A 72,089-nucleotide genomic window follows, 5' to 3' on the forward strand; every position below is an offset into this window, starting at 1 on the left:
TGCAGAATGTCCCAGCAGCTTGGCCTCGTCTGTTAGGAGGGGGCGGGGACCACAGCTCTCGGAAGTGGAGACGGTAGCTGGCACTGGCCCATCTTGGGTGGCCTGCTTCAAGTTTTTATTGCTTAACAGAGACACTGATAGCCAGATGCTCAGAACACTGACCTCAGTGGTAAAATTCCTAGTTTCCATGGGTGGGGGTGACAGTATCATGATGGTCCCGTGTCCAGTCACAGGTTTCATCTTGGCAGATGGCATCTGTTTATTCCTACTTTCGGTAGTTTCTAAAATGAGTGTGTCTTTCTTTCCCATATACTCTGACCATATAAATAACTTTCGGCATTCGATTTCCAATTATTCATAATCTCCGCAGACTGTTTTCAACCCTCATAAGAAACCCTTTTAAATCAATGGTGGAATTAGTACATGGTTCTGTGAATACCTGGAGGAGATCCAGGTAGTGGTAATTTCTTCACAAACTGCGTTTCCTCAGAGCACTGTACCCAGGGCTGAGTATTTTGAGTGAAGTGCTGCTTCAACTATGCTAATTTGATGAGTCATCTGATTTAAACTTGGCACGATAACTGCCATGGTGGAAAGAACACCTAACTCAGAAGATCTGAGTTTTTATTCTGATTTTTCAGGTCATTTAGCCAGTGTACATTGGCAAGGCATTTCATCTCTCTGGGTTTCAGCCTATTATCATAAAATGGTGAAATTAATCTTTGCTCTTATGCCCAGATATTACAGTATGAATTGGAAGCAGTATACACAATAGGAACAGTATAAATGAGGAAATTATCAAACCTTAGAATGATTCAAAACAATGAAATTTAAGATTACTGTGTTCCTTTTAGAAGTACAGAAGTCCTAATCTTTAGAAGTAAGGCAAAATAATCTGTTAATGTTTGATGGATTTTCCAAAATCTGGTTAATTGGCTCTACTTCAAAATTGCTGCTACATAATGAAGTTACAGGGTCAACTTGGACAGAATATTCCTGTTTGGGCATCTCTTCTAGGTAGAGAGAAAAAATATAATTGCTTGTGCCCATCCATTCCATTCTCATTTTTTTTAAAATTTATTCTTCCTCAAGGCAGTACCTGTAGCTTGGCCTGTGTTATTTCGAAGTCTGCACCTCTAATTTAATAGTGGTCATGGTATATGGGGGTGGAGATTTCACTCCGTGAAAATCTCGTTGGGTCTGTTCCTTCCTCGTTGGCACCCCTGACATGTGTTCAGCCTTCCATGACTTGATTGCAGTCTCCATTTCAGGTTAAAATTTCCATTTGAAGGTGCAGCCACCCATGTTTTCACCTGGTAAGCACTTACTAAGGCTAGAAACAACTACAGTTTACTCTGTTACTGGGCAACTACGCCTGAGCTTCCAGTGAGGTTTCCCTCACTACCTGGAGAAAGTAAACCAGAACTTGAGAAGTTTCTTTTGGGGCTGGCCTGAGTCGGGAAGGGTACTAGTCAGGTATGTACAGCCCATGATTCCTCAAGAACCATGGCAGCTTCTGAGGTCTCCCGTGCGGGGTAACCCAGCCCTAACTACCTTCTGTCCTCGTGTGTCTCCACTCAGGATTCAAATTCCAGGCAGAGGGGATGTGGGTGGTGCAGCCGGACCCACGTGACCACTGCTGTGGGGAGGAGGTGGAGGACACATGACTTACAGGGGGGCGGGATGGGGATGGGGACTCAAACCAGGGTGTGATGGAGAAGTTTCATCAAGCTTCACACACCCACTTTCCATCCTCAGATTCTTTACTTAACAAAACACAAGACAAGAGACCAGCACGCAGACCCTCCCAGGCAATCCTGGATCCCGAATCTTGAATCTCAGTGGAGAACCACTGTCTTAAAGGGAGAAGAGTCATCACCCTTATTTCCTTCATGGATTCTCTCCTTAATTTTGGTAGGAAAAAGGAAAAGAGGAAAACTTCTTTGTGAATCTCAGAAAAAAAAAAAACCCACATAGATCATTCTTATCAAAGGATAAGAAAAAAAATTAACACAGATTTTGAGGGGAGAAATACTGAGACTGCTGACACTGGTGGGTTTCCATTCTCACATTAAACTAAGAAGTGATTCTCCAGCTGGGATGGAGGTGTGATGAGGTGAGTGAGGAATATTTGTAAGGCTTACTGTCTGTTTTCCACTAGGAAGGTCATTAAACCTTTGTCCGAGCGTTAGAACAGCCAAATTTAGAAGCATGCATTTTAATGATTTTAATTATCTATAGGTACCTAACTGTTAGTTGAAATCCGGGATTTACATTTGAAATAATTTCTGTTTACTTCGTTTCTGATTACAAAATTAGTATGTGTTCCCTCTAAGGAATTAAGAAAATGTAAACAAAAACAAGAAAAATCTTAATGCTAAGAAGTAACTATCATTACCATTTTGTTTTATATCCTTTCAAGATTTTGTATTCGTATGTGCAAATATTAAAATTTAAAATATCTGTGTTTTTCTTTCATGTAACTATTACATGTCCATTGTCCAAAAATTAGAAAAATACCAAAACACATATAGTATAAAACAGACAACACTCGTCATTCCAACACTTAATGTGTACCCATGTATAGATACAGGTTTTCTCAAATAAAAATAGGATTTCCGGCTTTCAGATATCACCTCACTTTATAAAATGTCATCCATCTCTACTCCAGTGGCTCTCAACCAGACGCGATTTTGTTCAGGGGACATTTGGCAATATTGGAGACATTGTTGTCATCCTGGGGCAAGATTACTACTGGCTTCTTCAGGATAGAGGCCAAGGATTTTGTGGAATATCCCACAATGCATAGGGCAGCCCCCAACCCCTTACAACAGAAAAGAATGACCCCCTCAAAAATGTCAATAGTGCGGAGGTTGAAAAACCCTGCCCTGTTCCCCAAGGTCTCCTTCTTTGCAGGTGTAAGGAATCAGAGAATCATTTCAGCTTCAGAGACCAATGGTGAGGATCTCTGGGCTTCCAATCGATCTTGCAATTCTTGCCAAAAATCCTCCTTTCTCCCAACCCAAGAGCAAACTTTGCAGGGATCCTGATGGGTGGAGGCAACAAAGCTTCCAGAATCTCCTATAGCACATGTTTGCTTACCCTGACAAATACCTGGATTCCTGGGAGGACCAACAGGTGTGCAACTCTGAGCTGTCCTCAACACAGATGCTTGCACTGAAAATATCAGAAGCACTAGAAACCCTCTGCTATTGTTCCCCCTTTTGACTCCACTCAGGAGTCTACGTGGTCTCTATTTTCTGTACCACCCACTCACTGCATCAATTCCTGAGCTCCAGTGAGGGGTAAAGGACCGCCTTCTTGTCCGACTGTGGCATAACAAGAAGGTCTGCTGTTCTGGCATGCCTTCCTTAGTCCCTATGCTGTCCTTCCTCAGTGATAACCTTAATTATCAAGTGATTTTCTTCTAAACATGTGTCAACCATATCAAGCTCTGGGACCCAAAGTTTACAAAGAACTACAAGTTTTCTTGTCATTATTTCTTATAGCTAATAGAGTTCCATAGACCTAACTTTTTTTTTTTAAACGTAAGACTGTTTTCTCATCTAAGTACTTATTTCTGACAGGCCGTTGGTCTGTTTTTATTTCATGATATTTCTCATCAGTGTTAGTGGTAAAATAGAATTTCATTATATGGATGGATTAAAATGAAAAAATTTCTCATTAGTAAATATACTGGACATTCTGTTATTTTGCTATTATAAACAATATTTTGACAAGCATCTTTGCCCATATACCTTTACGCACTGATTATTTTTCTTTGATAAATTTCTAGTGTGGAATTATTAATTCAAAGTTATGCCCATTTTAAAGTCTAGTTGTAACCATATACAGACCCATCAAACTTGTGCAAAAGTTCCTCCTTCCCCATGTCCTTCCCTACTCTGAGTTTCATCAATCTTTTAAATCTTCAGAAATCTATTAGATGGAAAAGTTATTTGATTGCTGTTGTGAATATGCACAGTTTCAATATTTATTATCATTTGTATTTTTTGTGAAGTTTTAAATTTTTTTCCTGAGCTGGTATTTCATTTTTTAATTTGTCTTTTCTGTAGATACACACCGCAAGTATATTCTTGACGTTATTTTTTTTAAACTTTATCATATGTTTTTTTTTCTGTATAGAGGTTAAAATTTTGTAGCCAGATCTACCAATCTTTTTTTGTGTGTGTGTGGTACGCGGGCGTCTCACTGCTGTGGCCTCTCCCATTGCAGAGCACAGGCTCCGGACGCACAGGCTCAGCGGCCATGGCTCACAGGGCCCAGCCGCTCCGTGGCATGTGGGATCCTCCCGGACCGGGACACAAACCCGTGTCCCCTGCATCGGCAGGCGGACTCTCAACCACTGCGCCACCAAGGAAGCCCCAATCTTTTCTTTTATAGTTTCTAGCTTCTGTGTACTGATTAGAGTGTTCCTACCCTCCCACCATTTCTACCTGTGGATTTGGGGGAAAGGGGTGCCTTATAGGGTTAAAGTAAGGCTTTAAGTTTCTGTTTTTGTTTGTCTTGGCTTTGTCTTGTGTTTTCTTTCTTCATTTTTATGATTGCCACTTGTCTCTGTATCAATTGTGGAATACTTTGTGTTTATTCATTGATTCTAAATGACCTTTTCTGTACCATTGATGTGTCTAAGTACTGTGTCAGCTAACATGTTATATGATAGGCAAGTCTTTCCTCATCTTTCTGCCTTTTCATTATTTCGTTCATTTAGTTTGCCCCAAGTATCCTTTATGCAAAACAGAAACAGAGCAAAACAAACAAAAAAACCCTCCACTGATTTCTATTAAAAGTTCAAATTTTGGTCAATTTAATGGGAATTTGACATCTGTACAGTATTATGTTTTCTTAACCGATGCTTGTATGTAGATATTATAAACAGCTATTAAAAAGTCATCATAATTATGTAATGAATCTATTGTTTAAGCAGAAAAAGGAAACTGTGGTGGCAAAATGCCCTCCTAACATGTCAGACATGCCCTCTGTGCTCCCAGGCCTCCCTCTCCTCCCACCTGCTGCTGCATCTCTGAGCGCTCTCCACAGCAAAGCACCGTAAAGCACACAGTTGCTAGCTGCAGGCTCTGCTTTCCAGGAACCTGGACTAAGACAATTAAAAAAGCCAACAGGTAATTATTGATAGATATGTATTTATTGCCATTTTAAACCTTGTTTTCCAGTTGATTTTGTATTTCTTCTTTGCTCCTTTCTTTTTCTGTTTTTCCTTTTGTGGTTTGATGGTTTTCTTTTGTATTATGCTTGTGTTCTCTTCTTTTTGGTTTTTGTGAATCTACTGTATGTTTTTGATTTGTGGTTACCCTGTTTTTCAAGTATGTTAACCCATTACTATATCTACTGCTTCCCAACCTAAGTGTCTATCAACAGATGAATGGATAAAGTAGATGGTACATAGATACAATGGGATATTACTCAGCCATAAAAAAGAATGAAATATTACCATCTGCAGCAACATGGATGGACCTAGAGTTATCATACTAAGTGAAGTAAGTCAGACAGAGAAAGACAAATACTATATGATATCACTTATATGTGGAATCTAAAATATGATATGAATGAACTTATTTACAAAACAGAAACAGACTCATAGACATAGAAAATTCATGGTTACCAAAGAGAAAAGAGGGTGGGGAAGGGATAAATTAGAAGTTTGGGATTAGCAGATACAAACTACTGTATATAAAATAGATAAACAACAAGGACCTACTGTATAGCATGGGAACTATATTCAATATCCTGCAATAAACCATAATGGTTTGAATATTATAATATATATATTCTTTTTCATATTTTTGCTGTATACCAGAAACTAACACACACTACAAATCAACTATACTTCAATAAGTTTTTTTTTTTTTAAAAGCACCAACAGGGAAAAGAGTAAAGGACTTGAAAGGGCACTTCACGGTAGAGAAACCTCAAATTATCGATAAACCAATTAGTCACCAATAACTCAATAAACAAAAATATTTACTATGCTTCACTAGTATTATCAGGGAAATACAATTTGAAACCAACTGGAGAGATCATTACAAACACCAAGTGTGAGTAGGAAGGTAGGAATTCTCCCTCATGTTACCTTTAACACTGTGAAGTGTTACAACCACTTGACAAAACAGTTTAGCATGACTCAGAGAGGGGAAAAATGTCCATATCCCATAAGCCTGCGATCCCACTGTCAGGCATATACTTAAAAACACAAGTGCATGTGCACATCAGGAGATGCACTCTAAATGTCCACAAGAGCCTTATGAGCAATAGCCAAGTCCTGAAAACCAGCCATGTGTTCATCAACACTAGAATACACAGGTAAACAGTAGTACATTCATATAACAGCATACTACCCAGTAATGAAAATGAACAAACTACAACCACACACAACAACATGAACAAATTTCACAACCGTAACGTTGTGCAAAAGACAAGACACAAAGGAATAATATGGTATGTTTACATAAAGCTTAAAAACAGGAAAAATGAAATAGTATTTTTAGAGCTACATATATAGGTGATAAACTATAAAGAAAAACAAAAGAATGATTATTCTTAAAAGTAGGATACTGGCTATTCTTTTTTTTTTTATTAGTCTCTGTTTTACAACAAAGTGAATCAGTCATACATATACATCTGTTCCCACATCCCCTCCCTCCTGCGTCTCCCTCCCTCCCACCCTCCCCATCCCACCCCTCCAGGCGGCCACAAAGCACTGAGCTGATCCCCCCGTGCCACGCGGCCACCCCCCACCATCCATCCACCCCACGCCCGGCAGTGTATACACGTCCATGCCTCTCCCCCGCCCCGTCACAGCCCCCCCCATATCCCCAAGCCCACCCCCAGTAGGTCTGTGTCTCTATTCCTGTTTTACCCCTAAGTTCCTCATGACATTTTTTTTCTTAAATTCCATATATATGTGTTAGCATACGGTATTTGTCTTTCTCTTTCTGACTTACTTCACTCTGTATGACAGACTCTAGGTCTATCCACCTCATTACAAATAGCTCAATTTCGTTTCTTTTTATGGCTGAGTAATATTCCATTGTATATATGTGCCACATCTTCTTTATCCATTCATCCGATGATGGACACTTGGGTTGTTTCCATTTCCGGGCTATCCTGAGAAAACCATAATTCAAAAAGAGACACGTACCAAAATGTTCATTGCAGCTCTATTCACAATACTGGCTATTCTTAAAGGGGAGTAAAGGGAATACACTCTAAGACAGACATGAGGCTCGTAGGTTATTGCTAATATTCTTTATGCTCACTTTCAGCAATGGCAAGATGCATGTTCACTTCATTATTATTCTTTAAAGGTCATATACATTTTATATGCTTTCTGGTATGTGTATTACATTTTGCAATTTTTACTGAGAAAATCAAAGTACCCAGTCCACCACAATCTTCCCCAAGCGTCTCATCAGATGTGAGGCATCTGTTTCCTCCACCTTCTCCTTCACACTTGGACTCAGACTTTCAATCTAATATAGAAAAAGAAACAACACCCAAAATAATTAATGCATAACTCTGTGGGTAGTGCATGCATGGTTTAAAGAAAGGCAATGGGAAGAGGGCTCACATCCTCTAAAGCAAGTATCTCCTCGGCCCATAAATTCTCCAGATTTGGAGGACACAAGATATTTTGAGCAAGATTACTGCCTCTCAGTGAAAAGGTTTTAGGGCTCTGGACGCAGGTCAATCAGTCACTCCATGGTACAACTTCTGTGGGTTCCTTTAGGGGCCCAGGGAAGACCTCTGGGAGTTCAAAGACCTCCCTCCCCCAGGGACAATTCTGGCATCTTAGACATCTTCTGTCAGGTTAAATTTATCCATAACTTAGACCAGATAGGGTAATCCAAAATATTTCTACTTCCAATATACATAAATAAAAGCCATAGGTGTTTTCTTACTTGGGAATCTTAACTGCAAGACACAGAGGCTGCCTCTCATTTATAAAACAGAAAAGGAGTCTATGAAAACAATACTGGGTATCTCACAGCATCCTTGTGAGGAATGGAGAGCCCTATCCAAGCTAAGCTTCCAGGATCAGTGCCCCAAACCCTGCAGCATAGCTGGCCTGGTGAGGAGTCCAGGACCCCTGCCACTGCCACCTAACAATGCCCCTCCTCAGATGGAAACTCAGGCTCACAATTACAGCCACCTCAAAGCTGGAGGCCTCTGCTGTCACCATGGTGGAGTCCAGATGGCACTGTCTTCTCAAGATGCTCACTCCCAAACAGAGGTCTCATATTCAACGCCTCTGACTGGCAGCACTTAGGGTACACGTACCAGCTACAAGGGAAGCTAAAGAAGAATTTTCTGGGTTCCACTGATGCACTGTGCAGGCAGAAATCATGACGATGTCTACTTCATGGTAGATGTCCGTGCTCTTTTGCTTGAAAAACTTTCTGTCTGGTATAACTTATGGAATCACAGAACTTCAGTTACTGCCAATTTCTAAATACATGATTGTTGATATTTTTAACTCTCCAGAAAAAGCATGAAATTACACCATCTGTTTTGCTCTTTTGTCCCTGGTGGGCAATATATTTCACAGAGTCCCCATGATTCAGAGGAGACAGAGGTGGGGTCTTTTTCTGAGTCTGTATGCATATTTTATAACCATTTTCCACATCACTTAGAAGGGGCTTAGTCACCAGAAATGTCCCATTCAACCATTTTGAAGGAAGTGGTTGGTGTGGAAGAGCCTTGCCTTAGTGAAAACCCACTTTTTGGTGATTCTGAAATCCTGGAGTTTCGAGGTGAGGGCTGGTGGAGAAGGTCACAGGCTGGATTGGATGCCAGCTTTATGGCTACAGCCATGCTTCTCTCTCACAAGCTGTTGTGTTTTGAAGCTATCAACAGCTTGGAGGAGGATTTAAGATGTGAAAGTCAGGCTACATTTTTTTCCTATTCTAGTTAGCAATTTGCGACATTTGCTTTCTCCCCTGGGACCTTCAGCTTCAGAGGACACCACCTCTGCACATTTAAAACCTATTTTTACATAGGAACATAAGGTACCTGGTGGGAGTGGAGTGGGGGGCAAGTAGCAGGGGGAAGGGAGGGAAAGCTGTGGGGATGTTTTTTCTTACTGGAAAACAATTTAAAGCAATTTTATCTATTTTTTGGTGTATTATTATCATCATTATTATTAATATTATATTTTTTACCTTAGAAACTGGAGTTCAGAGGTTGTCATTAATCCAAGTTGTAAAAATATTTTCACAGTAGGGCTTCAGATAACATGGGGCATTTTTCTTTATGTCCTATTTTAACTTTCAAAGCACTCAAGGCAAAAACTTTGAGTTTTGTGGGCTCCTTACATTCTGTAGTGTCTGATTTATAGGGATAGTAGGGTCAGGGTGCATTGAATGGGTGGTTGAGAGTACTTGTGGGGTGGACAAGACTTCAGATGCAGGCCATGTCACCTGGAACCGATGAGATTATGGAAAGCCTGGATGCAGTAGGGAAGAAGAAGTTTGATGGAATGAGAATTTTGTGAGAAGAGATGGTGCCCTGCTACTCACTTTCCTAAGACAGAATCTCCCTGTGTCCCCTTTTCAGACCGCTGAGATGGAAAGTCAGTGTTTACTGGAAGTCACAGGGAAGTAGTAAAACATCTGTGTATGTTCCTAAGAAATATATTGAGTCCTTTGGCCTCCAAACAAAAATGAGAAAATGTGTTACCTAACAAGGTCATCCATGAAATAGGAGTTGGGAGCCGGTAGAAGCTTCTACTCTAGAGACTTTTAAGAGGAGGCAAATGAACCAATAAATTGATGAGTGGCATGTGAAGGGTTCAAATTATATCCTGTGATATATGGGAATTGAATACATGATATATCCACTCTTCCAATTCGGTGGGAAAGGATATGTGTTTACATGCCTATCCATCTGGAAGAAATAAAAGTAGTCCTCACACCATATGTAAACAAAAATAGCAGATAGATTAAAGATCTAATATTTTAATATAAAAATATAAAAAGAAAGTAGAGGAGATAATGTGGGTGACACAAAAGTAACACAAAAAACAAGACATCACCAAAGAAGTTGACTAGTGCACATCAAAATGAAAAATTATATAGCAAAGATAATATAAACAAAATTTTTTAAATGCTAGATTGGGAAAAGTTATTTGCCACCCATATGATCAATATCCCTGATACATTAAAAGCTACAACATATTGAAAAGTAAAATTCAAAAGTGAGCAGAAGATATGCAATACAAATAGTGGCTAAACCTATGAAACATTGCTCAGTATCACTCTAGTTTGGGAAATTAAAACAACAATAGGATGCAACTTTTTACGAGGAACAAAAGCAAGTTATAGATTTTTTACTATATGTACAGTATAATATGTTTTTTCAAGAAAGGAAGGAAGAAAGGCCCTATCTATAGGCACAAATATGTTTTGAAGGATACATACCAAAATGTAAAATTAATTATCTCAGGGTCCAGGGGAGTTACTGAGCCAAAAGATGAGAGATTTAATTTTTCCCTTCATATATATTTGTAGTGTTTTACTTATCTTAATGAGGATTTATTAATTTTGTGATTTAAAAAAATCCAACAATGAAGCACTGTCTTAAAATTAACTGTTGTGATGAATTAGGGCAAATAAAGGGTCAAGAAACCCTCCAAACTCTGGTCTGGCCAATTGATCATCTAGGTTGTACCATTCATTGAGATAAAGACGTTTCCAGTGACAATAAACAAATATTTTAACACAATAAATACCTGTTTATTTATACCAAAGGCAAATGTCAGTTTACATACTAAGATTCAATAAATATTACTTTATTTCTTTCAAATCAAACTAATTTTGACCCTGAGTTCTTCATCACATGAAGGGATTGGGACACTCTATATCCATCCTGGTTGGGCCCTGACCCCATCCAAGGTCTCACCAGACACCTGGAAAATGGAAGGGACTTGGAGACAGAAGATGTGGGTGGAGACTGGTCTTCCACCCTCCAGATGAGCTTGAGCATATGGATGCAGTTCTCTGAGCCTTGGGTTCCTCATCTATCAAATAGAATTGATTTGTCCTGGGTGGCTCACAGACGTGTCACAGGATCATGGCTCTTTAATTCAAACCCCAGAGCCTTCATGATCCTCTTAAAATGCCCTGCTCTGAAGCTCAGGGTAATCTAGAACTTGGCTGAATGACTGCCAACTGGACTGCATGAAGAAAGCCATGTCTTTGACAGGATAATGTGTTTACAATTAAATCTCAGAGGATCGGGGAGAGTTGAAGGACCTGGCAGTGGCAGAGGGGAGGCGGGTAAGGGCAATCTGGAATTCAGGTCTCAGAAAGTTAAATCATCAAATGCCTCAACAGACCTTCCTCGGACCTACGATCTCAGTGATTCCTCCAATAAAACTGTTGTATGGAAAGCGTTATTCTTAAAAAAGAAAAAATATAAATGGAATAATTTTGGGTTTTGTGCTCCTCACAGAAAAATTCTTGCAGAATGACTAAAGACTTCATTTAAATATCTTGGATAGCTCTTTAGAGAGAGTTTTATCATCCAGATCCTTCTCTCAAATGTCTGGGAAAATGAGGAGATGGTTTATGAAATGTTCAATGAATGTTTATAATAGCATTTCCCTGGGCTCAGTGGGCATTTCCTGGACGAGGGGCACCTGTACTTACAGTATTTGAATAATGCTCTGTCCCCACTGGTGGGGATGTAATGTCAGGGGAGGGTTATGTGCTGCTTAGGAAATAGGAGCTCTGGTTTTCTCCTAAATTGGACACTGAACCAGTGACTCTCCCTAGGTCTTTGTTTACCCTCATGGTAAATAAGACAATTCTACAACCTGACATTCAGATCATTAGTCTCTGCTGTCACATGATAATAGAAGGTGCCAACTCATGCATAGATTTTAGCTTTTGAATTGATTGTCTAGGTGTTGCACTTTGTATTTGTAGGCAACTTGCAGTTTCTGCATATCCTGGTTTGACTTCAATATCCATGACATGTGATTTTGTATTGTATGTGTTAGGGAATTGTTGCTTTGAAACTGAAATCAAAGCAATTATGCTCTTATTAGTAATGACCAATAACAGGGGTACCTGAAGCAGACTCTAAGGTATACAGAAAGGCTCATTGATAAGTTGTGACTTCACTTGACACTCTCTTACCCATTGTGACCCACTAGTGTACGGGTCAGGAAACCATGCCCCTTGTTGTTGTTGTTGTTGTTGTCATTGTTTTGGGGGTTTTTTTTGGCCACGCAGCATGTGGGATTTTAGTTCCCCAACCAGGGATTGAATCTGTGCCCCCTGCATTGGAAGCACGGAGTCTTAACCACTGGACCACCAGGGAAGTCCCTCAGAGACTCAATTTTTAACTTTTATTTAAATTAATTTAAGTTTATAAAGACACATGCAGCTGGTGGCTACCATATTGTAGAGTACAGCTCTAAACCATACCCTCAGAAAGGGATCCTGGGGGAACACTTGTAGTTCATTCCCATAAGCCTCCAAAGTCACGTGGAGCATTCCAGCATTGGTCTGAGCCTGGAAGAGGATATACCTCATGGGACATCCAGCAAAGTCCCTATGGGGTTCTATGGCTGGACTGCTCAAATTGTCCCCCAAAGCCTGAGATAGGCAGGGACATTGACTATGTGTGGGTACTCAAGGGCCAAATCCTCCCAAGGCAACTATTGGTCCCAGGTAGCAGTTGAGATATGGGGAGGATCAAGTCTGAGGATCTCTCCCAGGAGGGTGGTGCTCAGAGGAAATACCTCCATCCAACTGGTGTATCCAACTGAGGGGGCCAGTCCATAAGACAAAGTCTTGCAGGCTCAGACCTGGCTCTCCCCTTATCATAATCACACAGGCCTAGGGACCAGAAGGCCGCAACCATGAGGACCTTTACAGGTTAGCCTGTGCAAACTTTCTATACATGGTTGCCGTTGCTGAGGTGCTTAGAGGGTGAGGAACTTATACAGGTACATGCAGGGAGTCAGCAAGGGGTGAACCTGGGTCATTTTTTTCACAGTCTCACAATTCAGCATGTCCACCTTAACACAGAGCAAAGACCTCCCTCCATCCAGTCTGGCTCAGAGTCTATATCCACACTGAGACTGGGTCCCCCTGATCCCCACTATCAGCGCCTCACACCCTTTTGTTCCTAGTCTGGGAATTGGTATTAAAGAAGGCAGCAGGCTCTAGGTGCCTGATTCTTTTTCTCTTTCTTTTTTTTTTTACTGGAGTATAGTTGATTTGCAATGTTGTGTTAGTTTCTGCTGTACAGCAAAGTGATTCAGTCATACATATCCATATATCCACTCTTTTTCAGATTCTTTTCCTGTATAGGTCACTACAGAGTACTGAGTAGAGTTCCCTGTGCTATACAGTAGTTTCTTGTTAGTTATCTCTTTTATACACAGTAATGTGTATATGTCAATCCCACTCTCCCAATTTATCCCTCCCCCACTTGCCGCTGGGAACCATAAGTTTATTTTCTACATCTGTAACTTTATTTCCATTTTGTGGATAAGTTCATTTGTACCCTTTTTTTAGATTCCACATGTAAGCAATATTATACAATATTTGTCTTTCTCTTTCTGACTTACTTCACTCAGTATGATTATCTCCTGGTCCATCCATGTTGCTGCAAATGGCATTATTTCATTCTTTCCAATGGTTGAGTACTATTCCATTGTATATATGTGCCACACCTTCTTTATCCATTCATCTGTTCATGGACACTTAGGTTGCTTCCATGTCCTGGCTATTGTAAATAGAGCTGCAATGAACATTGTGGTACATGACTCTTTTTGAATTATGGTTTTCTCAGGGCACATGGCCAGCAGTGGGAGTGCTGGATCATATGGTAGCTCTATTTTTAGTTTTTTAAGGAACCTCCATACTGTTCTCCATAGTGGCTGCACCAACTTACATTTCCACCAACAGTGCAGGAGGGTTCTCTAGGTGCCTGACTCTTATCTCTTCCCAGAAGAGCCGTGCCTACCATAAACCCAATGTATTAGTTTCTCAGGGCTTCCATAACAAATTACCACAACTTCTTCGCTTAAAACAGCAGAAATTTATTCTCTCACTGTTCCGGATGCCAAAAGTCCAGAATCAAGGGCTGTGCTCTCTCTGAAGCTGCTCCAGGAAGACCCTGCCTTGCCTCTCCCAGCTTCTGGTGCTCCTTGTCTTGTGGCAGCAAAATAGCAGTCTCTGCCTCCATCTTCACATGGCCTTCTTCCTTTTGTCTCTCTGTCTTCTCCTTTTCCATCTCTTAAAGGACCCTTAGGGTGGACCTAGGACCCACCGTAATCCAAGGCGATCTCCTCTTGAGATCCTTACCTTACTCACATCTGCAAAGATGATATTCACAGGTACCAGAGTTTAGGATGTGGACATGTCTTTTTGGAGCCACTATTCAACCCACTATACCTAGTGACTAGGATCCTTTCTGGAAAGTCTCAGTGCCTTCCCTTTTGTGGGTTTCAGCCTCTTTCTCTTCTGGTGCTGTCTTGTCTGTCCTCCAAACACATGGCAGAGGCTCTACGAAGCTTGCTCCCTGGAGCAGGGAGCTAGAGCCCCTGAAAGGACTCTCGGGTTTCCTTTGCTGTGCAAAAACTTCTAAGTTTGATTAGGTGAGAGATGCCTAATCACTTTCCACGCTCCTCACTCCCTGCACTTTATTTCTGAATGTATCCATTAGTTTTCCAATAATCCCCTTCTAAGTCCAACAAGGCTGAGTGGGTTTCTGCTCTTTGTAACCAATAAACACCCGCAAAACATGTCTGGTTTAAAACCTGTTACCATGTGAAAACCAGCACCATGGGAAGAGTATCTTATAAGAAAGTGTCATTCTATTAGTTCGTTATTGAAAGAATAAACAGCAAAAAAGAACAAGATCCAATGAACAAACTCTTCCCAGGCCACTGTAATCAAACAGACTGGCATTATGATTTATGAATTAATTGCCTATGCGTTTTGTCAATACGAGTTGTTCTTCCCCTCAAGAACCTGATCCTTTGTGGATGAGTTCATAAAGTTATGCTTTTGAATCTGAAATTTGAGGTGACTGCCACAACAATCACAAGGACTTGATTAAGCATCTTGGCAGCTCTACACATTCTTACTACATCTGCTACCAGAGGCTCCGCCAGAGAGCAGATGAGAACGGGAGGAAAGAAAGACAGAACGTGCTTGATCCTGGCTGAAACTGACCTACTGAAGGCTCAGCTTTAGACTTTTACATTCAGGTTATTATTTGTGTTTTGAGGATGCCGAAGAGCTAAGACGCCCTTGATAATATTTTGTCGTTCAACATCCTCCTCTTATCCCCTAACACAAATGAGGAGCACAGAGATTCAAGGGAAATACCCAGCCACGGTAATGGTAGATATATAACAGTTTATACTGTCCATTTTTTTTATGGAACAGATTGAATGTCAAAGAAAACTGATTTGAAATTTTGTTTTCTATAATGTTAAAATGCATGTGGAGAAAACTGCAATGTCATCTTTTTGTGCCCGGTTTACAAAGTTCACATATTGGACAGGTGAGGAGGACAAGAGAAGCTTGGATACTTCAGTGCCAGCTTTTTCAGTGTGACATTATATAACCAAGTATGATACATTAGGCTTTCCATCAGGGCAAACGTGTAGCACTTCAGAGAATTTGCTAAGCCTTAAATAAATCTTCTATTTTTAGCCTAACCCCTAGAATTGAATTTTCTTTTCCCTTTCTCTTGCAATAGTTATCAGCAACTTTCTATGAAAGTTCTTTGATCTCATTAGAAGTCTTAGGAAACGTGAACTGATGAGAAAAGCAAAGACTTAAAAATCCTAGACACACGGGTTCAACTGTTAGCCTTAAACTGAATGTCAATTTTTGGATATGCAAAATTGTAATGGCAAAGCCTACTTACTAAGGAGATCAGAAGGATGGAATGAAATAGCATTTATCCGTGGTCTCCAACCTTAGGCTCTCATTACAATCACCTTTAAAATATCAGAATGTTCAGGCCCTGTTCTAGCCTAACTGACTCAGACACTGTGAGATGGGGACTGGAATCAATATTTTCTAAAACACTTCAGGTTTTAGAGTCTTTAGGCATCCAGCACAGAGCAAGAACAAGGGCCCAGTTTTTAAACCACTTTTAAACTGAGATTTTTTAGAAGGAAAAAAAAAATGTGTGTGTGTGTGTGTGTGTAGTGTTTCCTGATTAGCGAACTCCTAGAGAGGGAGTAGGCTATTAAGGCTACTAGTCGATGAAGCTGGGAGTAGCTTATCTCATCCACATGCTTTGTTAGCAAGATTGCATCAAGTGGTAATTTCAGTTGACACTGAATATAATTAATGATGTAATTTCTAGTTGTTCCAGTTTAACTCCCTTAAAATTATATCGGGGAAACTAGAACATTATGACACATTCCTGACTAAAGCACAATAGATGGGATTAAACTCCTATGGATACTTCATTTCCATTTGTAAGCAGCTCTCTGCAGGAGGCACCCCTTTGTTGTGTCACTAACCTTAAACCAGACACCACCATGCTGTACTCCTTCTGGCCCTAGCACACCTTTCCGGCCTTTCGATCACACAATACCTTGCTTAACATGTTGGTTCTTTCCGTAGAACCAATGGAAGTAGAAGAATGGACGTAGAAATTTCAAGAAGTAGAAATGAAGAATAAGTAATTAACAGATGATCAGATCTCTTCCTTAGCTTCCCCTTCAGTAATCTCGAGAACAAACTGGGTAAACAAGATAGCATCTAAAGAAAAATCACAAGAAGTGGAAGAGCCTGCACACAGTGAGGGATGTGATGACCCCCTATCTCAATGATTCACTGAGATTACGTCTCTTTTTCCCTTTAAAAACTTAGCCGAGCAGAATCTTTGGAGATGGTTTTTGGGGGACACTGAGTCCACCATCTCCCCAGATGGCCGACATTCTGATTAAAACCAACTTTCCTTTCTACCGACATTTCGCTCTCTCAGGTATTGATTTTTGAGCGGCAAGCAGCTGCACCTGATTTGGTAGCACTTGAGGTCATGGGTTATATTTCTTTACTAATGTGGTGTCCTCTTAACACCAGTTTAAAACCTCATGCAGCCCGAGCATACATAGATTTCTGATTCTGTGAACTCCAGTAGTATATCCCCAAGATTAGACATCAAAAGTGTGATGCTGTCTTCCCTCTTCACCTTTCCCACATAGTCTCCTATAAATCAACAGATAAACTCACCATGGACCTGAGATGGATTATCCATGGGCTTTAAGCGTAGTAACTCATAGCTAGAATTGTATGAATGCAAACCCAAAGTCATCTGGGTTTATGATTTCTCTGAACCTAGGGGACCTCCAGTTCAGCAAGGTGTCCCTAGTTAATAGATTACACAAAAGGGAACTGAACTGTGAGTTTTGGTGAAGAAGCTCTTGATCTTCCTCTGATTCTAGAAAGAAATTAAAATCAAACCGAGCCTGTTAGAAATCTCTGCTTATCTCTAGTAATATACCATACATTGAGAATATCAAGTTTTAGATGTTTCTAAGGCTTTTGTCTCCTTTCTCTCTCTCATCTTTACCAAGCCAGTAGCTCTTCCTTTTTAATACCCTTTAAAAAAACAAGCACAGTCACTGTCTTCAGGAATATTGATTTTCTGCATGTGCTTTGGCACAGGAATGATTCCAAAAGCAAAGCACAAGCTTGAAACTCACCCAGGTCATGAACATCACGTGTGATTCACAAAACGCTACTTTTTGCATTTTGAAAATCTTTAAATAAAATTCAAAAACAGAAATGAAATTATTGCTAGCAGTATCTATCCCCTACTAACAGCTAATCAGTATGCTTATAGAATAATTTAATTCAAGTGAAGAAATATCCCGTTTCATAAATCAATCTATTGTCACCACTTAAGGGAAATAAAATACCAGAGTTTGAATTTTCTAAACCAAATAGTTTTATAATTTCAGTTGCTAGGATAAGACTGTGTTTATATAGTGGTTTATTATCTCAAAGCACTTTGCAAATTATTTTACAGCTTTCTTGGTGAATGGATCTGATTAAAAACTCACTGTTGTGATAAACACTCCATATTATCCTCACATTTATTTACTGAAGGTGTTACTAGCAAATTGTCTAATCGAAACTCCTGTTCCTCTATAAACATTCCCTGTGCCTTGACCTTTATCCTAGTACTTGTAAAATGACTCCACTCTCATGAGCAGTATATTAATTGCTAAAGGAAAGGAGGAAGGAAGGAAGGAAGGGAGAGAGGGAGGGAGGAAGAAAAGAGAGAAAGAGACAGTGGGAAAGAGAAAGAGAGGGAGGGAAAGAGAAAGAGAGAAAAGAGAAAGGAAAAAGAGAAAAAGAAAGAAAGGAAAGAAAGGAAAAAAGAAAGAAAGAAAGAAGGAGAAAGAGAAAGAAAGAAGAAAGAAAGAAAGAAGGAAAGAAAGAAAGAAAGAGAGAAAGAAAGGAAGAAAGAGAAAAACTATTGCTAAATTTTCTGTTACCTCTTCCAATCTAAACTTGCTAGCAATCTCTAACCCTGCAATCTCTTCAATAGACTTATTTTCAGAAAACGTCTTTCTTCCTTACATCTTTATCCAAGTAACTTCTTTGTTTTTATTCCCCACCTGATAATATCTCTCAGCGTTTTATACCATCTCCATCTTACATTCATGGCTTTTTGCTGCCTTTTTTCCTGGTTATTATTCAGCACCTTCCATTACGAAGTCCTCTCAGCTCCATTATTTACTATCAGTAAGTGACATCATTAACGGATGATCAAACACAAACTCAAGGCGGTCCAGTTGACAATGGTGTATCAGCCTTCGTGATGAATGCCTGAGTTCATCTGCGCAAATTCGTGGTTTTAAAATACTCAGTCTCAATAGTTTGCAGCCATTTCTAAGACATTGGCCAACAACAGTCATCTTGTTTGATTAAAGGAGAAAAAGCTTAATATCTGTAGCATAGGCAAAAATGTCTAAGAAAACATTATTGTGTGCTTACAAAGGCCAGGCACTGTACTAGGAGGTGGGAATCAGTGGTGAATAAGAAAGACCCAGACCTTTCTCTCATGAAGTTAACAGCCAAGTGTAGGAGACAGACTTTAATAAGCAATACCATATTGTTCTTTAATTACATGGTGAAGTTATGGGTAATGCTGGGGAAACGACACAGTGCTATGAGAGTATATAACCTGAGGGTCGAGCTTCCTCTGGTATCATGGAAAGTTGCTCTAAGAAACTGACATTTAGACTGAGCCCTGAAGGATGATTACCAAGTAAAAAGGGAGAAAAGGAGGGTTCCAAATGAAAGAATAGCAAGCTCCCAGGTCCTGAGGCTGGGGAGTAAGAGAGGTCACAAGAAAGCCAGAGCACCTTGAATAAAGAAAGCTTCAGATAAGCTGAACTGTGGAGAGAGGCAGGGGTCAAATCTGACAGCCCCCAGTGAGCAGCCAGTGCAAGATTTCAGGCAGACAAACGAGATAATATCTGCATTTTAGGAACACAGCGGTTGTGCTGCAGAGAATGGATTGGCAGGGGCCCAGGGTAGAAACAAGGAGAGCAGTCAGGATGCTGTTGAAATCTGGGAAGGAGGGGATGGTGAATTGGACTAGGTGGGAACTGTGGAAACAGAGAAATAGAGGATTCAGGAGATATTTAGGAAATGAAATCAGTAGAAGCAAATGGCAAATGTTTGATTCTTCTTTTTTTTAACAGAGATCTTTGCCCACATTTTATAATTTTTTTGTTTTGTTTTATTAAATTTAGTTTTCATCTTATATTGGAGTATAGTTGTTTACAATGTTGTGTTAGTTTCAGGTGTACAGCAAAATGAATCAGTTATACATATACATATATCCATTCTTTTCCAGATTCTTTTCCCATATAGGTTATTACAGAGTACTGAGCAGAATTCCCTGTGCTATACGGTAGGTCCTTGTTGGTTATTTATTTTATACACAGTAGTGTGTGTATCTTAATCCCAATCTCCTGATTTATCCCACCCTACACAAATGTTTGATTCTATTGATACTACTTCCCAAACATATCCCAAATCTATATTAAATGTAAAGACTAAATTTTCTCATTAGTGTGTTTGTGTGTGTGTGTGTGTGTGTGTGAGAGAGAGAGAAACAGAGAGACAGAGATAGAGACAGAGAGATTGAGAGGGGGTGGGGGACCAGCATGGAATCAGTGAAGTCTGTATTTAACTTGGCTGTGAGCCGTGGTCATCAGCCACAGTATCTGCCCTAGACTTCCACCTCCAGAAGACTGTTGGTCACTAGAGGACTCTGAGGGGGAGATGGCCAGACTCTGGATGAATAACTCCACCCAACCCCATCATTAACACTGGAAAAATCATTTGCAGCTTGTGCTCTAGGGACCATGGTGGCATTACACGTGCACAGAAGAAGCAAGCAGCATACATAAGTACAAATAAATATTCTTATCTAACAGGATTGAACATGAAGTACTCTTTTTTTTTCCTCCAGTTTCATTGAGATATAATTGACATACAGCCCTGTGTAAGTTTAAGGTGTACAGCATCATGATTTTGACTTACATACATCATGAAATGGTTATCACAGTAAGTTTAGTGAATTTCCATCATCTCATGTAGATACAATACTAAAGAAATAGAAAAACAACATTTTCCCTCATGGTGAGAACTCTTAAGATTTACTCTCAACAACTTTCATATATAACATACAGCAGTATTTATTATATTTATCATGTTGTACATTACATCCTAGTCCTTAGTTATCTTATAACTGGAAGTTTGTACCTTTAAAAAAATTTTTTTTTATTTTTGGCTGCATTGGGTCTTCATTGCTGCACGCGGGCTTTTTCTAGTTGCGGTGAGCGGGGGCTACTCTTCGTTGCGGTGTGCAGGCTTCTCATTGCGGTGGCTTCTCTTGTTGCTGAGCACGGGTTCTAGGTGTGCAGGCTTCAGTAGTTGTGGCTCGTGGGCTCAGTAGTTGTGGCTCGCAGGCTCTAGAGCGCAGGCTCAGTAGTTGTGGCGCACAGGCTTAGTTGATCCACGGCACGTGGGATCTTCCCGGACCAGAGTTTGAACCCGTGTCCCCTGCATTGGCAGGCGGATTCTTAACCACTGCGCTACCAGGGAAGCCCGGAAGTTTGTACCTTTTGACCACCTTCATCCAATTCCCCCTCCCCCCACCACTGGCCTCTGATAACCACAAATCTGATCTCTTTTTCTGTGAGTGTGTTTGCATTTGACATGTAATTGACCTACAACAGTATGTTAGTTCCTGTTACACAACATAGTGATTTGATATTTCTACACATTTCAAAATGATGACCATGATAAGTCTAGTCACCCTACAAAGATATTACATAGTATTCACTATATTCCCCACACTGTACATTTCATACCCATGACTCATTTATTTTGCAACTGAAGCTTATGAAGTACTCTCTTTTATCAAAGACATATCAGCTAAGGATTACCAGCTTTCCAAAAATGAGCACTTAACAAAGTTTGGAATGTAAATGCTCCTAAGATGTAGGACAACACAAAGATACCTATTTCTCACCATGGGACCCTGCAAAATTACTTTTAACTCTCTGAACACCATTTGTTTCATCTGTAACATGGGGATAATACAACCTATTTCATAGAATCCTTCTGTTACTTAAATAAGATAGTATATTACATTAGAAATGATATTAAGTCTCCTGGAATACAGTGGGTATAAAAGAAATGGTAGCTAAGACTTTTATCCTGACAGTTATCACTGTGAATATTAATTATTACATTATAATTTTCCAGGCTGGCTAAGAGCTCCAGCTGACTAAATGTTGGATCGCTCAGTCTTTACCACATGTGTATTTGCAACCCTGACTCTGGTATTTGGGAATAACTAACTTTGGGAAATTATAAATCTGGTTGTTTAAAGCCAAGTTTGTGGTATCTTCCTGTGATCTCTGGTACATCCCCACATTTTCCTGAGAATCCTTAGAATTTTGATTTTCCTCCTCTTTGCACTTTAGGTCAACGTCAAAAACTACCAAACAGGGCTTCCCTGGTGGCGCAGTGGTTGAGAGTCTGCCTGCCGATTCAGGGGACATGGGTTCGTGCCCCGGTCTGGGAAGATCCCACATGCTGCGGAGCGGCTGGGCCCATGAGCCATGGCCGCTGAGCCTGCACGTCCGGAGCCTGTGCAAACAACTACCAAACATTACAATTTATGGAGCTTGTGTAGTGCTAAGTATGTTTCCACCAGAAATTATGCTACTGAATGGGTTCTTCTTAAAATATATAATAGGTCTGAATGAAAAATTTTCAGAACATGCTACTGTATCTAATAAAGACCATGTATCTATATATAATTTATATAACACTAGTCTGTTTATATAGTCAAGGTGACAGCTTATGAGAGTTTAAACCAAATATATATACTTTATACCATTTATATGTATTATATATATATATATACTTAATAATATACATTTTAGGTATGAAATTATTAAACTGTCTCATGCAATTACTAAATTTTAAATTATAATTATTTCATGTATTTTATTTGTAGAAATTAAAACAGTGATCAAAATTTATATTGGTATTTATATTTTGAAGTTTAATATTTGATGTCAGATTCAAGTAAATAAATACATTATTTGGCTTTTTTTTTTTTGAAATCGACAAATACACAAAGATTTGTGGATATCCTTTAAAACAAGTTTCTATCATTTTATTTCTTCATGCTTTACTGTAAAATGCCCATTTTCACTCCTTTGATTATAGATAACAAATATATAATATAACAAAGAATAATACAATGTAATCCTATTTTAAGAGGGGGGAAAAAGTAAATGTAAAGTGATTTTTTAACTGAAATACATACATTTTATAAAATCATTGATCAGGTGAGGATTATTCAGCAAAATAATAAACTCATTTTGAATATAAGCTATTTCCATGAAGCAATAAATTCTGGAGTCTCCCTGTCATGTTTATAAACATCCTTCTACACTCTAGTCCACCCAACCCTGACTGCCCAAGCCTATTTTTTTCCCAAGTGATCTAGACCTCGCCTCTAATTCCTCATACACATCAAAAATCCTGTGTTCCCCTCAGCCATAAAAAAGAACAAAATAATGCCATTTTCAGCAACATGGATGCAACTAGAGATTATCATATTGAGTGAAGTAAGTCAGAAAGAGAAAGACAGATACCATATGATACCACTTGTATGTGGAATCTAAAATATGGCACAAATGAACCTATGTACAAAACAGAAACAGAATCATGGACATAGAGAACAGACTTGTGATTGCCAAAGGGGAGCGGGGCAGGGAGAGAGATTGAGTGGGAGTTTGGGGTTAGTAAATGCAAACTATTACATTTAGAATGGATAAATAACAAGGTCCTACTCTATAACACAAGGAACTATAGTCAATATCCTGTGATAAATCATAATGGAAAAGAATATTAAAAAAGAATGTATGTATGTGTATAACTGAGTCACTTAGCTGTACAGCAGACATTAGCACAACATTATAAATCAACTATACTTGAATTAAAAAGAAAAAATTCCCATGTTCCATTCTCACCAGACTCTGGCCTGAGAGGCAGTGGTGGCCATGGTTTCTAATCAGATAAATGTGTTCCTTATGATGTATCAGCCAGCTAACATGTGACCCCTCCCAGGTGGCAACATGCACACTTGTCTTTGGGAGAATTCTAAGAAATGAAGCTGATGTAACTTTCAGACAATTTGGCAGGCCAGGGAAAGAAACATTTGGGGTCACATTGGTAACAGTCCAGTACTGGAGAATATGTTACCTTCCCTTGGAATCTGCATGAGCCTTCATCATCTTTAGGCCTGAACCTTCTCCCCTAAGTTCAACCTGCATGCATCCTCTATTCCCTAGACTGCAGGTATTATCTTCATAAGCATGATCCCCAAATCCCTATCCCTAAGTTTAACTTCTAGTATGTTCCTGTCTCCAGTTTCTTACCACCTGCTGAGCATTTCCACATAGGTGCTCTGCTGGCACCTCAAACACAGTATGTCTAAAATGGAACAACCCTCCATTTCCTTATTTTAACTTTGTTATTTTAATGGTATCTCAATTTTCCAGACAGCTAAGATTATACACTTGGTGCAGCCACTATGGAAAACAGTATGAAGTTTCCTTAAAAAACTAAAACTAGAGCTACCATATGATCCAGCAATCCCATTCCTGGGCATATATCCAGAGAAAACTCTAATTCAAAAGGATACATGCACCCCAATGTTCATAGCAGCACTATTTACAATAGCCAGGATATGGAAGCAACCTAAATGTCCATCAACAGATGAATGGATAAAGGAGATATGGTGTGTGTATGTGTGTGTGTGTGTGTGTGTGTGTGTGTGTGTGTGTATATATATATATACACACACAATGGAATACTACTCAGCCATAAAAAAGAATGAAATAATGTCATTTGCAGAAACATGGAGGGACCTAGAGATTATCATAATAGGTGAAGTAAGTCAGACACAGAAAGACAAATATCGTATGATATCACTTACATGTGGAATCTAAAACATGATACAAATGAACTTATTTATAAAACAGAAACAGACTCACAGACATAGAAAACAAACTTATGGTTACCAAAGGGGAAACGTGGTGAGGAGGGATAAATTAGGAGTTTGGGATTAACAGATAAATACTACTATATATAAAATAGGTAAACAACAAGGTCCTACTGTATAACACAGGGAACTATAATATATTTAATATCCCATAATAAACCATAATGGAAAAGAATATGAAAAAGAATATATATGTATATATATAAAACTGAATCACTTTGTTGTACACTAGAAACATCCACAACATTGTAAATCAACTAAACGTCAACTAAGAACAAAAAGATTATACACTTATCATTGATTCCTCCCTTTTCCCTTCTTTCTTTTCTCTTCCACATACATTCAACTGCCAAGAGCATTAATGAAGTCACACATGTATAGGGTAGAAACACACAACTTTAAAGGACTCTGGGCTGGCCAGACTCTATTTGGAGCTCTATGTCTGATTCTAGGTACCTTATTTTAGGTAGAATATTGACAAATGGAAAAGCATCTAGAAAATTGTAAATATTCAGAAACTGCATTACGTGGAAACAGTATGTTTGCCACAGAGAAGGGAAACATGGGGATGTATTGTAGTTCATGAGATGCCAAATTTAGCTGTGAGCACAGACACCAAGATGCAAGTTTTCAAAAGAAATATCTAGAACTGGTTACAGGATACATGGCCTTCACCCAGACTGAGAATGTAAGCAAGCTAAATTATTGACTAAGGATAGAGGAATTGTGAAGCCAAAGAGAGTTATATTGTCAGTTTTAATCGCTCGTTCCAATCCCAGGCCTAGTGTATCATTTTCGACAGCTCTGTGGGGAGAACTCCACACGCATTCCCTACATCTGGAGGACAGAGGGGTGGTGCCTGATTTGTCATTTGGGAAGTTACAGTCCTCTGTGGCTGCCCAGCAAATGCCTAGGAAGTAACTGTGTTTAGGTCAAAATGAAGGTCAAAGGTATTCGAGACCCACGGACCAGATGAATTACATGTGGAAACTGAACCTGACGATATACTGAAAGGTATTCTGACTAAGGGGGTGGCCTGTCAGGGTGAGGGTCCCCAGTGATAAAAGGCAATGACGTGTCCCATCAGAGGCTATAGTTGAAAGAGGGTTACCTGAACTAAAGGAATTGCATTAATTAGCTGCATTAAATGGGGAATCTCTAAATCCTTCTTACTCAAAGTATGGTCCATGGCTTAGCACCATCTGTGTCACCTGGGACCCTATTAGAAAAGCATCCTAGGCCTACTGACCCAGAATCTTCATTTTAATGAGCTTCCCCATGTGATTCATGCATACATTAAACTTTGAGACTTCATAAACCACAAGGTTCTACTGTACAGCACAGGATATTTAATATCCTGTGATAAACCATAATGGAAAAGAATATGAAAAGGAATGTGTATATATATGTATAGCTGAATCACTTTGCTGTGCAGCAGAAATTAACACAACATTGTAAATTAACTATACTTCAATTATAACAAAAAAAAACCCCAAACTCTGAGACTTAGGAACCAGTATAGGGTGGCACCAGTCAAGTAAGAACTTTCCTGTTCACCTTAACTTTTCATCCGCTCACTGTTTAGAGCTCCATGTCTGGAAACAGCAGGTACAGAGTGGGGGAGATGAACGGTAGAGAGAGGAAAAGCCTGGTACTCAAAAACAGGAGGCAGGAGGGTGGATAGGAAGATCTCCTTCCAATGGAAACTGAAGGACAGTAAGGGAGTTTGGGATCGACATGTACACACTGCTATATTTAAAATGGATAACCAACAAGGACCTACTATATAGCACAGGGAACTCTTCTCAATATTATGTAACAACCTAAATGGGAAGAGAATTTGAAAAAGAACAGATACATATATATGTGTAACTGAATCACTTTGCTCTACATCTGAAACTAACACAATATTTTTAATCAACTACATTCCAATATAAAATAAAAAGTTAAAAAAAGAAAAGAAACTGAAGGACCAATTAACAGATTTGATTGGATACTTTAAATCATAAGACTGTGCCTGTGTTTACAGCTTAACATGACTATAGAAAATTTTATTTCCTGAGATTGACCGGAAATGTCATGGGACCACCTTGGCAGGACAGAGGATCATCTCTAGAGCAAGCCTGAAAGGAAAAAGTTCTTGGGAGACTCAGAGTCTGGGAGTTTCTTGTTACCATTCTGCACTGGTAACACTGGTCTCCCGATATTTGGATGATTATCACGTAAAAAAAGCACTGAACATTGGCCAACTGGCACACATCACTCAGAGGGAGATTTTGCTTAGCAGACTATAAGAATCTTCTATAAATGTTAACAACTTCTAACCAGAAAAGAGATGCACATCATCATACTCCTGAAATAGCTCATGTAGAGGCAGGAATGACCCTCTGGTCCGGGATGTTATGTTGATAATTTCTCCTTTGGGTGGGTGATCGAGTTTACATTGACTCTTAGGGTCTATACATTGTGCTATAATACAGTCATGCCTTCAGGAACTAGTAAAGTCTGTGGGACTGTCTGTCCCTATGTTAGTGGCCAAAACTATTACTGACACTTCTTGACTTCTTATATCTCTGGCTCTTTACATTTTCCCATCTCCTCCCTTGATGTCAGCTATTAGATCTCACTTGCTTCCCACTCATTCTTGACTTGTTATTTTTAATTGTCGGCAGACAGCAGAAACATGTGGCCCAGCTTGAGGGAATTGTGTACAAACAAATCAAGCAGAACTGCTTGTGAGGTCCTTTTTTACAAATAGAGAATTTGTGTCATCTATGTGCTCACTCAGGGATCTTCTCTGCCTGTCCACTAGTTCTAGTGACCTCATTCAATAGGCAAAGCAGGTAGCCGGTGAAAGCAATTGATTGCCACCTGTACGTTCAGCAAACCACAGGGGAAGTGGTAGATTAAACTCCTTTAGGCATCCTTGCGGTGCAGGTAGTTGAATAAGTGAATCACAGATCTTTGGGGAAAAATTCAGATTCTACTCATTGTAAATGATAATCACAAAGGAGATCCTTAGTCTCCAGGGCCTTATTCTTTCCATCTCTAAAACAGAGGTAATAATACTTAGTTTGCAGGATTGTGGGAACTAAAGGACCCAATGTTTGTGGTGCACCTGGCATGTTTACGGACCCAGCAACTTTTAGGTCTCTTCCCCCACTCAACCTCACCTTGTCTTTAACTCTTGGCACTACAATGCCCGTGGGATAGAAATCAACTGAAGTACTTGTAGAGAGGGATGCAAAGCCATGGCATGTGAACAGCAGTTTAAAGACCTGGAGGTGTTTGCTCTAAATAAGACTCAGCCAAGGACTGTTGTCTTCAAAAGGTTTGGCGGAGAGGCTGGTGACAGAGAGAAAAGGATTTCCTCCTTTTATCCTGGACTCTATCCTGAGCCATCCATCCCCAGAGCTACCACCTCATGGCATCTCATAGCATCATGGCCTCTCCCCTGGGCCACTGCAGCCACCTGTACTGTGGTCTCCCTGGCTCTACTCTTGCCCCATCTTCCTCTAGTCCATCCTCCAGGGTCAACCTCTTAAAGACACCAAACTGGCTGTGTTTTCCTCTGTCTAAAATTCTTCAGGCCCCTTGGACACAAGCCAAGCTCCCAAGCACTCAGGGCCATCCGAATCTGTTATCTGGCCTCATTTCCCATTGTTCCATGGGTTCCTTCCCACTTACTGTTCACCCCCTACTTACACATACCTCACGTTCACCAAAACCAAACCATGTGAATTTCCCTAGAAAGGTTTCTATGTCTCACTGCTTTCATGTCTGCCTGCCTGGAACATCTTCTAACTTGCCCATGGGGTGAAATGTTCAAAATCGAGTCATCTTCTCTGAGAAGCCTCCCTGTTCTGTCCTCTGCCCCACCTTCCACCCACAGAATGAATCATTCATCTGCCCTACTTCTGTATACATCTACCCGTGAGCTTCCTCACCATGCGTGAACCTTTTCTCCACTCCCAGGACAGTGCCAGGGGGTCACCACATCAACACCACAGCACTTAAAACCTCGAGCACAGGCTGAGCTGCCAGCAGGATGCCCCACAGTAAATGCAACCATTGCGGTGCTTCTACCTTGAGGACTCACTATCTTCCAGTTATTATGGTATCTTCCTTAGATACCATAATTTATAAAACCAAGCTCTGAGTTCCTTTGCTTTGGAAATACTACCATAAGGTGGAAAGATTAGGTGAGAATCGAGCTTCTCAACTTCAATGTGTACAAGAGTCACCTAAGAAATCTTGCTAAAAGGCAGATTCTGAGTCAGAGGGTCTGGGGTGGGGCCTGAGATGATGCATTTCTAACAAGCTCCAGGTGATGCTGGTGCTGCAGGTACGTAGGGTTGGGTTTAGGATAAAATTAAGGCAGAAAAACTGAAAGTCATTTTAAAAATCCAAGCCAAAAGAAATCAGTTCAATGATAATAGCCATGATAGAGAAATGAGAACTTCTTTCCAAAAAAGGTATTTTAATGTAACATTTCAGAAATCCAAATATTGAAATATTGAGTAAGACAGAAAATTTAAAACATGTATATGATCTGTAAACTTTTGACTGGTTGACTGAAATACTTCTTTTCCAGGAGTTGGGAGACTATGTGTGGAGGTGAAAGTTCAAAGAGACTAAAAGCTGGAAAAAAATAAGTAACTAAATGATAATTTCCAACTGTTAAATCTTTTCATTTGACTAGAAAAGAAGTTAAGTGAATTGCTTGTTTTTAAAAAGAAATAGAACTGCCTCTCCTCCAGGGGTTTCTATGGTTTCATTTAATACTTTGGCTATTAATAAACACATAAAAATGGGTTTTGAAACACAATGGACACTAATTAGGAGGAGAGTAACAAAAGGGTTAAATAATTTAAAACTGAAAAACTGGTTTATGCTCCTGGGGTCAATGACTCATACACAGAAAAGCTGTGCAAAGTATTATTCATTCATGCTGCCAGGTCTTCAAGTGATAAAGAAGCATTTTCAGATCTTCTGTCTTGGAAAATTCTTGGCTAGGTATAAAAAGATTGAGAGTCGGAGGCTAGGGAGTGTATAACTTACCAGACTGGAAAGACAGTGGCGTTAATAAAACCATTCAGAGTACAAGAGTTTGTACGACTTTCATCAACCACATTTCTATTAATAAACTCCTATAGCAAACATCTCTCATATGGAACCAGTGCTGACATGAAGACTTTGGTCAGTAACACCGAACCACAAAGGACATCATTTGGAATGTCCTGACAAGGATGTAAGAACACCCTGAAATACCCAAAGAACGATACAAACTCCTTATGGGAAAATGCCACAGGCTGCTATCTCCCATCAGTAGCAGATATGAACTCCTTCATCAGAAGATGTGTACTTTGAACACCGCTCTGAAAGCTGAGAGTTTTTAAAAGACATGACTATTGTTCTGTTCTTTTTCAGATCTCCCAAGCCCACAACAGGTCTCTGCTCCAGGAGGAAGGTATTTGTTTACTCACCAGAGTCACGTATGTTTTCTCGCAATGGTCTGTTGACATCCACAAACACATTCACCATTGGATTCTAAAGTAAAATCCCTTCGTCCTTGATCTGAGCTATACTCTAGATGCCCATAATGAATCCCGTCATGATGATGCCAAGTGGGATTCTGCTCCAAACTTCTGTCATCTACTTTGGAAATCCTTCCAAATCCAGGGCCAGGAAACAATGATTATATCTAAAAAGACTGAATTTACTTAATCGTGTCTTGACAGATGGAAAAGCCAAGAGCATTTACATAAGACCACATGAGATTTTGAACTGCAGATATCACCAAAAACACTGATTTTAGAAAAAAAATTGAAGGTAACATTTCTTTCCCAATACAAATGCAAACAAGTCTCCTTGATTTTTCTCCATCATCCAAGTCAGGAAACTAGAACATCTTTCCTCAAAGATCTGCTCCCAAAGGAACAGTTTATCAAAATTGAGAAAATAGGAGACTTGTCCCTGCTGCCTAAAGTGTTACACTTACCCACGTCATATTTTTCCCATTAGAAAATCTGGGTGCATTTTACTCTTTGGAAACAATCTTTTTCATTGTTTTCTTTTTTACTTTCCAGCAGAAGGGTTTAGCAGGAGTCTTTGTCACTCCACAGAAGAAGTGCTAGTGTAAATGCTTATTAGCTTAGTTAGTGACAGCCAGAGGATGAGGTCAACACCATGAATTCAGTCCTGGGAGAGATAAGGAAAACTTTGGTTCAATCTCCATAATCTAAACCTCCTGTCTTTTGAACACCCAAACCTGTTGTCCTCAAACTTCTGTACTTTAGAATCACTGGACCTCTCCCCACAGTTGCACTGAGTCAGTCAGTGGTGGTTTGATGAATTTGTTTTTCAGCCACGATCCCATACAGTGCTAATGCAGGTAGTTCAGGACCTTGTTTTGGAAAATTCTGCAAAGTCATTGGTCTGCCCAAAATTACATGTGTTGGGGACACACATGACTGGGGAAGAGTAAATGCAGCTCATAGCAAAGCTATGGTCCCTATTGAATAAAAAGTTTAAAGAATGATCTGCTTGGAATACAAACAATATGTAGGATAAACCAGAAGGAAGATAGCTCTTCCTGATTTACATCCAAAAGTACCTGATTGGAAATGAATTATATACTCTTTTTACCCAGTTCTTTGCCTTCAAGATTTTCCCAATTAGAGAACCCAGAAAGAGCTGTCAGTTTTATTCAGAATTACAACAGTTGGTTTAAGCATTAGGCATCAACAGTTCCAGGAACTGGTGGGCTAGAGGAATGAATGGAAAGCAATAACAGAAGCAATATATCAGAAGGGTTAAAGCAAAGTATTTTTAAACAGTTTATTATCTTGGAGTGGGGCAAGAGCGGGCGGTGGGTGTAGAAGCAGATACTCGGTCTGCTTACTTTTATCAGAGCTGCAACAATCCAAGGAAATGTCTGGATTTCCGGATGTTCCTCAGAAATGCTGGGCTTAGTGAATTGAGAAAGGTGCATGGCAACTTCCTGCATCCATCCTGTCTTTTCCAGCTGCTATTTTATCAGTGCAGCATCGTTTGTTTAGAAGGAGAATTAGCAATGCTTATCCTTCCAGGAGGAGTTTCAGCTTACAGGTGGGAGGTCAGGAGTTGGGTCAGGGAGGTGGGACTGAGGTTACAGGTGGGGCTGTACAAGCCAGAAGAGAGAAGGCAGTCAAGGACTCTGTTTCCACCTTAGGCTCCCTAGATGGTTGGAGGGGGGAGCTGCAGGGAGATGGGTGATGGAATGGGGGAAATTGGGCTTTTCAGGGATATCTTAGGTGGGGTTCCTCCAAAACATGCCCTGAGACAAGGATGTGGCACAAGAGCTGATTGAGCAAGTGGCCGCAGATGACCACCACAGAAAGAGGAAGCAGTCCTTTGGGGAAATCTAACTCTGCAGAATCCCACCAGAACTGTCCTAACCAAGGAGTCAGGCAGTGGGGCTATTTTCCCATCAGCTTTCCTCAGTCACTTGGATGAGGGTGGATCCAGAAAGTGTTACCTCCTAGGCATTTCTGGTCAGCCTCGATCAAGGATTAGGTGGACTCTCACGGCTGGAGAAAACCCCCAAGGAAGGAGTCTCGGGGAGCATCGTGGTTGGAATGCCCAGAAATGTGGGAGGTGAGGCCACGAGGGAGGGACACCAAGAGTACCTGTTACCGTGGAAGATGCAGGATGGATTGTAAGTGAATCAAAGACTGAACTAGCCAGAGGGGTTATTCCACTTGCCCAGAAAAGATCAACAATGTCTTCTGTTGAAAGTAGGTATTCAACTTAAATTCATTTTTTTGCACTATTTTTTTCTATTTTAGAAAAAGAAAATACTTCAGTGGTCAATCTTCCCCCATGGTTTTCCCCTTGGAGAAATTCTGTAGCCAGCTGTATAATTTTAATATGGCATAAAATATTATAATATAATACAAACATAATGTAATATTTCATTAGCTGCTGCCATGGTAGAAAATGAAAGCCACATTATTTGGTTGTTTGATAGACATAGCTCCTTCACTACCACCATCATTTTAAAAATGTTGTTGATGACAGTAATATTTAATAACAAATTAAATTGTTATTTAATAACAAGTTTTAAAAACTAGCTAAGGACATCCTCCGGGTAGTTTCCTGGTGGAAAGGCATTGCTTCCTCCGGAAGGGCTGTCTAGTTATCATTTTCAGATTTTGTTTCTTCTATACTAGCTTTGTAATTTTAGCCTAGGCAATAAATTATTTCAGCTTCTTCCTTCTTCCTTTCTTCCTTTATTTGTTTTGATTTGCTTTTAGGTTGAAAGAGTTGGGGAATTAGAAATCGTCTTTGAGTTTCTCTGGGTTTCTGGTTTCAGTTTGGGTTTGGGTTTGGAATGGAGACGCCATTCCAGGCTTTCAGCCCTTCCCACTGGCCTCTTCCTGACCGTCGATGAGTTGCCTGACTGCTGTCATCAACTCATTTCCAACAGGTGTATGTAGGGTGCTGACGGGAGCTAAGACAGCCACTCTGGGGACTGCCCGGAGTTTTATGTAGACTCTGGAAGAGGCTCCTTCCATTGCAGCCCTACACCTCTGTTACCAGACTGTTTGCCAAGGCAGCTCTGTGGCTGAGACGGGTAGTGGGGAGAGAAGCCCAAGAAGACGACTCACGTAACCCTAATCCACAATGAGAGGACCCCAGAGGATGCACTGGAGGGAAGAAATCACACTTCAGATCCCCCTAAATGGACATTTACTAAAGGACTTCATTTACCACTCACTGCTCGGTTCCCATAGAAATTCCCCAAGACACCGGAAGGCTTGGTGGAGGCTGTATCAATTGGAGGGTCAGATTTTAGAGGGACGGTCCCAAAAGCCAGATCTTAGTAATCCCCATAACTCCTTGCAAAATCCAGAAGGTTTAAAAGCTGAAATGATTATAATGACTCCAATTTTCTCTGGATAGCCAGCTATAAAGCAGCCTCAGTGAGCCAAGTGTACTGAGATTTGGTCATTCCACATCATTTCATTTTCCTGGATACAAAATTTTCATTTCGTTTAAACGCTTTCAATTTTTTTCATTTGCTTCTCTTAATAAAAATCTCAAGAGCAGACACATTTTATTCATGAGTCAGTCATTTCAGTGCTTAAAAGGGATCACTCTGAACATATTTTTCACCCTCTAGCATTTTTGATGCAATTAGATAAATCAGTGGCATGTTATTCTGAATAAACACCAAAGTCAGTTTCTGATGTGTTGTTCTTTCTTTCAAAATCTAGGTGATTCAGGATTGTGATTAATAAGGTTGTGAGGAATTGGGGTTTTGCTGTGGTAACGTTGTCTTACGTTGATTTGTCCTTGCTTATGAACTACTTTAGACTTTAGTTTTTGAATTGTGCATTGGTTCATTGATCAGGTTATATAGTCAGGCACCTCAAAGGCAAGGCCCTGACTTTAACTCAACGCCGCCAATGTCTACTGGATGTCTGTGTGGTGGGCACCTGCCTTCATCCCTTCTCTGCCTTCCTGTCTGCTTTTCAGCATTCATTCCCTTGGGGTTTAATACATGTGTTTGGCAGGCACACAAGCAAAGTATTAGAACCATCCTGTGGTGTCAGTGATTTGTCACTTTGTTTCTTTTACTTTCACTTCTCATGAAAATCTCCCCAAGTCCAAACATTGCTCAGACTGCTCTTCAGCTCTGCGCTCGAGGGGTTAGTATTTTCATCTTTCAAATATTATGGCACTTTTGGGTGCCAAGGATTAACAGCCAGGCCTAAAAGAATCTGTCTGCACAGCCAAACCGTGGAAGCACATGGGTATGTATGCTTCAAAGGAAGGAGATGATCTGACCCCTTTTATAATGTCCCCTGGTGCACAGATGGGGTAACCAGTATTGAGTCAAACTTTTTAAACTTATTCAAAAAACTGAGGAAAATGTTTCTTTTATTCCTTATTCTCTAATACCAATGTTAAAACTATAATATAAACAAGTACCCTATCTGGGCAAAATTTACCTGGGAACCTCACAAAGCATAGCAGGCTCCCTTACTTTGCTGAATTATGTATGAAATTCTTTTGAGAAGAAGCATTCAGAGCCTCTTAGTAATAGGTAATAATATATTAATTCCACCTCTGCTCCAGGGAAAGGAAGAATAATCACATGGGCCATGTTATAAAACCCCTTTGCCTGTAAAGGATGTTTTCAAGAGTTTTCACAATGATAAGTCAGTTGTGTGGAACTTGAAACACATTTTCCTATAGAAAGTAAGTACAAATAGCAGTGTTTTCAGGTAGGAATTCCTTCCCAGAACTTCAGGAGAAATGGTTTTACAAGTTCCAAATTTCAAGAAAAAACCCGTTGAGAAATCAGGAGAAATAATTTAAACTCTCTGCAAGAATTAAACCTTAATAAGCAACACAGAAACCTTACTGGTTCTAAGAAATTCACAGATATCAAGTTGAAAGCAAGAGAAGTGAGAGCTGACACGTAAAGTTGAAGGTCAAGGTTCACTTTTCCAGGAACCAGGACAGGGCCACATTTAAAAAAAAAAAATCGGTCTAATCATTCATTCTGTCTTGTAGCTCTTGCCATATTGTGTGTTTACAGCCTATATGAACAGGGTACTTCATACAAATCCCATGGAAGGTGTTCCAATGAACAGTAAGTACAAGCAACAAAATAAGGCCTTAACTTGGCAGTTCAGACATGTGATTTGGTGTAGTGTTGTTAGCCTTGCTAGAAGATCTAAATTTACATTATTTGAATACTACCTAATAATGTTTGCTAGCATTGCCACTGTTTAAATATCCACTGTAGGCTATGATTCTTGGTAAAGAGCTTCTGAACTTAATATTTCTTATTAATCAAGTATTTTTAGATATCTATAATAATGAGTTTTAAGGGTATCAAGAACATTGGAGATATTTTAAGAATGACATAATTTTGAAAATTCCCAAGAATTCTAATTTCTTATTCCTGAATCCCAAATATTAATATAGGTCTGGAACTTGGAAACCTTAGTGGTTTGCTTTCTAGGTATCAGAAATAGACATTTATAGTATCATGTGCCCATCACCTCTGCCTTCTCCTGGGAACGACGCCCTTCTCCTCTCCTCCATCACATGATCATAGTGGAAGCTGCCCCGTCTCTCACATGGCCATACATGATCAGAAATGATGGCTGAGTTCTTCTCTGAGCTTTTTCAGGTTGCAACTGGGAAAAGTAGTCTATTGCTGTCTCATGGCAGAAGCTATAAACGATATAAACAGTACAGAGAAACCTCGATGAGAAGCATGGAGAGAAAGGGGAAGATGAAGATGTTCGAGGACTGAGTTCCTGTTGTCGGTGAATCCACCTCCACCTGTCTTTCCCTTGGGTTGTTTGTCCAACCTTGTTCTTGGCTATTATCGTGGTCTCCTCCTCTTTGCTTAAGCAGTTCAGGCTGGGTTCTGTTTCTTACAACCAAAGGAGTCCTGATTAACATATAGAGGGAACTTATTTAATTGCAATGTAGTTGATATATTTGACCTCTGAAAAGAAGTAATCATAATAACTAACCTAATAGTTAATAAAAAGAGTGATTTTTTTTAATGGCCATGCTGTGAGAGCTGTGACACAGTAACTCCAGATATTAATGCCTTGGGGTAGAGTGTCAGAACTCAAGGTTAGTAGGGTAAGCTACAGGCTCCCTGAGCACTCTGTCTTCCTTTTTTAAAACACGAATTATGCTCATTGTTTGTTTAAGCGTCTGTCTCACGCAGAGCCTTTAAGCAATGTTAATAAGCAATGTTAAGTGTCAGGTTTATGGCTGTTGCCTCCAACACTGTACCCGCAGGACCTCACACTACGTTGACACACAGCAGTTGCTCAGTAAATATTTCTAGAGTGAAAACTAGTGAACACACGAGCAAATAAAAGTGTGAGGGGTCTGGTCTGTGGGTCAGGAGGAGGTGGGAACTGGAGATTAATTAGACTTGACCCAGGTACCTTGATTGGAAAGGGGAAGGAAGTGGGCCTGTGCGCTGATCAAACTGAGGAAAAACTCCGACAACATCACGATATCAGCTGCCTGAGACCCAAGGACTGAGATCTTGAAAGGAGAGATGAGAGCGTTGCCCACAGAGCTGTTGCCTACTGCACAAGCCCCTGGATCCAGGCCTCCACAGAAAGTCTCACTCAGGAGCTGGAGGACCCCTTCCCTCAGCTCCCGACGCCACCCCATTGCACGGCGAATTGGACCAGGGAGTCAACAGAAGTGCAAAGACTTTGCAAACAAAACCCCTTGGATTCATTTGAAAGCAAAAGCCACAAGAGGGCAGAATGGATGCTGAGGTTGGATGTGGCTGCCTGTCATGTCCTGGTGGCCTCTTAGTGACGGGATTGGGAGGGTTGACAAAAAAGCGATTGAAATTTTAACTGTGGGGTTTCAGCTTAAGTGAATTTTTTTCACACACATGCCAAAATTGATTGACTTAGATTGGAGGGTCTAGAGAGAGGATAAGCAGCTTCAGCAGATTAGAGATGAAGGAAAATATGTTGTAAGGCCGGGAGCTAGACAGAGGCCAGACCTTAGTGAATGCCACCCTGGGAGGTGTGTACATTATCCCTTACACTGCTCCTATTCAAAATATGGTATGGGGCAAGCATCTTCACCACCATCTTTTGAAATACAGAATCTGGGGGTACAGACCTACGGGATCAGAATCTGCAGTTTAACAAGATGCTCAGATTATTTGAACTCACATTAAACTTAGAGCAGCACTGTTCTAAGAGATGTGGAGTCGTTAAAATTTTGTATGGGAAAGTGTCATAAACACATGTGTGTTTTAGAAAGGGGACTGTACAGGGTGGATTAGGGGACAAGTATGGAAGCAGAGACCAGTTACAAGAATATTACAATAGTTTAGGCATGAAAGGATGTGAGCTTGACCATCACGGTAAGATGAAAACAACATCTAGAATTAAGACATATTTAAGGGTAGAATCAGCAGAACTTGGGGGTTCATCAGATAAGGGGTCTGGAGATGAGAGAGGGGAGAAGGTGAGGGGGGTAGTTGTGTAGGTCGTCTCCCAGGCAGGCTGATGGGGCAAATGTTGGCACAACCATCTCTAAGCTCGAGAATACGGAAGCAAATAAAAGTACAGAAAGGAAGGATTGTCATTTTAGCTTTGGACATGTTGACACTTTGGTGTGCTGGGAAGAAAACGGAAACAGTCGTTGGAGAACTCATAGGGTCACTGTGAAAAGTAAATAAGGTATTGTAGCCAAACGATATGGAAAGTCATAAAACACTATATAAATATGTTAAATAGTTGTTTTAAATAACTTGTAGCTTTTTTTTCCACTGTGTTTATTCTGATTTTGGCAAGGTAAGAAATGAGTCACAGGCATAATTATTGTCCTTGTAAAATCCTAATTTGGAGCCTAACAGAGGACATGAAATTGAAAAAGCAGTGATAAAGGCAAGAAGTAAGAAACCTAGAAGATGGGAAACAGTAAATGGTTGTGTTAGTGCTGATTGAAAGAGGTAATGTGTACACAACCATAAGTCACTCAGAGTATGCAGTATTGACCTACGTTGTTTAGTATGGTAGCAACTAGCCACATGTGGCTAGAGCACATGGTGTGCCACTTGTCAAATTGAGATGTGATGTGAGTAAAAAATATATACAGAAATCCAAAGACTTAATATTAAAAAAGAATGTAACATATTGTTGACATTGATTTCACCTGTAGCTTCTTGTGTATGTGGCTCACATTTGTGGCTTGCATTTTCTTTCCACTCAACAGCACTGGGGTAGAATATGACTATGAAACTGCCTGATACTGAGTGTTGGTTCTTGCATCTCATTTGCACACATTTACCCTGTGTCACATGGACTGGCTCTCCAGACACTCCTGGTTCCACCTTGATTCCCCTCTTTGCTCATTGCTTACCACCAGAAAGTACTATAAGTAAGAAAGAGCTGGTCTATGGTTGCATGATTCTCTTGGACAGATCTTCTGTCCTCTTCCTACACAGCCTGTCCTTTGGTTTATCCATTGCCATAAGTGACCTCTTGAAACTGGTTCCAGATGATAGGATTGGAAGGAAACCTCAAGATAATCTAACCCTACACCCTTCATTTATGCACAAAAAAATCCAGAGGTCCAGAAATATGAGTAAGTACACCTAAATTATGTTTTTTTCTACTACCCAACACTTTCCCTCCAGAGAAGCTAGTTGACCTAAAGCAGAATTTTATCTTCAAAGACATTGGTATGTATAAAGATGTGGAAGGAGATGCGATGCTCATTTGAACACTTCTTTGAAGATGAAAATACTTGAGGGGATTCATTTTATGAATCTTCTGTTTCATAAAATGCATAGGAAGGCAGGTCATCTGGGGAGAGTTTGCTTAGAAGAGTATAAACTAATAATTTGCAGAGTGCAAAAGATATGTAGGGGAAAAAAGTGTGGGAAAATGGAAAGGGATTCAACAAGAGATAAACAAGGTTTCCAGGCAGCAGTGTAGGCTTTGTCTCTAACCATGCATCACAGTTAGTAGGTGTCCAAATAGAAAATGTTATCAAAAGAAGCATGTGGGAGGTTACTATCCTGTCTTCCCACCTCTAGAAATAATTGTTCATGGCTGGTAGCACTTAATTTAGTTATAGGCTAGGAAAATATGTGATACTTCTGTGATGCACCAGTAGTTCAGTCTCGTAATCAGACCATATTTCCTCTGGCTGGAAGTGATTTTCAAAATATAGGGTGTATTATGTTCCTGGAGCTGCTATAACAAAGTACCACAAACTGGGTGACTTAAACCAGCAGAAATTTATTGTCTCACAATTCTGGAGGCTGGAAGTCTCAGATCAACGTGCTGGCAGGGCTGTGTTCCTTCTGAAACCTGCAGGGGAGGATCCTTCCTTGCATCTTCCTGTCTCTCATGGTTTGCTGGCATCCTTGGCATCCTTTGACTTGCAGCTACAGCACTTCAATCTCTGCCTGTATCACTAGAAAATATTCTCCCCTCATGTGTCTGTATCTCTGTGTCTTTTCCCCTCTTCTCAATGACCCCAGTCAGATTAGATTAAGGGCTCACCCTCCTCCAGTAGGACCTCACCTTAATTGACTACAACTACAACAACCCTATTTCCAAATAAGGTCACATTCTGAGGCACTGGGGGTTAGGCTTTTAACATATCTTTTTGGAGGATAAAATTCAACCGTAACATAAGGTGTTCCTTCTTTGTACACATAGTGTATCTGAATTAAAAGTTTACCTAAGACCTTGAGTCCAAACAAGATGCTATAAACCCATTTCTCTTTGCTCCTTCCTGTCTCATAAAACTATAAACTCTGAAAATAACAAAAGAGGCAACCAAGGTAGAACTCTAAAAGGTGATAAAAATAAGGCAAATTGGTTTGGGATCCCAGAACTGGAGGAAAAACACAGCAGCGGGATGTCTTACATTCTTCCACCCAACAGAAAAGGATGATGCAGACTCAACATTTTCTGATCCCAAACTAGCAAAGGAAGACAGTGTAGGTAGGCTTATTCTTCCTGAAGATCAAATAGACCCTCTGACGACACCACATGTACCTCCAGCACTCCTAGAATGGGGAATTGGTTGAAAGCTCCACTAACACTAAATGGCCAGGAGGAATGCTCTCCTTTTCTGGTTGGGCCTGAGACTCCCCTTCGCCACCAAAAGATACTGAGGGGCCCCAGCAGCACGAAGATGACTCTCATCACAACAAGCCTGGCCAGAAGTCTCACTGTCTCCCCAGGCCTGAGACTACTCCACCCAGAGACAAAGCGATGACCAGTGGGTACCATTAGGGGAGATCCTGCCGCAACAAGAGCCTGGACTGAGAAATGTTCTTCATCTCCCACAGGCAGGAATTTTAATACTATTACTACCTAGCCTGGCCAGGGAAGCCTTTTTGACCACATGAGCCTTAGACTCCCCTGCCCTACTAAGAAAAACCTGGTGGCCCAGTATGGAGAAACCCTTTCCACTCCTTAGGCAGCATCAGTAGGGACCCATGGGGTCCCAGTGTCACCAGCTAAACCAAACAGACCAAAATAACACCATAGACACTTTAAAAATTAAACTGTCATTGGGACCACAGCCCATAAATGTAGGCAGGACCTGCAGATAAACCTAAACAGAGTGACTGCATGCTAAATTAAAAGATTTGAATAGGGCCCAGAGTTTCTTGGCATAATAGACAAAACGTCCAGGATACAATAAAAAAATTCCTGTCATACCATGAACCGAGAAAACTACAACTTGAATAAGAAAAGACAGGCAACTGATGTCAATACTGAGATAAATTTGTTGTTGGGATTATCAGACAAGGGTTTTAAAGCACCTGTCATAAAAATGCTTCCACAATCAGGTATAAGTTTCCTTGGAATGAATTTAAAAATACCTAATATCAGCAAAGAAAGAGAAGTTATTTTAAAAGTGCCAATTGTAAATTACAGAACTGAAAAATTGAATAACAGAAATTAAGAAAATCACTGCATGGGCTTAATAGTAGAGTGATGACATAAAATAGAATCAGTGAATTTGAGGACATAAAAGTGGAGTTTTTGCAATCTGAGAACACAAAGAAAACTGAAAAAAAATGAAGAGAACTTAGGAATCTGTGGGGAAATAACAAAAATCAACATTTGTATCATCTGAGTTCAAGAAGGAAAAGAGGGAGAGTGAGGCTAAAATGTTAAAGAAATAAAGATTGAAATCTTTCTTAATTTGGTGAAAGACACAAACCTATAGATTCCAGAAACTGAGTGAATCCCAAACAAGATTAACCCAAATCCATGCCAAGATACATGATTATTAAACTTCTGAAAACTAAAAACAAAGAAAACAATCTTAAAAGCAGCCAGAGAGAAATAACATATTACTGACAGAGAAATGCCTATTTGAGTGACAACAGATTTCTCATCTGAACCCATGGAAACCAGAAAGAAGTGGCACAACAATTTTCAAATATTGAAAAAAAGAACTGTCAACCACAAAATTTATATTTGGTTATATTAGTTGCTAGGGCAGCTGTAACAAACTGAGAGGCTTACAGCAAAAATTTATTCCTCATGATTCTGGAGGACAGAAGGCCAAAATCGAAATGTCTGTACACCCTCTGAGCTTTAGAGGATAATTCATTCTTTGCTTCTCCTGATTTCTGATGGCTCCAGGCATCCTAAGCCTAGGGCTGCATAACTCCAATCTCTTTCTCTACCTTCACATCTGTCTCTCTTTCTCCCTATTCTGTCTCTTATAAGGATAATTTTCAATGAAGTTAGGTTCCACTTGAATAATTTCATCTCATAATGCTTACCTTAATTACATCTATAAAACCTTTTTTCCAAATTAGGTCACATTCACAGGTTCTGGGGATTAAGATATAGACACACCTTTTGAGGACCACTATTCAACCCACTACATTTGCAAAACTATCTTTCAGGAGTAAAGGGGAAATAAAGACATTCTCAGATGAAGAAAAATTAAAAGATTTTCTTACTAGCAGACTTATCCTTAAAGATTAAAGGAAATTCTTCAAACAAAAATAAAATTAGGAAATAAAGAAACAAAGATTTATTCTTCATCAGGAAGCAAGAACCACAGAGACCAGAAATATGGTTCATACAATAAACTATCATTTTTCTCGTGAGTTTTATGAACTATATTTGGTGATTAAAACAAAATACATAAACCATCTGGTAATCAATATAATGATATTTAAATTAAGTTAGGTAAAGGAACCTAAATGCAAGTGAGCTTTCCATACTTCCCCCACAGTGGTAAAATATTTATACCAGTAGTCTGTGATCAGCCTCATGTATGTATCGTATTGTACCCAGAGCAATCACTCTGAAAGCTACACAAAGAGAGACGCTCAAACACACTGTAAATAAATCAAAATGGAACTCTAAAAATGTTCAAGTAACTCATAGGAAGGCAAGGAAAGAGAAACATAGGAATGGGAACCAGAGGAAACAAACCAAAAAAAATATATAAATAAAATGGCAGGCAATTCTATGATATCAATAATTACTGGGATGTAAACAATATAAATACATCAATCAAAAAACAGATAAGGGCTTCCCTGGTGGCACAGTGGTTGAGAGTCCACCTGCCAATGCAGGGGACACGGGTTCGTGCCCCGGTCTGGGAAGATCCCACATGCCACGGAGCACCTGGGCCCGTGAGCCATGGCCACTGAGCCTGCGCATCCAGAGCCTGTGCTCCGCAACAGGAGAGGCCACAATAGTGAGAGGCCCGCATACCGCAACTGCCCCCCCAGAAAAAATACAGATTAAAGAGTGGATTTTTTAAATGACACAGTTACATGTTATTTACAAGAAACTCACTTCAAATTCAACATAGATAGGTTGAAATTTTAAAAATGGAAAAAGATATCAGGCAAACATCAATTTAAACAATAATAAAAGAGAGAATTCCTTGGCAGTCCAGTGGTTAAGATTCCACACTTCCAGTACAGGGGGCATAGGTTCGATCCCTGGTTGGGGAACTAAGATCTCACAAGGTGCATGGCACAGCCAAAAAAAAAAAAAATACAGTTAATGTTAAAAATAAAATAAAATAGGGCTTCCCTGGTGGCGCAGTGGTTGAGAGTCCGCCTGCCGATGCAGGGGACACGGGTTCGTGCCCCGGTCCGGGAAGATCCCACATGCCGCGGAGCGGCTAGGCCCGTGAGCCATGGCCGCTGAGCCTGCGCGTCCGGAGCCTGTGCTCCGGAACGGGAGAGGCCACAACAGTGAGAGGCCCGCATACCGAAAAAAAAAAAAAAAAAAAAAAAATAAAATAAAATAAAATAAAATAAAATAAACAATAATAAAAGAGCAGGAGTGACTTTATGTATGTGATAAAATTGTATAGAACTAAACACACACATGAAGGATCCAAGTACAACTAGGGGAATATGAATCAGGCAGGTGGGCCATAGCCATATCAATATCCATATTTTGATATTTAACTGAGTTTTGCAAAATATCTCCAGTAAAGGAAACTACTAAAATGGTGCATGGGCTCATTTTATAATTTCCTACTGCTGCATGTGAATCTACAATTATCTCAATGAAATTTTTAATTAGAAAAAAAGTTTATCTAAAAACAAAACAGGGACTTCCCTTGTGGTCCAGTGGTAAAGAATCCACCTACCAGTGCAGAAGACGTGGGTTCCATCCCTGATTGGGGAACTAAGATCCCACATGCCACGGGGCAACTAATCCCATGTGCCACAACTACTGAGCCCGCGTGCCTCAACTAGAGAGCCCACATGATGCAAGCTACAGAACCCATATGCTCTGGAGTCCCCGCGCCACAACAAGAGAGAGAAAACCCGCACACCACAGCTAGAGAGAAGCCTGCATGCCACAACTAGAGAGAAGACAACATGTTGCAATGAAGAGCCCGTGCGCTGCAACAAAAAGATCCTGCATGCCACAATGAAGATTCTGCATGCCGTAACTAAGACCTGACACAGCCGAAAATAAGAATAAATAAATAATTAAATAAATAAAGAATGGCCAAAGGGAATTGAACCTTTAAAAAAAAAAACAAATCTACAGAGCTGAAATGAATATTCTTCTAGCTCTGTTTTAGAACAAGATGGCAAGAGCAGAGTTAGTGTTCACTTTCTCCCCCTTTATTTAAAAAGTCATACAAATCATATTGAGTTAACATTTATTTATTGTTTATATGCACCATCATCAAGAAAACATTTTTACCTTAAAAGTAAGCATTTTGATAAAGAATCTCTGAATAAAATAACAATAACATTATAAAGTATAACTATCTTTGTGGGATAGATGCGTTACAGCAATATTAAATAGAGCCAGAATGAGAGGCTGAAAGAAAGCCCAGTCTGTGAGGGTTTCTCAGGTTCCCAGCGCATTACTAATTTTGTTTTAAAGGATTCAGATCAAAACCCCTTACCTAGACTTGATATAGAGTGATAGATTAATATCTTTGCTTCTGTGTAATGCACTGAAATAGAGATATCCATGTTTTATTCAATATATGAATCAAATCCCCTTTTCTCTCCAGGCATAATTCATAATAGAGAACCATCTTCACTTCAAATCTAAATTAATGGGAAACTAGTTTTGCTTATGAATATTGGTACTTAATCTGTTTTCCATGGTGAATAGTTTAATCTACGATATCACTTTATGGATTTTTGTCTCTTTAAATTATATTACCCTATTTAAATTACCATATTAACACAAGCATGTAACTAAAAATGCTCTAAAGATGTAAACCAAATAAACCCTGAGAATAATGTGTGCTGTCAAGACTAACGAGAGAGTCTGCCTTCTGAAAATGTTATGTGCAATAATGCACAGAATGAACAAGGAAATAATCCCACACTGCCCTTACTAGAAGGACTCGTGAAGTGAGTCAGGGAGTCCCCACCCCGATGCTATGGACTCCCCGAAAGAACCTGAAACTGCTCTATGGCCACTGAGCAGGACCGTCCAAGAGAGAGGTGGCAAATCTGCACTTTGTCTTTCTTTACTTAATTCTGATGCACGTGGTCTACTGAGAAAATCTGGGGCAATCAGTGTACTAGATCAGAGTCTGCAAAGTTTTTCTGAAAAAGTCTGGATAGTTCATAGTTTAGGCTTTGGGGGCCAAATGATCCCTCTTGAAACTACTCAACTTTACGTGAAAGCAGACAATATGGAAACAAACAGTTGGGACTGTGTCCCAGTGAAACTTTATATGGACACTGAAATTTGAATTTCATATAATGTTCACATGTCATGAAATGTTCTCCATTTGGTTTTTTTCCAGCCATTTAAAAATATAAAAACCATTCTTAGCTCTCAGGCTGAACAAAAATAAGTGGTAGGCAGATTTGTCCTGCAGCCTTGATTTGCTGAACCCTGTGTGAAATTATCAATGATATTAATACTTCCTTCATGAGTAATAATTGTAATTTACTTAATATTGCTTCAGATCTACCAGAACTCAGCATCCATTATAACTTTTTTCCTTTTTTTGAGTTAATATTGTGAAAATAGCTCAAAATCTTATGTAACTTAAAAGTTAAGGGTAGAAAAGATTGAAATAAATCTGTCTACGTAGGCAGCATGGCCTACCAAGGCATTATCTAAATTCTCTGAATGACAAATAAGTGGTATTTTGTGGCTGAGTCAATCAATTTAAGAATCTCCAGTGATACTTTTTTTAAAAATTCTGTTCAGTTCTCCATTGTATCTGTATCATTGTAGTTACTACATGCTGTATAATGGTCCATTTCATGTAATGGAACTTTAACTGGTGTTGGTTTAACTTGAATAGCTTTTTAATTAAAGTAAACCAACATTTGCTGCTTCATTGCCTAACAGAATAAATTGGGAGTGAGCATGATGCATGAATATGAAAATATGGATAATCTAAGGATGATGAATCAAGATCCTTCTTCCATATATTTTCTCTTAATGAAATACAAATGAGGCTTTAAATTGTTCTGTAAAACCACAGAGTAGGGCTTCTGCTGCTTCTTTCTTTATGCTACTGTAGGTAAATATTTAACCTTGAGACAAGGAATTCAAATCACCAAATGCAATCTAATCTGCAGCTAAACGGTCTAGATAAATTAAAAATACAAACAAGTAGGAGACGTGTAATTATTGAGGAGCTATTTGGGTTTTTTTTAAACAGAATTCACATTACTGAATCCCAAAATTTATTCAACAAGCACTTATTGATTGCTTACTATGATTCGGACAGAGTTACAACACAGTTGAGCTCTGTCCTTATAGACCTTGCACTTTAGTGGAAAGAGCCACATAAAAACCAAGAAATCAAACAGATAGTTTGTCTTATGGTGATAAATATTAATAACAGGGGGGAAATAATATGGTATGGGGATAGCCACTATTTTCTATAGAATAGTCAAGACATAGACTCTGTGGTCATGATATTAGAACATAAATGAAGTGAAGGAGCAAGCTATGTGGATGTTTAGGAGAAGAGCATTCCCAAACAGAGAGAATAACAAACACAAAGGCTCAGAGATGGGATGGTGCTTGGAATGTTCCAGAACAGCAAGGAGAGCCATGTGTATGGAGAAGAGTGAGTGAGGGGGGAACTTCACAAGGACAGGTCTTTTTCTCCGCTTTGGTCACTGCTATACTCTCTGCACATGAGACATATGTCTAACATGAGACAGTGTCTAACATATAGGAGGTACTAAGTGAATATTTGCTGAATGAATGGATGGATGAACAAATATATAAGAACAAGGAGAAAAAAGGGGTGTAGATGACATATGGCCTCATAAATCACTGTAAGAACTGTAGATTTTACTTACATAAGAAGAGCAGCCACTGAAGGTCTCCAAGCGGAGAATTGTCATGATCTGCAGGATTTTTAAAAGACCACTTGATTTCTCAAAGAGGAAATCAAAAAATACCTTGAAACAAATGACAATGAAAACACGACAACCCAAAACCTATGAGATGCAGCAAAAGCAGTTCTAAGAGGGAAGTTTATAGCAATACAATCCTACCTCAAGAAACACGAAACATCTCAAATAAACAATCTAACCTTACACCTAAAGCAATTAGAGAAAGAAGAACAAAAAAACCCCCAAAGTTAGCAGAAGGAAAGAAATCATTAAGATCAGATCAGAAATAAATGAAAAAGAAATGAAGGAAACAATAGCAAAGATCAATAAAACTAAAAGCTGGTTCTTTGAGAAGATAAACAAAATTGACAAACCATTAGCCAGACTCATCAAGAAAAAAAGGGAGAAGACTCAAATCAATAGAATTAGAAATGAAAAAGCAGAAGTAACAACTGACACTGCAGAAATACAAAGGATCATGAGAGATTACTATAAGCAACTGTATTGATTTCTAGCAGATTAAACTCTAGGAGGAAGGACAGAAGCAGGGAGAACAGGAAGAAGAGTATTTCAATAATAAATAGCAACAACAGAAGTATCTCCAGATGCTGTGAAACAATTATTTAAGATATGAATTACAGTGATATGTAAAACTGGAGCAATATTATATGTTAAACATGGCGTCAGAGCTCTATGGTAATGAACTGGGCTAGCTGAGAATTCCAGCTAGATTTTCATGGGACTGGGAGTACAGCAGGTGATCTGAGCTTCAGTATTGCAAACTTAGATTCTTTGATCAGTCACACATGGCTATCAGGCTCTTGAACTCAGGTTAACGAAATTCCCACCGAGAAGACTGTCAGCATACCCTGCAGCAACTAGTACAGGTTACTGGCATGAACAGAGCCTGAATAAGGAGAAGGACAGCCAGGTGGTTTCCAAGATGCCAATGATAAAGGCTTACAAAACCATCACTGGAATTATATCAGTATTGAAAGAGTTGTTTTTATCCATACTCCTCTCAGAGAGACTAGTTTTTAACGATAGTCACCCAATGAACCATGTCCTCAGCATTCATGATCTTGTGTATTCATCCACCCTCTCTTTAGATCTGGGCTGGGTCTGTGACTCACTTTTTTTTTTTGCGGTACACGGGCCTCTCACTGTTGTGGCCTCTCCCGTTGCAGAGCACAGGCTCCGGACGTACAGGCTCAGCGGCCATGGCTCACGGGCCCAGCCACTCCGCGGCATGTGGGATCTTCCCAGACCGGGGCACGAACCCACGTCCCTTTCATCGGCAGGCAGACTCTCAACCACTGCGCCACCAGGGAAGCCCCTGTGACTCACTTTTTACTAATAGAAAGAGGTGGAAATAATCCCGGGTGACTTCAGGGACCTGGTCAAAAGAAGTTTTCCTCTTTCTATCTTCTTCTCTCGGAACATTCATTCTGGGGAAGTCATCAACTATGTAAAAAGTCCATCTACCCAACAGTAGAGACCCCATGGAGGGGCTTTACACCAGCTGTTAAGGCAGCTGGCATGTCTTGGACCCTCTAGAACAGACGAGCTACTAGCTGAATGCCACCGAGGGACCCCAGTCAAGAATCAGCCCACCCAGGGACTTCCCTGGTGGTCCAGTGGTAAAGAATCCACCTCCTAATGCAGGGCACAAGGGTTTGATCCCTGGTTGGGGAACTAGGATCCCACATGCTGCAGGGCAACTAAGCCCTCACGCCACAACTACTGAGCCTGCACACCACTAGAGAGAAGCCCTAGTTGTGTGCCGCAACAAAAGATCCCACATGCCTCAACGAAAATCCTGCATGCTGCAACTAAGACCCGACACAGCCAAATAAATAAGTAAATATTAAAAAAACAAAAAAAGAATCAGCTCACCCAATCCTGCCTAAATTCCTGACTCACAAAAATCATGAAAAAATAAAATGGTCATTGTTTTAAGTTTTGAGGTAGTTTGTTATACAGCAACAGCTAACCAGAAAAATAGTGTGTGTGGTCAGTGATAAGAATAATTTAATAAACCCCTTGAGTAGAGGGAATATCCCTAGAGGCATAATCAAATGGCCACTGAGGATCACTAAACCAACTTCTGATGAAAAGGGCTGGGTGCAGGTACCTACAGGCAGGACAGTAGAAGAGAGGAGTCATTGCTACCAGAAGCCTTTATCCATCTTTCTTTCACAGCACAAAGTGCCCTCATGTGTGGGTCTAACCTGGTGCATCTACCATTGCTTCTCCAGTCAGGAGACCAATGCAGAAGAAAAAAATCAGACTGATGTCTTCTAAAACAGTATTTTCCAAACCAAATGATACTACATACTAATAAGCTGATGTGTGTTGCTCTTTGGATTAGCACAGGAGAGCAGATATCTTTATTGGAATAATTCTTCCATTTTGTCATTTGAGGTCAAAACCAGATGTTTGAGATGAGAACAAGATCTTTTAAATTCCCAGAAGGACAAAATTCCGACTGATCTCTAACAAGAGCTTATATTGTGTATTCCTAATTGGTTTAGGATGGAAATACTAAGAAATGGCTATTGATTGCCTTGTTTCCAAAAGCTGTATGAACTTTCATTCTCAATACAGGAAAAATAACACGATCGCAATGTGATTTGCCATCACCCTCTAAGATTTCAAGGAGCAAGGAGATTTTATGATTTTCTAAGTCCCCTCCAAGACATCCTTCATCAAAACTAGTTATGTTTAGATTTTTTTCCTCACTTACGGATCCAGTGTGTAGAAAGCTTCTTAGTATGTAGTATCATTTGGTTTGGAAAATACTGTTTTAGAAGACATATAAGTAGAAAACTTCATGGAATCTTTGGTATAATTCACAAGGCAGTAATACTTAACAATAGCCAACTTTTAAGGGATGTCCATTTATGGCAAGCACTATGCTAAATAAGTCTTGTACGTGTCCTAAGAGCGCTATAAGGTAGGTATTATTATAATTTACAGTTTATGTCTTAGAACGCTAACATTTAGAAAGCTTTAATTATTCACTCAAAGTTAAAGAGAAGTGCCTGATTGCTAAGTCTTTGTTCTTAAAATGCTGTACTATGCATCATTACAATAAGGCAAGTCCTCTCTCGCTGCAAGAGTTTATCAAGATAAACTTTGGCCCCTAAAAAGATGGATTTTTTTCAGTTTAGAAAAACCCTATCTCAGTCCTCAAAATATGAAAGATAAAACATATTTGTATGAATTATTTATTATCAACACTGGAAACTATGGAAATATTAATTTTGTATTAGATTACCATCACATAATATCATATATAGTTGAAAAAGAATTTCTATTGATCAAAACCACAAAAGAGTTCACCCTCAGGAAAGCACTTAACCGAACTACTGATATTATACTCTTGGGATAAATATAGAAAAACAGCAAAATCTTGAAAAACATCCAAAGCCATTTCAATATCATACGTGATTCTGACAGGATTCTCTTCATTTATTTGGCCTGTAGTATTGATGACATGCCCACAAAAAAAGGAAAAATAGCTATGACTGAAAATATGGATCTTATTTAAACACTCATAAAAATTCCTATTTCAACACCCAGTATCCTGGGTGTTTTGTTTTTATTTTTTGGTGGCCAAAAAACATAAATTTACTTCATGTGAAAACTGGTAAAGTTGGGCATTTCCATTTAAAAGGGTGTTGAGCTAGCCTCTTTGCTTTCCAACTAAATATCTTCGAAGTTAGAAAAGCTTACAACAGTGATGAAAATGAATACAACTGATTGAAGGCCAGCATCTGGAAGGAGTTCCTAACTATAAAGCTATGGAACTGGATGGAGAAAAACCAGAGTGTGAGCAACTGATGCTTTGTCCCATGGGGTAGAGCATCCCTTCCTGCTTAAAAGAGTGGAAAGAACGGAGTAAATACTTCATCCCTTTTCCACTTTCCCCAGCTGGATCTGGTGCAATAAGAAAAATGAGCAACACTGTCCTACATGATTCTGCCTTTCAGGGTTTCCAAAGGAATAACTTTTGATTTTTTACAACTGTACTGAAACTTTAGCTGCCAGAACATGGTAGGATGGGGACTAGGAAGGTGTTCAGCTGGGGGAAGGTTGTAGCTGGGCTGGCAGCGGTACCTTTTACCTCTAGTCCTAAGAAACAAAGAGTACAGGAGGGAGACTGTGGACTGGTACGCTGTGGACTGAATTGTGTTCCCCCAAATTCATATGTTGAAGCCCCAGCCTCCACTGTGATTAATTTTGAAGACAGGGCTTTTATGGAGGTAATTCAGTTGAAATGAGGTCATAAGAGTGGAGCTGTGATCCCAAAGGATTAGTGTCCTTATAAGAAGAGACACTGGAGAGCTTTCTCTCTCTTCCCTTCCCCCTCCATCCCTCACTCCCTCCCCTTCGCTCCCTCCCCACCATGTGAGGACACAGTGAGAAGGCAGCTGTGTGCAAGCCAGGAAGAGAGCTTTAACCAGAAATCCAATCAGCTGGCCCCTCCATCTTGGATTGTAGCCTCCCCAGAACTGTAAGAAAATAAGTTTTTGTTGTTTAAGCCACACAGTCTATGGCATTTTGTTTTGGCAGCTCAAGGTGACTAAGGTGCACTATATAGAGGGAGTCACCTCATCGTGTGTTTATCACTTTAGCCCTACAACGAATTAGGCAGTGATGGCAAGAACAGACTCCAGCTCAGTGCCCTAAGTGATCCCTGGTATGCAAAGAATTATGGAAATTTAGCAAATAACATTAAAGAGTACCACAACACATAAGGAAAACCATCATGTTCATGAGTAGATGTGATATTGTCAAGATGCTAGTTTGAGGCATTCCAGAAAAGAAACAACAAGATTTTCTGTAGCTCAACAAGCTTTTTCTAAAACTTATATGGCAGAACAAAGGACCAAGGTACTCACAAAGAACACTCAGGAGGAAAAAAACTCTTAGGAGGACTTGCTGTACATGATATTAAGACTCGGTATAAAACTAATAAGTAAGACCAATGTATTTGGTGCAAAGATAGACAAATAGAACTGCATAGGGATCCCAGAACCAGTACAACATGTACGTGGAAACTTGTTATTTAACAGAGCTGACATTTCAGATCAGTGGGAAAAAAATAGATGGTTGACTCTGTGGAGAAAATGTGAAGTTAGATCCCTATCTCACACTATGTATAAAAATCAATTCCAGGTGGATTAATGATTTATACATAAAAGGCAAAATTTCAAAACTTTTAGAACCGATATAGGACAGTACCTTTATGACATCAAGATTAATAAAGTAGAAAGCAAATCAAATGAAAGCCTAAGTAGCAATGTTAATATCAGACAGAATAAAGATCAAGGCATAAAAGGTAAAGAGCAAAAATATATGCTAGAAAAAGGAAAAGCATGAACATATGCACCTAAGAATATAGACTCAAAAAATGTAGAGGAATAACTGAGAGAAATAAAGTGAAAAATAAATACATCAACAATTGGAATTGGAATTGAAGATTTCAGCATATTTCTCTCAGAACCAAATAAATTAAACACAGCAAAAATAGGGGAAAAATAGCTATCAAAACTAATGTATAGATCTATATGAAAGTTGACATCCAAGAAAGAGAGAAAACAGATTTCTTGTAATAGAGAACACTCACAAAAATTAATTATGTAAAGTAACACAATGAAAACCTCAATAAATTTAAAAAGATTAATATCAGGACATGGAGGGGATGAGTGAAATAGGTGAGAGAGATTAAGAGGTACACACTCTCAGTTACAAAATAAATGAGTCACAGGAATGAAACATATAGCATGGGGAATATAATCAATAGCATTGTAATAACTTTGTTGACAGATGGTAACCAGGAATATCATAGTGATCATTTTGTAATGGATAGAAATACTGAATCACTGTATTTTACACCTGAAACTAACATAGTGTTTTAGGTTAATTATACTTCAACAACAACAACAAAAAAATGGTAACTATGTGAGTTCATGGGTGTGTTAATTAACTTGATTGTAGTAATCATTTCACAGTATATACATATATTAAATCATCATGCTGTACACCTTTAAAAATCACATTGTACAGCTAAGTATACACAATTTTTATTTGTCAATAATACCTCATTAAAGCTAGAAAAAAATTAAATTAAAAAAATTAATACCAAATCTATTATATTATCTGAACATTAGGAAAAAATTGGAGAACAATAAGAAAACAATAAATTTAAAATCTGCGTATGTATAGAAACTAAATAACTTGCTACTAACTAGCCCCTCCACCAAAGGAAAAAAATCATAAGGGAAGTCTAAAATCACTAAGAGGTGGAAAACTATGTAAACATTTAATCAAAAATTTTAGGTCAGGGCTAAAGTGATATGCAGTAGGAAATTTATAGCTGTTAAATGAATACAGCAGAAAGCAGAAAATATTTTTTTTAATTAACAATGAAGGAAGTTGGGAAAAGAGCAATAAAGAAAATCCAATGAAACTAGAAGGAAGGCAATAATAAAAACAAGTAAAATAATTAAAGAAATAAAAAACACGGAAATAATCATGAAGATTAATAAAATCAAAAACTGTTATTTTGAAAACATTAATAAGGTAGCATGCTGACAAGATAATTAAATATCCCATTCACTTATGAACATGGATCCAAAGTTAATTAAATAGATGATAGAACAATGTAATCTAGCTAATGTAATCAACAATATTGTTTTTTTAAAAAGTCATGAATAAGTAGGGTTTATCCCAGTAATGCAAGAAAGTTTTGATATCAGGAAATCTATCAGTGCAACATACCATAGTAAGGAATTAAAGAAGGAAAACGGTATGATTACTTCAATAGATGCTGGAAAAGTAATGGTAAATGTTTATCATTTTTTTTATTAAAACACCCAGAAAACTAGAAATAGAGTGAAGCATCCTAAATTTGTAAATATCTGTATATCTAAAAAACAGTAACAAACAATATACCAAAATGGAAAAACCATAGACACATTCCAATAAAGACTGTAATCCGGAAAAGAATGCTGTCACCACAACCATCAAACATAGGACTTAAAGTCTTGTCCAATGGTATATGCAAAGCAAAAGAAATAAGAGGTGTAAGCATTATTTCCCAGACATGATTATTTCCATTGAACACACAGAAGAATCAATAAACCTTTAAATTAATGACACAGTACAGCCAGATTGGTAGATATACAGTTATTCCTCTAACCCTTGTGCACTGTAGGTGGGAATGTAAACTGGTGCAGCCACTGTGGACAACAGTATGAAGGTGTCTCAGAAAACTAAAAAAAGAACCCCCATAGAAGCCAGCATTTCCACTCCTGGGTATACATCTGAAAGAAACAAAAACACTAACTGAAAAAGATACATGCATCCCCAGTGCTCACAGCAGCACTATTTACAGCAGCCAAGACATGGAAACAACCTAACTGTTCATCAACAGAGGAATGGATAAAGAAGATGCGGTACATGTATACAGTGGAATACTTACTCAGCCATAAAAAAGAACAAAATATGTCATTTGCAGGAATATGGATGGACTTAGAGGGCATTATGCTAAGTGAAATAAGAGACAGAGAAAGACAAATACTGTATGATATCACTTGTATGTGGAATCTAAAAAAATTCCACAAACTAGTGAATATAACAAAAAGGAAGCAGATTCACAGAAATAGAGAAAAAACTAGTGTTACCAGGGGGAAGGGGCAACAAAGGGGGGTGGGGGGAGATACAAACTATTGGGTGTAAGATAGGCTATAATGATGTTGTACAACATGGGGAACATAGCCAACGTTTTGTAATAACTGTAAAGGTAAATTAACGTTTTTAAATTGTATAAAACATTTAAAAATTAAATTAAAAACTCATTCCTCTATACCAGCAATAACCAAATAGATGATAAGATATAGACTATAGATAAGAAGATACAGACTACAGACAATATAAGGAAAAATAAGACATGGCTCAAAATAGCAATTAAAAATGTAAAGTATGTATCAGGATCAAACAGGGGAAGATAAACGATTTTTAGCTTTTCAAATGGAGAAAATGAAAGTGGTGGATTAGTTTCAAAAGTGACGGAAGAGCTGAAGAGCAAGATGGTACAGGGAGCAACTCAGACGCCAGCGTCGGAAAGAACCCACTCCCACTGCTGAGTGGGGAAGGGGCGTATCACCAGGCAGCAGCTGGGACCAGGGTGGCCAAGGGAAACTGCAGCCTGAAAGAGGCAGAGGGAATCACTGTGGCTTCTCTCTCCCTCTTGCCCCCCAATCTCCCAGCCCTGCTTCCGGTCCCCTCATCCATCCGAGTAAGAGCCAGAAGTCGCGGAGCAGGGAAAGCAGGTCTCATCTCCTGGCACTGCAGCTCCTTTCTGGTGGAACCACTTCACAGCTCTTGCCTCTGTGTTCACTGACAGCTTCCTGCATCACCTGGAAGTACAGGCTTCCAGCTCTTGCTAGGATCTTGATCCTCCCCATCTCTTTTCTGTTTTCCTTAACACTGCCCACAAAACTGTAAATAGAATCTTCGCTAAACTTTTCAGTCCTCTGAGGGGCCATTTGTTTCCTGAATTAGAAATGCTAAGTAGGAAATGTTAACTAACACATACTACACTAATAAATCAGAGATTCCTCACACTCTGCTCCTAAACTGTATTTTCCTCCAGAATCACCTTCTGCTGTCAGGAAAAAAAAAAAAAAAATTCAGACCCTAGATGAACAATGAGAGGATTCTTTCCTAAAATTTGAAATAAGATTTAATTTAGTCCATTAAAAATGCAACTCTCTGGGGTGTGCTCGGAGCAGGGGGCCTGAAGAAATATGGCTGTTCTGTTTACAACACACCCGACAGGAATCTGGGTTCATTGTGATAAGGGGCACAAAACTTGTGGCCTTCCTATGAACAAATACCCAACACGTGTCCTCTGAACCTCCACGTGGCTGCTGGGCAGGACCAGTGAGACAGGGCTCAATATCGGAAGGAAAACTACAGTATTTAGTGGGGGATTTTGTCACCTAGAGCCTGTCCGGTCCATGCGTGGGGGGGCCATGGGTGGTCTCATAGACATAAAGGCTTCAAACTTCTCTTTTCAAGGAAAAGAAAAAGAAAAAGAAAAATAGATTGTATATGCCATTCTGGAAAAGGCAAAATTATGGAGACAACAAAAAGATCAGTGGCTGCCAAGAGTTTGGGGGGAGAGGCGAGATGAATACACAGAGGACAGAAGTTTTTATGAGCAGTGAAAATACTTTGGATGACATTATAGTGACGGATGTATGTCATCCTACTTTTGTCCAAACCCATAGAATGTGCAACAGGATTCACTTCACTAAAGTGAGCCCTAAGGTGAACTGCGAACTTTGGTGATTATATGTCAATGCAGTTCATCCTTGGTTTAAAAAAAAAAAAAAAAAGGTACCACTCTGTTGATAATGGCTATGCATGTGAGAGGAGGGGGTATATAGGGAATTTCTGTACCTTCCTGTCAATTTTGTTATAAACCTAAAACTGCATAAAAAAAAATCTCAAAAAAAATTAACACTCAGGGTAGAAGTTTTGGGCAAATCTTTCGTTTCACTTTTATATATGTATACATATTATATATGTGTGTGTTTGTTGGACTGTGATGTAAAATGTATTTTTTAGATCAAAAAAGTTTACAGGCCACTGTAGTTAAGTTATACTGGCTAATAGAAACACAAATTAACCTCAAAATAAAAATGCAACTTTCTTTTCAAAACTTCTTCCTCCAGTTAGGAAAGTACTTCAACAGCAGTTTGACATTTGTGTTTCCTTAAGCAGCACTGAAAGGGTGAAGAGCTTTAAAAAACAACCAAAAAATAAATAAAATTGTAAAAGTGCTCTGTAGGACACACTGCACCAAGAGCTTCCAATCACTGGTCTCCAATGACTGTCAAACAAAAATTCTGTTTAATTTCTTTCACTGTTTTTCTCTTTTTTCATCTTCTTGACTTTGAATTTTTAAAAATGAATAATTCAGAGAAGGCTGAAGTTGTCATCAGTAAATTTTATTGTTCCTTCTTTTGATAGCTATACTACGTGGCATAAGTCCATTCATAATAGATATTTTCATTCATTACAGATATTCTCAATTTCTGAACAAATTCCTTGAAAAGAGTGAAAAGAGTTATGTGTCAATTTCATAGAAGATATTGTGAATTAAATCATTTCTGTATGCAGGGAAAAATCCAAATCTACCAATATTAATGCTATGTGTCACTTTTAGTATTAAAGTTTTACTCCTATTCTTGAAATACTTCCATCTGTACTCTCAAGACCCTGCTACCAACCCAAACAGGTCCCTTGTCTAAATTGTTTTTTCTACCTGTGTCATTGACTGGTATCTTGATTGTCAATTTAGATAAAATTAAATAGATTTTATAGAGTTTGGTGGTATATGTTCAGGCTACTTCTGGTAGAAATTTTACTATATATCTCCTTGGTGAAAGTTCAAGCCACTTAGGTCATAAAATGGACAAAAAAAGTCTCTGGATCCCTTGTGAGTCTCTTTATTTCCTTAAGGGAATACTCTCAAAGGCCTTTTTCAGTGAAAAAAAAAGTTGATGATTAATTTTTTAAAAAAACTAATGCAGTATCTTCATTCTATGTTGTAAAATGTCTAAATTCAGAGTCACTTTCTTCATCACAAGCTGTATGTTCATCATAGAGTTTGATTTGTACATATAAGAGTAGCTACTGGATAGAGCTGAAAATTTTTTTTTAAATCTGTGAAAGAATAATTCAACCTTGTAAATTACTCTCTATCATTACGAAGAAGAACTTCACCCAAGATTTTTCCTTATGTTGTTTCATCACTTTTCCTCCAAGAAGGACAATAATTCAATTCTGACTTGAGAGATTCCAAGTAACTCCTTCAACTGTCTATGCTATTTATAGAGTAGAGGAAGAATTTAAGGTTATTTTCCATTTTCTAGAAATGTGTTGTTTTTTTGTGTGTGTTAAAAATATCCTATTAAACACTCTGAGAAGACAGAGAAGCTAATATTTCAGACAAGGTGTCCCTTTGAAGGGTGCCGCATCTGTTGATGTTTTCAAGGGCACTATGTCCTCACAGTCAGGAATCACACCCACAGTAAAATCTTACAGACCTGGCCCTATCTGTATAAGAAAACTGACTATTTTTTTTTTACTTGATTCTGTTGTTTCTGGCAAATACTCATATATTGTAGAAAATTACTTTACACAATTGGACTTTAAGTATATCTGTAATATATAATATTCACTTCAAAAAGCTATTGCCTGGTGTTTCTCAACACAAAGATCAGCAAGCATAATTTTTTATCTACCATATTTTAGCAAATGTTTAAATACGTATCTAAGTTCAAGGTCATAGGCTTCTGTGGCTAATAATCAAGCCACAAGTTGGGATAAGAGAAGCGTTCCCATCTGCTTCGTTCACTCCCAAGGTCATTGTGAGCAGCTCAGGGAAAAGCTGAGTCTGTTAAAGATCTTAGTAATTTTGGGTGGGGCATAATTTTCATCACCATCATGTGTTATTCAGCGATATAAGTGGAATTTAAGGAAACAAAGCCAGCAAGTATTGACTTGCATTCTAGAAGATTGTTAGTGAAAAAGTGGGAGGCAGAGGAAGGTAGAACACAAAGAAGTAAACATAGTCATAAAAATATATTATTTAAGTTTCCTGGAGAAGCGAAATTTTGATTTGAATTAGACTTAGAGCAAGGTTCTTCCACTATGGCCCTAATGACATTTTGGACTGGATAATTCTTTGCCTTGGAGATCTACCCTGTGCATTGTAGAATGTTGAGCAGCATCCCTGGTCTCTAATCAATAGGAAATAGTAGCGCAGATTGTGACAAACACATCTCCAGGCATTGCCAAATATCTCCTGGAAGGACAGATCACTCCCAGTTGGGAAACAGTGGCTTAGAGAAGGGAATATTTCCTTAGATAAAGGAATAGATGAGTTCAAGAAAGTGACCATGGAAGAAAGGTAAGTGATGGAGCAGCGTTCAAAACATACGGATGAGATCAAAATTACTTATGTAAGAACTCATATTGGAGGGGAAAAATGACAGAATAATAGAGGAACAATGGTAGAGAGAGAGGATGGGAGGATAAGTGAAGAGGTCTTAGATAAGAGAGGTGACAAGCTGAAGAAACTTCTTATTTGAGAAAAGTAGACAGAAGGGGCCCAGGTGGGAATCAAGAATTGTGATAGGAGTAGCCCCTCCTGGAAACTAAGTAGGAGGAGAACTAGTTGTCGAATGGGTCACAGCTCTATGAGAACACTGAGGCTCTATGGACAGGAGTCAATCAGAAGAAATCGGCTGACCCTCTTGGAAGACTCAGCCAATCATAATTGTCCTCTCACCTTCTCCTGGAAAACTCAGCTTTGAGAAGTACAGCTAAAGGAACCGATTTTGTTATTCACCAGAAATTGGAAATTAGCAAAGCTCACAAGCCAGAAAGTCAAAGGAGAAAGTATTTCTGTGTAGCTATCACAAACATTAATTTCAGTGCTACACCAGAGAAGCAGGAAGGCTCAGGTAAGTAAAAGAGGGGTGGGAAATAAGGGAGGGGAGGTTTCCCAGTGAGGGAGAAGGACAGGTTCTGTAAGAGTATCAATGAGAGACAGAAATGGACATCATGGTCCAAAAGCTGCATATCAGAGCTAGGAATCTTCACCAGTTCCAGGTGAAACAAAGAGCCAGAGAAGCTGTTACAAAATGAGAAGGAGTCAACATATTGGAAAAGTCATAAAAACTGACACTAAAATAACAACAACAAAAAAAAGGTTAGGAAAAGAAGGGTAGAAAAATAAATATAAATGATAATAACAGAAACAATGCTCTTAAACTCAAGAACATTTTAAACTTCCAAATAATTAAGTATGTTGACTTTTAAAAGAACTTTAATCCATCATATGTATCCAAAAATACTAAGTCAAAGTGTTCTATAAAGTTCCCACAAAATAAATTACTCAAACTTTAAATACAGTTAACAATTTTTCTTCAAATTTGGCTTCCTTTTCATTTCTCATTAAGAGCTGAAATCCTGCCAAACTTGAAATGTATAGTTTTACCTATTTTTAGTTAAAGTTTAAAAGACATTTTCATGATTTTTTTTCATTGCCTCCCATGCAAAACGATTTTGGATAACCTGTTCAAGGTTCCCTCAAATAGGCTAGGATTTTGTTCAAGCAAGATAATTTTAACCTCACTACCATTCTTTAGTTAATTTTTCCAGTAAAAATTTTTGTTTCATTTTTCTGATCCTCTTCATCAGAGAAGTGGAGCAATGTGGGGAAAATAGTGTTTAAGTTACTTCTTTAAACTTATTCCTTTACATTTAAGTAAACTACTTTGACTTTTAACTACTGTTAATGCAACATTGAAGACTAGATTTCAGATGAGACTTAGCTATAGAGGTAAGAGCTGACCTCTAAACTAGGCAAGTAGGAAGGAAGCTAATATGATATTTCTGTTTAAACTGTGTCTATAAATGACTACTAAATCAGACTCTCACTCTTAAGAAATGCTTTCAATTTTTACTTTCTATAGTTTGTTAGAAAAACAGTCTATTGAATGTGCTTTTTAAGCTAAATATTCTCCTACCCTTATTCTGATTCTTCCCTGTTACCCTCCTTAACACTCATCACATTAATGCCAGTCTGTCTTTTGTAGTGATTTCCATTTCTTCAATTTTGATAAATACCAATCAATCACTAATAAATAGAGGTCATAATTACTAATAAATAATTCAAACTGGCCATTGCTACAACCAAAGTATGGAAACAAAAGCAAATTATCCAAACTGACTTACAGTTTTACTGAAGGTATGTTGACTACAGTAAGATCCAGAAATTCCACGTAGAGATATATATCTGAGATAAATAAGTATGTATGTTCACCAAAAAGCATGTTCAAAAATGTTCATAGTAGTGTTATACAGAATATCCAAAAACTGAAAAGAATCCAAATGTATCTTTTTTACTGCAGTAAAAAAGGTTAAATAATAAACAAATTTGGCAATGTGGCAGGATACAAGATAAGTATTTTTAGACATTTAACAAGGGGTTAATATCCAAAATATACAGGTTGACATAAAAAATCAATGACCTGATTTTAAAATGGGCAGAGGACCTGAACAGACATTTTTCTAAAGAACATGTACAAATGGCCAACAGGCACATGAAAAGATGCTCCACATCACCAATCCTAAGGGAAATGCAAATCAAAACCACAATGATAGGGAATTCCCTGGTGGCCCAGTGGTAAAGAATCTGCCTTCCAATGCAGGGGACACGGGTTCGATCCCTGGTCGGGGAACTAAGATCCCACATGCTGTGTGGCAACTAAGCCCGGCACGCAACAGCTACTGAGCTTGTGAACCTCAATGAGAGAGCCCGTGTGCTGCAAACTACAGATCCCCCGTGCTCTGGAGCCCGCGTGCCACCTGGGTGCCACAACAAAGAGCCCTCGAGGCAACAAAAGATCCCGCATGCCTCAGTGAAGATCCCGTGTGCTGCAACTAAGACCCAACGCAGCCAAATAAGTAAACAAATTATTTTTTTAAAAAAAGCACAGTGATACACCACTTATACCTGACAAAATGGCTATCTTCAAAAAGACAATGAACAACAAGTGTTTGTGGGGATGTGATGAAAGGGAACCCTTGTACACTGCTGGTGGGGAGGTAAATTGGTGCATCCACTGTGGAAAAGAGTATGGAGGTTCCCCAAGCAATTAAAAATAGAACAATAGAAAAATACAATCCAGCAATTTCACTTCTTGGTATTTACTCAAAGAAAACAAAAACACTAATTTGAAAAGATATAGGCACACCAGTATTTATTGCAGTCATTTACAATAGTCATGATACGGAAGCAACTCAAGTATCCATCGATAGATGAATGGACAAAGAAGAGCTGGCATGTATATATAATGGAATATTACTCAAACATAAAACAAAAAGAAATTCTTCCCATTTGAGACAACATGGAGGACATTATGCCAAGTGAAATAACTCAGACAGAGAAAGACAAATAGTATATGATCTCACTTATATGTGGAATCTAAAAATCAAAATAAGCAAAGCATAATGAAAAGACTCACAGATACAGAGAACAAGCGGGTATTTGCCAGAGGGGTTGTGTGTCAAAAGGGCAAAATAGGTGAAGGGGATAGAGTAAAAGGTAGGAACCTCTAGTTATAAAATAAATAAGCCATGGGTATGTCATATATAGCATAAGGAATATGATCAGTAATATTGTAGTAACTTTGTATGGGGAAAGATGTACTATATGTATCATGGTGATTATTTCATAATGTATTGATATTTAAATGTCAAATCACTATGTAGTGCACCTGAAACTAACATAATATTGTGCGTCAACTATATTTCAACAATAATAAATAAATAAATAATAAATATTATCAGACTCTGGGAAAAAAAGTGAAAAGACAACACATAGAATGGGAGATAATATTTGCAAAATATTATCAAGACCCAAAAGGGACTTGTATCTGGAATACAAAGAGAAACTTAAAACTCAACAATAAAAAAAAACAGAAGTGAAAGAGTGGCATGGACTTATAAATACTACCAAATGTAAAATAGACAGCTAGTGGGAAGCAACCACATAGCACAGGGAGATCAGCTCGGTGCTTTGTGACCACCTAGAGGGGTGGGATAGGGAAGGTGGGAGGGAGATGCAAGAAGGAGGAGATAAGGGGATATATGTATACGTACAGCTGATTCACTTTGTTATACAGCAGAAACTAACACACCACTGTAAAGCAATTATACTCCAATAAAGATGTTAAAAAAATGTTAAAAAAAGTTTTAAAATAGGTAAATGATCTGAATAGATATTTCTCCAAAGAAGGTATACAAATAGCCAATAAGCACATAGAAAATGCTCATCATTAGTCATTAGGAAGATGTAAATTAAAACCACAGCAAGACTCCACCTCACACCTACTAGGCCTGCTATAACCAAAAAGATGTACAATAGCTACTGCTGGTGAGGACATGGAGGGGTTGGAACACTCACACATTGCTGGTGGGAATGGATTATGGTGCAGCCACGGTGGAAAACAGTTTGGCAGTTGCTCAAAATGCTAACCATAGATAACAACACAGCAGTTGCCTCCTATCGATAGACCCTAAGAAATGTCTACACAAAAACTGGTATAAGAATGTTCACGGCAGCATTACTCATAATAGCCAAAAAGTGGAAACAACCCAAATGTCCATCAACTGGTAAATGAATAAACACAATGTGGTACATTCATAAATTGGAATAGTATTCAGCATTTAAAAATACTGATATTATGCTATAACAAGGATGAATCTTGAAAGCATGGTGCTTAGTGAATAGAAGCCAGTCACAAAGACCACATACTATATAAATCCATTTATATGAAATATCCAGATCGGGCAAATCTATAGAGATGGAAAGTAGATTAGCGGTTTGGGAGGGGAGTGGGGAATGACTGCTAATGTGTGTGGGATTTCTTTGGGGATGTTAAAAATGTTTAAAATTAGATTTTGGTGACAGTTGCATAACTCTTTGAATATACCAGAAAACACTGAACTCTGTCCTTTAAATGGGTGAATTGTAACCTTTGTGGAATAAATGTCACTAAAGCTGTTTTTTTAAAAAAAAAATGAGACCCAGCTATGATATACACATTAGAAATGAATCTTACAGACATTTTTGTGAGCAAAAGAAGCCAGACACAGAAGCGTATGCACAGTATGAATCCATGTACATGAAGTTCAAGAACTGATCTGGGAGAATAAATGTTGGCCAAGAAAAGGCACAAGAGAACCTTCTGGGCTGCTGGAAATGTTCTATATCTTGATTTGGATGGTTGTTACATAGTCATAGCCATATATATTTCATCAATCTCTATTCAGTATTAGTACACATTATACTCTTTACACTTTACAAAACATTAAAAGAAATAAACAACTACTGTGTGTTAGCACTTTCTTGGTCAGCTAGATGTAGTGAAATGGTAGATTGGTGTGCTGTTAAGAAGACAAGATTTAGGGTTAAAAATCCTTTATTACAGTATTGGTTTCCCATTTCCTGACTAGGAGATCTTGCATAAGTTACTTAATATGTATAATTCTCTCAGTGTTAAAATGAAAAGGATGATAACACCTGCCTGAAAGTTGCCTTGGTAGAGAAGGCATAAGAAAGTATTTTATAAACTGCAAATATTAGTAGATTTATTATAACTTCATGGAGAATGCAAAATTCACATATTTTCAAATAAACATGTAGAGGAGTTTTCTAGAACTTTCTTAATTTAGACTCCTAGTATAACAACATTTACTAAATTATGCTTTGTACTAATACGATTAGATTATAATGAAGACATAAAAGAAATAGTCCAGTGGAACTCATTGTTGTATTTTTTTGGTAAGGAAATTTTTTGCTCCATTTCCTAATGAAGATCCTTTCATGAAGATCCATAGGAGAAATTTCCATATTTTTATATCACCTGATAACTGATTGATTCTTTTTTTATTAATTTATTTATTTTTGGCTGCGTTGGGTCTTCGTTGCTGTGCGTGGGCGTTCTCTAGTTGCGGCGAGCAGGGGCTACTCTTCATTGTGGTGCGCGGGCTACTCTTCATTGTGGTGCGCAGACTTCTCTTTGAGGTGGCTTCTCTTGTTGCGGAGCACAGGCTCTAGGTGCACGGGCTTCAGTAGTTGTGGCATGCGGGCTCGGTAGTTGTGGCTCGTGGGCTCTAGACCACAGGCTCAGTCGTTGTGGCGCACGGGTTTAGTTGCTCCGTGGCATGTGGGATCTTCCCAGACCAGGGTTCAAACCTGTGTCCCCGGCATTGGCAGGTGGATTCTTAACCACTGCGCCACCAGAGAGGCCCTGACAGATTCTTTGACTTCTGGAAATTGATGATATTTTTATCTTTAGAATGTCTACAAAAAAAAAAAAAAAACATAGAGGAAAATGCATGGCCTGTGCCTAACAGGGAATGGGGCTTCTCTACATGCATTTTGTACATTGTTGTCACTCAGCTTTATTCTACTTTTCCTATTTGTATTCTCCCTTTGCTTCAGTTCTCTGACTTACTTTAACTTGTTTTACCACCTTGTATATACCTGGGAAGTCTATTTCGAGTCATCTTTAGAAGTGGATGTTATAATGAACAAACAACAACAACAAAATAATTTAATTAAATCATAATCCAATTTGTTAATTTCTCCACTATAGAATCCAAAACACAGATAATGATACAGTAAGAAATACCCAGATATAAGCACAGGTACTCTATTTCACAAAATTTGCTGAAGGAGGTTTTTTGGTGCCCTTTATGCTTATTTCAATATCAGAAGTCTACTGCCTGGACTGAAATCCTCAGAAGGCCAGGGATTTAGGACCATTCTGTTTCAGTACAGTGCCTGCCTCACGGTTAGTACTTAATTAAGCCTTGTTAAATTAATTAGTACTGCCTCTAAAATGTAGTCTTTCACTTCCTCAGAGCCATGGCTACAATTACACCAAATTTCTTTCAAACTACCATGAAAACGTAAGTTATAAATGCATGGTTTATGTGAGAGGGAGAATGAAGGGCAAAGTACCTCACTGACACTGGGCAAACCAGATATTCTTTTAGTTTTCTTTGTTGTTTGTTTGTTTTTTACTGTAGATAATAAAACCGTATGGTTCCATATGGAATTTTCCATGTAAAACACTTGTTAAAGTCTACAAATGAGATGCTTGATCATTCTTTCCTGACATAAGTATAAAGTATTACTATTAAGTAACATACAACTTAATTTTTTATAAAGTAAGTCATTCCTTTATCCTTTAAATCAGGCAGTGATCTTGATATTTCAATTTCACATGAAGTATCCAGGTTGTATTTCATGGAAAAGATGGTGAAGAAATTTCTTAAAAAGACATATACGGATGGGAGAACAGGAGAAGAGAGAACAATAAAAGTGTTGTAAGCTGGGAAGCAGATGGATGAGCAGTGATTAATTTAGCAGGACTGGAGCCTGAGCTGGCAGCGGGGAACACTGAGAACATACTTCATCCCCTCCACAGAATTCTCAAAGGACGCAGACACTTTGAGAGCAACAGCCCCTTCTGGAGTAGGGTGCAGGAAAGAGGGGCCTGAGTAAAGGGATTGAAAGAAGCAGTCACCCTCCCAGAGATCCCAATGCTCCCTGCCATGGAGGGAAACCCAGAAGACTATATCAATCTATTACCCTCAAGAGAGGGTAAATGGAAGGCCTTTGTACCAGGGATGCCAGGCATAGTTGAGGGTATAATCTTTGAACCAAAAAAGTGGGGATTAAGTGAAAATATGCCCCCTGAATATACTGAAATTCCCAACCTTCAGATCACTGGCAGCCAGACCAGAATGCTCTAGACAGAAGATTAGAAAACTCTTCTCTGAGGAATCAACCAGGCCAAGAGTAAAGATATAAAATATTTACATCAGGATGTCCCAATAAACAAACAAGTAGACCACCCTATACTGAGACTAAATGTCAGCCAGCTCCACTCTCATGCTAAAAGTTTATAGTCAGCTTTTAGTATATAAAAATGTAACTTCTTGTATATTCACCTTTTACCCTCTCTAAATTAGTTTAATAGTTGTAGATAATAGTTGTTTGTAGATTCCTTAGAATATTCTACACAGTTAATCATGACATCTTTGAATAGAGATAGTTTTACTTACTTTTCAGATCTTTTTGCATTTTATTCTCTTTCTTGCCTAATTGTGAAGGCTAGGCTTTCCAGTACAATGTCGAATATAAGGGGTGAGAGTTAGCATTCTTGCCTTGTTCCTGATCTTAGGGAGAAAACATTTAATTTTTCAACAATAATACAATATCAGCAATAGGTTTTTCATATATACCCTTTATCAGATTGAGGAAGTCCCATTTTCTAATCTGATGAAATGTTTTATCATGAATGAATATTGAATTTTTTCAAACATTTTTCTACATCTATTGAAATGATAATGTGCTTTTTCTCCTTTATTAAGTGAATTATATTGATTGATTTTCAAACATTAAATCAACTTTGCCTTCCTGGACTTATTTGTTAACATTTTGTTAAAAATCTTTCTGTCTCTGTTCACGAGGCTTACTGGTATGTATGTATGGATGGATGTATTTTTAGTGTTCTTGTCTGGTCTCAGTATCAGGGTGATATTGACCTCAGAACTGAGTTTAATAGAGACATCATCCTCTATTTCCTGAAAGATTTTGTGTAATGTTGGTATTATTTCTTCCTTAAATGCTCAGTACAATTCACCAATTGAATCATCTGTGTCCGAGTTTTCCAGTTAGTTTTCTAATCTTCTGTGCTTAAACACAGACATACAGACATCCAAGGAGTCCTCCTGATCTGAGCAGAGAATCAACTAGTAAGCTTTGAAGAAACATGTCTCAGTAACAGAGGTTTGGATTTGATTGGTCTGTGGTGGTCCTAAGCATCAGTATTTTTTTAAAGCCCCATAGGTGACTTTGGTTATACTCAGAGTTGAGAACCTTGGCTATAACATAAAAGCTAGAGACAAAAACAACCAGAAAAGAGCAAACTGGAAAAAAATGGAGACTGTAAAAGGAAGTGACAACTCTAATGAAACCAGTACTGATATTATCAAAGACATCAGAGAAGATATTGAGACCATAAAACAATAATAAATAAATAAATACATTAAAAAAAAACTGATTTCAAATACTGGATCTCCACATTTTACTGGCTTTGTGGCCTTGAGCTATTTACTTCAGTTCAATAATAATAGCATCTACCTCATGGGTTGCTGTGACTAGTAAATAATATTTGGAAAGTAGTTAAGAGAGTGCCTGCCACATGTATTAACTAGTAGTATGTAGCAGTTATTCTAGCTGAAACTCCTTTTACTGCTACTTGTTATATTGAGTCAAATGGGAAAAATGCCACTGGCAGCATTCAATTAAATAAGCTATCTAAGTAGTGAAATTACTATCCAGATCTAAAGAGCAAATAATGTATTAGTCAGTGGAGAAGGGTGGAACCAGGGGAAAGGATGTAAATTTAAATCAGCTTAATGTAGTGATTATTCATTTCTAAAATGTGTCTTCTTTTATAAAAATTAGCTTGGAAGTTGCTTGCTCACGTTTCCTCAGTATTTAGTACAGGTTCAAATGTTCACAGAACCCTGGACAGCTAACAGCATCTGTGCAGGAAATCATAGAACAAACTAGAAGGGTGTCTTTATGGGTGATTTTCTTAAGCTTTAATCTGGCTTCATTTTCAGGATTCTCTAATTCAGAAACATTTACATTTTAAAGTAAAATAAACCACCATTAAGCCCACAATTCTCTACCTCTGCTGCAGATTATTCAGATGTCTCAAGGCTACAGGGAGGATTAAATAATAATACATCTTTTGGTACATACCCTCAAAAAATGTTCATTGACATCATCATTGTCACCATTGTCAACATATGTCACCATTATGATTCAGGGTAGGACTAGCTAATGATGAACTTGAAATCCCTCACATGCAATGTGAGAATGTTAGCTGGGAACAGCTCTGTATCTGCTCACCTCAAAAAGTTCACTTAGAATAGTTACTTAGGACTTCACAGTGGTTTATTTTCAGATATATTCTGTTTGTGGCCACTCTGCAGTGTTCACTGTGTTACAGAACTCAAGTTCATGTGCCTGACACACAGTGAGGTTAAACAACCCAAAACATCAGAGTCTGGAGCAGAGAAAGGTTTATTGCAGGTCCAAGCAAGGAGAATAGGTGGCTTGTGCTCAGAAAATCTGGAGCTCCCTGAAGGGTTTCAGCAAATCACTTTTAAAGGCCAGGTGAGGGAGGGGCATCCCAGGGTATGTGATCAGCTCGGGCACAATTCTCTGATGGGTTCATGGTGATCAATCCTTAGGAGCCAAAAAGTCTGGGGATTACATGCTCATGATCATCAAGTAGTTCATTTCTTCCATTTGGTGGTGGTTTTAGCATCTGAAAAACTCAGGAAACATGCATCAGATACTATTAACCAGGTACTTCAGAGAGGAGCTAAAGCAGAGGATATGGGAGAGGGGTTTGTCCCGGGGAGGCCCCATGGGTCCTGCTTGGTTACAGTTGCAGACATGCAGAGTTTGCAGCCAGCATCATCTGGTCAGTCCCCATTCATTACTTACAACACTTTGCCTTGCAGAGCCAGCCAAAAAATGTGAAAATAGCTTGTTCAACAGTTACTTAGACTAAGAGAAGAGAAACTTTCTTATGTTGGACTTAAATGGCAAGATGCCTTTCCCTGGTAGTTTTTATCTATTGGAACATTGGAGGTAAGGAGGATTCAATCTTCTGAGGTAGCACAAGTGTCAGCAGTGTTGTCATCTCACTTAAATTGACTTCTTTGTCAGGAATCTATATGCTGCCTCTGAACTCCTCATGGGCTATTAGACAGAGCAGATATCAGTAAAGCTCCATAAACCTCAGAAAGAGCCTTGGCTGTCAATAAACTTCACTGGGAATTTTCAGACCTGAAATTAATAGTGCTTGGATAATCAACAGAATGTGTTTCAGAATTGTCTTTCCCAGAAATTGCCAATAAAGGAAAATTATAAAATTCCTCAGGTTACAAAATACTAACAGGAAATGGCCCACTTTTCACGCTCCAACTGTGACCTGGGAGAATGTGGAAAGTCTAGAAATTGTCTGTTCCAAATAATCTCTTCTGGCAATCAAATAAAATCATTGCTCATAAAAAGACATATTCTTAAAGGCTTGGTTAGTGTCCCTTGCAGGAGGTGACATCACTTTAGCACCTAAAAGGGAAAAATGATCAGTGGAGTGAGGTTATTACACAACAGGTATCTGGGCAAGTGCAGGCAATTTTCTTCTTTTCTTTATCTTTGTATTCTTAGGAGTTTCTGGCCTATTTAGAAAAAGTAAAATATAACACCAGGAATATAACAATTATCTTAAAGTTAGGTGAAAAGCCTGAAAAAATATTTTTATAGCTACTCAAATGAAAAATACAATTGTACATTCTCACATCAAGAATCTTAATTTTGAGATTTCATTTCTGCTTAGAAAGTATGTCTTTGGTGACTCAGAGTCCTCTTTCTCTGGAGGGAAACTTGTTAACTTTTAGATCCAATACTTTTCATTCGTGGATCTCCTTCCAGTGCCTGTGGGGGCCAAACAGTTCCTACAAGGGCTCCCAGAGGGATACGCCCACCAAGAACTATCCAGAGTCTAAATCACCCAAAACACTGGAAAGTTCTAGAACCACTGTTTTCGCTCAAAGTTTAGAAAATGTGCAACTATTTTTTCCCTTCTACTCCTAGGGTGCTTTACTTATTCTTTCTGAGCTTTCATTTCCTCAGACAATCTCTAAGGAGAGGTTTCACTAAGATGAGTAGTTGCACTGCCATTTGGAAGAGTCCCATCCAGTGGGAAAAATCTGGGGCAATACCTTTTGCTTGCATGACTTCTCTCATTGATAGCATTTTTCTTGGAAAATTATTAAGTAGATGATTTGACTCTTTGTACTACGGATATATCAAACATTGCCATACTTCCAGTTGTCTGACAAGAAGAAAAATCTTATTAGAAAACTTGGAAGGTGTTCATTGCTTTAAATAGTGGTGGTTTTGTACATGGGCTGTAAATCATCATGGAAAATGATTCTTAATGGGCGGTTCCCTTAGAGAATGACTTCCTGTTTTGCTCTTCAGATAAACAGCAACTGTGTTTCACATGGGTTTGGCCAACAGTGCAAGGATTCCTTATGGCATTCGATTTGTTTGTAACTCTTCCACACTTGCCATGCACTGATCCCTCTGAGACTCACCAGAATGACAAACTAATTTCCAAAAACAGCCTTGCAGATAGCGGAGCAAATTTTTTTTTTTTTTTTTTAGAGAAGCCAGAGGACATACTCCCACATAAAGTAAGAGGTCAGCTGGCCTGAAAAACAGCCAACTCCTGTTGTATAATGAAAGCTGACCCTGGCTCCAAAGGCTCACTTGGAGGTTTCCAGCAAGATTTCATCATTACACGGGCTATGGCATTTATATGGGAATGGCTAGTTTAATAAGCTGTTTCACCAGCTTCTTAATTTTCACTGCAAATATTTCTCCAGAAGCCAAACACTCCAATCCTGCTCATTTTGTGGGCTTGAAGTATTAATTATAACTTAGATTCTACAAAAAACAAGTAGGAAAGTCATAAGCTTCTATGTCTATTGGTTCCTAAATTGCTTGGCCATCACTATTTTTTCTACTCTGTTAGTCTCAGTTAGCAGGATGTTCAGCATTTTAGAGAATTAATATAATCTATAGATCTTGGAGTTTTCCACAAACCGAATTCCTTAAGGACCACCTGTATCATTTTACAATTTATGCTACTACTTCAGGGTTAAAAGCAAACAAAGGGGAAAGTTAATTACTCCATATGCATAGACCAAATTTAGTTCCAATCTCAATTTATGTCACTTAAATGTGACTTTTATGTCAAACTATTTTTGTGACTCATTGTTTTTAAATTTTTATGTCAAATATTTATTCCTTTTATTAAAAGAAAGAGTAAACAAGAAATCTTTTACCATCTTGCACCAATTATATGAGAATAAAGTTTTTTCTAAACCTCCATTGTTATATATATATATATATATATATATATATATATATATATATATATGCTTGTAATCATTGTGTCCATACCATGTGATTGCTGTTTATTATTTAGCAAAGAGTTTTCTGTGTATCTCTAAAGTCCACATATTTTTCAGATTCATAGGCAATCAAATATTTTACTGACCTACCACAGTTAACTAACTCACTTCCCAATATTTAGACCTCTGTCATGACTTTTAAAATACATGCACTATGATTATGTCATGTGGTAGTTTCCTAGGGCTGCTGTAACAATACCACAACTGGGCTGTCTTAAGACAACAGAGGTTTATTCTCTCACAGTTCTGGAGACTAGAAGTCTGAAATCAAGTTGTTGGCAGGGCCACACTCTCTCTGAACCCTAGGGGAAGGATCTTTCCTTGCCCTCTTCCAGCTTCC

This window comes from Hyperoodon ampullatus (genome assembly GCF_949752795.1).
Source record: "Hyperoodon ampullatus genome assembly, chromosome: 5".
NCBI classification, from domain to species: domain Eukaryota; kingdom Metazoa; phylum Chordata; class Mammalia; order Artiodactyla; family Ziphiidae; genus Hyperoodon; species Hyperoodon ampullatus.